This window comes from Patella vulgata, chromosome 9 (genome assembly GCF_932274485.2).
Source record: "Patella vulgata chromosome 9, xgPatVulg1.2, whole genome shotgun sequence".
NCBI classification, from domain to species: domain Eukaryota; kingdom Metazoa; phylum Mollusca; class Gastropoda; family Patellidae; genus Patella; species Patella vulgata.
Window position 1 is genome coordinate 12,059,851 of NC_065887.2, and position 60,948 is coordinate 12,120,798.

At 38.1% G+C, this 60,948-nt stretch overlaps 1 protein-coding gene and 1 long non-coding RNA gene across 2 annotated transcripts; one reads left to right on the plus strand and one right to left on the minus strand.

The window, feature by feature from the left end:
* Positions 1–23,810: 23,810 nt before the first annotated feature.
* LOC126832391 (BMP and activin membrane-bound inhibitor homolog) lies at positions 23,811–43,673 on the minus strand. Its single transcript, XM_050563150.2, has 3 exons — positions 43,463–43,673; positions 29,080–29,382; positions 23,811–25,008 (listed from the first exon to the last, which is right to left on the minus strand). Exons 1-3 carry the CDS (start codon positions 43,518–43,520, stop codon positions 24,572–24,574), a joined length of 798 nt encoding a protein of 265 aa, XP_050419107.1. The 5' UTR covers positions 43,521–43,673; the 3' UTR covers positions 23,811–24,571.
* Positions 36,478–37,999, plus strand: LOC126832396 (uncharacterized). The gene is made up of 3 exons (XR_007684694.2): positions 36,478–36,628; positions 37,091–37,368; positions 37,610–37,999. It is a non-coding gene; the product is annotated as an uncharacterized LOC126832396 (long non-coding RNA).
* Positions 43,674–60,948: the final 17,275 nt, after the last annotated feature.

Consider the following 60,948-nt stretch of genomic DNA (forward strand, 5'->3'; position numbering starts at 1 on the left):
TTTGAATGTTACAGTCATTGTGGCATTGAATTCCAGGGTGGAAACATCAGTTTAATTGTTTTAGTGACCAGAAAACAAATTTTGATATGCGTCGGCTTACCCAAAATGAAAGGTTACGTGCCCTTGGCATGCTACAGATCGGCACAACACAGGCGGTTGTGGCGCGGACGATGAATGTTTCTCAGTCTGTCATAAGCAGGCTATGGTCCAGATACCGTGATACACAATCTGTACAGGACAGACCACGCTCAGGTCGACCAAGGGCGACAACTCAAGCCCAGGATCGATTTATCCGTACCTTGGCCTTGAGAAATCGTGTCATCACAGCAAATCAGATCAGCGCTCGTCTTCAAACAGACACTGGTGTGAGAGTGAGTGGCTAGACGATTCGGAATCGACTGCATAGGGGTCACCTTCGCGCCCGACGTCCTCGCGTGATCCCTTGTTTGAGAGATCATCACATTCAGGCAAGACGTCGTTGGTGTAGGGATCGTCAACACTGGGATAATCGACGCTGGAGCAATGTGATGTTTTCAGATGAGTCAAGGTTCACTGTTGATTTTTTGGACAGACGTAGGAGGGTGTGGCGTCGTCGAAACGAGCGCTTCCAAGACGTTAACGTCATCAGACATGATCGATTTGGGGGTGGTTCTGTTATGGTGTGGGGAGGCATCACTGTTGCTGGAAGAACGGCTTTACATGTTGTTGCAGGGCGTGTTACAGGCCAGTACTACCGGGACAACATCTTGGCAGTCCATGTTGTGCCGTTCGCACGACGTCATGGCCGCCGTTTCATCTTCCAGGATGACAACGCAAGATGTCACAGGGCCAGGATCGTTACAGGTTACCTCCAACAACAGAACATCACCACATTACCTTGGCCAGCACTGAGTCCCGACCTCTCCCCCATCGAGCATGTCTGGGACATGCTTGGACAGAGGTTACGTCAACGTCAACAACGTCCTGCCAATGTCCAAGAACTTGCTGCTGCGTTGCAACAGGAATGGGACAATCTGGACCAAAATGACCTTAGACGTCTCATTAGGAGTATGCCACGTCGGACCAATGCTTGTTTGGCAAACAGAGGAGGATTTACCCGTTACTGACTTGGTTGTGATGCTGTGGTAACTTTGCTGTTTGACCCCGGGTATCATTTTACCCTTATAATGGTCAGTCTGTGCCTTACTTAGTCTAACGATCATTTGGAATAAATCGATGAATGTGAACTTCATTTCATTTTGTCATTTGTTTCTTCGTCAGTTTCATTAGGTGACTTTAATAACACTTAAAAATCAAATATCCCCTACTTTTTTTGAATAGTATATCTTGCCTTTCTGGCCAACCAGACTTATGAAGGGCTAAATCTATTTGTTAAGGCCAGCTCAATTTTCGTCACGGTCGAGATGTAAAAAGGGCTATAAAGGGCACGTGATTGTTGGTGAGATTACAGGGTAGGTAAGCATTAGGGCTAGAATTTCGGGACTAACATATGGTTCAATTTTATTTCAATAATTCGTTTGTGCAGTGGGAGGAAAGCGGAGGACCCGGGGGAAACCAACTAGGTTGGACAGGCGACCCTACCCCTTGCTACGTACAACCGGGGAATCGAAACCACGCCAGTTGACTCAACTATAACAGATGAAAGTTGATGTTCCAGTCGATGTTAATTTAGCAAAATAAGACCTGACTTCTTTGTTTGAGGGATTAGACAATACAACCGATATATATTTCTGACGTTTTGGACCAAGGGATGATAAATGGAGACTGTCTGGGCGACCTTCGGTTATCGTGATTTCTTGACTATGGTCGAACTAACTGAATCCGAATTTCATTTAGTCCGGACCACAGTCCGAAAATACTGAAACTGCTATTGTGGCATGGTCGGAGTAGTTCCAAGATGGCGGGTGTCGATGAAACGTAAGTGTAGAATATTTAGAAAGAATCTATTTTTCTTTAGTATATGATTTTAGGAAAGCTTGAAAGAATTTTAAATGGTTGCCACTTCTTTTAGCAGATATTTTTGTCTCGTATGTTATGTCTGAATCTATGTAAGTCTAGAAAATACGCATTATTACAAAATTTATGTAGGCCTAATGCAAAATGTGATGTCAAATACAAATGAAATGGGGTTTAACGTCCCACTGTTCTGCTCCTAAACTGGGCTAATGATGACGGACATACGCCATACAGTGTTCTATGAGGAAAATTTTGCCCGGGCAGCGGCACTATCGCCTACTCTTATATCGAATTCCAACTGCCAAGGGATCTTTTACGTGCATTCCAATGTATACACGGGACCTCGGTTTTTCGTCTCATCCGAAGGACTAGACAACTGTCCTTGTCAGGCCCTCCGTCCTGCATCACTGACAAGGGGGTAACACGCCGGAAAATCGGGATGACCTTTCTCGGCCAATGCAGGGATCGAAGTCAAATACAAGGAATTTGAGTCGCGCAAGTTCAATTTCATGAAAGCATTATTGTTTAATAACAATATAACATCATATAGCATAGCGATTCATTATCCTCCGTGGAGAGATTATAGACCTTCCTTGGGCTTAAGGTGTTTTTTAGGGTTATGGTCGAGGTCTAAAGCAGAATAAATTGACATTACCACGTCCATGGGGGCAGACATCTTTTAACAGACGATTGTCCGGACCATTCGCGTTCGGTTACTAGTTACGACCACTAGTCATGATAAAATTATAACCGAAGGTCGCCCTGTCTTAAACAACTGCATGATCATCACGACTAATTATTCTAAACAAATGCTGAATTTCTGATAAAGTCATTGATATGTTTGGGCCGTCATGGCGACTGAAATAGGACAAACGACGTATTGAAGAAAAAATACAATAAATTTGTGTGAATAATAATGGCACCATGTTGCTGTATACCATGTCTACATACTCCCACAAATGTATAAGGGAGGAAAAGACGCACAAAAAGTACATACATTTATTATTCTAACGTTACATATGACAAACGCAAATATTATCTCTAGATTGCCGTTCAGATAAAAAGGGTGCAAGGATTTCTTGAGTGCATTTCATGATTCCAGAACCAGTACACCAAATGCCATTTTTACATACCTTACTATGAGCCCTTAGATGTGGATACAAGGAACAAAATGGAGATCACGTGGCTAAGTGGGTAAGTGGGTAAGACGCTAGCTCGCTAGCCTGGAGGTCGGCTGTTCGATCCCTGCATTGGCCGAGAAAGTTCATCCAGATTTTCCGGCGTGGTTCTCCCTTGTCAGTGATGCAGGACGGAGGGGCTGACAAGGAAAGCTGTCTAGTCGTTCGGATGGGACGAAAAACCGAGGTCCCGTGTACACATTGGCGTGCACGTAAAAGATCCCTTGGCAGTTAGAATTCGATATAAGAGTAGGCCGTAGTGCCGCTGTCCGGGCAAAATTTCCCTCATAGCACACTGTATGGCGTATGCCCGTCTTCATTAGCCCAGGTTAGGAGTCGAACAGTAGGACGTTAAACCCCATTTGATTTCATTTCATTTCACAAGGAACAAATGAAATCAAATGGAGTTTAACGTTCTACTTTTAGGCGCCGACCGGGCTAATGAAGACGGGCATAACCCATACAGTGTACTATGATGGACATTTTACCCGGACAGGGGAATGTCTGCCTCATCGAAGTCGAATTCCAACTGCCAGATAGTCTCTATCATCCAGAAAAATATTCTACGAATATTAGTCTGGATGAGTTGTCAACATTTGACAATAATAGGTCATTGTCTAGATTATCCAGTCTTTTACATTATCATAAACAAAGTCTCAGGGAGGTAACTAGCCCTAAACGAGATGTTGACGCCCGTGAAATTAATTCAAGATTGACATTTCAAAATATCCTTTTGATAGCATGCCAGTTCAATATTTTTATTGTAAAATTTGTCTCTTCATGGGCCAATATCTATGGGTTTTGTTTAAAAATTAATCCTAATTTGTCGTCACGATTCATGTTTGTTTATATTAATGCAAGAATTATGGGATTTATTGCAGGAATGGTTGCAACTCTTACTTGACGTGGTCAGAAGATACTGGATAATCAACCACATTAAAAACCAAACTCCCGGTTACGCATGGGCAATGGACTTTTCGTGAAATATTGACAACGGTCCCAGAACCTCTGTACGTTAAAGACTAGGGGGTTCTGCTTGACCGAGTCTCACTGCCAGAAGTTCTCTTACGTGTACGCCAATGCGTATCCGGTATCTAGGTTCTTCGTCCTCTCTTATGCTAGATTCCCAATGTCGTGCGATGCGTTACGGTAGGATTGTTCCTATTGAGTCCACGATATGGTACGTGCAGATACGTTTCGATACGATCAACACGATTAACTACGACTGACCTCAATATATGACAAGACCTGATAGGATCACCACAATTACTCCATGTTTAAATCAACGATTTCAATCGTTGCACGAATCGTGATAGTGGGAACCTAGCATTAACGACTAAATGTTCCTTGCCTGACCTCCGGCCCCGTATCACTGACCATGTCACCATGTCTCAGCACTAGGGGAACAAATATACTTTTTTGAGTATAAAATGAAATTCCGCCAATTGCGTGGAGGTGGGGGGGGGGGTGTCGGCCATTAACTACATTACCTAAAACTTTCCCGGGTCCCATTTTAAGTCGGCACAGGAAGCCGGTGATCGGATTGCCCAGTAACGAAAGGGTTAAAGTATACGTTCAATATTGTATATTATATTGAAGAGTGTTTGGGGGTGGGCTAGTATATGCAACTGTTACTTTTCATCAAAGAGAGGCAACAAGAAATTTAACACTCATAGATATTTCACATAAATGGGGACTGGTGTTTCGTGATATATTCATACGGTTCACGATACTTACAACAAAAAAATTTCACCCCGTCTAAGACATCGACGCAGGAGGGGGTTTCCAGTTGACAATATGATGCCATCATCCTCTCCAAATTACGAAGGCATACAAAGCTTTTTAAAAGGAGAAATCCAACACCCCGTTTGACGTCAATTTTTATTATGAACTAATAGGATCACATTGTGATTCAATTCCATTGATGCAAAGCATTAATTGTGATGTCACATATTATGTCAGTATTATTATATCACGCTTTAAATGCCCATCCCATCCCACCATCTGATGATAAAGGATAAAGCATACTGCATACGACCGTGACACTTTTCTCATAAAAGTGCTGTTTAAGAAAAAATAAGTGTAGCTGAACGGGGTAGGGGGAAGGAGCATTACCCCCCCCCCCCCGGATCCGCCCCTGCATAGGGATGCCTCCAAAATGGCGCTTTTTTTAAAAAAAAAAAAAAAAATCACTGTGTTTTAATTGAAGTAATGGGGTATGAATCATGTGTTACAAGATCGTAAAGTATATTCTAGACAGTCGGTGACCGGTGTTTAACTCTGAATTAACATTGTAAGTGTCAACTGAGTGAACTGTAGAAATGCTTGCAGCGACAACCTGATGGATATGGCGCCCCGAATATAGAACAAGTAATCACTTTTTATAAAAAGATGGACAAGAATGGCCGATATAAATACAAAATATATGACCGAACAAGTATATCAGGGGGTTTACCTGTTCACGTTTGTGAATCATAAGGTCTGTCATTGAGTCACCTGGCGTGCTTTCGATTCACCGGTTGTACGTGACAAGGGGTAGGGGCGCCTGTCTAACCTCGTGGGTTTTCTCCGGGCCCTCCGCCCCCCCACTGCTAAAGACCCCTACGCGCAAGCGAATTATTGAAATAAAATTGAACCATATGTTAGTCCCAAAATGACCTAGTTTGTGTCGAGTGGACGTTAAACCCCCCTCTCTCTCTCTCTCTCTCCCCCCCCCCCCCCACGTATGTGCCAGCATAATTAAGCTCTGAAATGTATCGGAATGATTCGTAATATTAAAACGAATATGCAAGTAACTATTCCCTGAGCGACAATATATTTTAATTTGACTTTTGCTCAGGTAGATCCCATTGTGACAGGTTTCAAAAGAGACAACTTACAGTTATTTCCCATCCCTGATGTTTATATACAAAATGAAGTATTATCGGACACATTCGTTTAACAGAAATCTACAAGGCTCTTGAAATTTATGTGCTGCTTGAATTGCCGTGAAATATGTAGACTTTTGGCGCCATTACTGAAATATGGAGGCCGTAGTTTCTGACGAAATCGTTTCTTATTTTGAATTGTCACTCTTTATTTGTATGATGACCATTGGGAAATATATTATACGACATTGCAAAGACGACTTATTGGTCAATTTAAATCAACATTGATGTTCTTATCTTACCGTGAAAGGATGAGCTTCTGGTATCCAATATTAAAGACAAAATGCTTTCGAGCGCCATTTGTATTGAAAGGACTCGATGAACGATGCTAAACATATCCCACAGAAGAATACTACCGGTGTAGACTGGAATAACCAGACGCCAAAGACAGCCATTTAATTTCGCTAAACATAACTGTTTAGAAATAACAGTAAAACCAGAAACAATTGAATGTAAATCAGTTTATATACATTCATTCATATTACATTATTATATGCGTTGCAGCCCATTTGTGTCCATTTCTAGGTGCCAAATAATAGCGATTTAGCTCCTTTAAGTACTAATTTTGTTCCCAGCTATAAATGAAAGCAGATGCGGATGTGTTCAGGAATTGGAGCAGGAGGGGGGCCGGGGTGGAGACAACGTCAAATTTGGTGTGAGATCTTGGGGACTGGCCGAGAATTTGGTAAGTTCAGAAGCTCCGAGACAATATTTCCGCTCTTTAAGGATGCATTACATAAGACAGTTCTCTCTATAAAAGTTAACAGAAGCTAAAACAAAAAGGCGATTTTCGTACAACTAGGGGACATAATTCAGGATATTAAGGTCCAACATGGGACAATATCAAAAGGAACCAATATCTTTGGGATATAAACATGTATTTTCTGTTTCATCAAAATCGAATAAAAATTGTGACCACTAGACGGTCGGCAAGCTAAAAGCGTGATTTTTCGTACAATCAGTTGCCATAATCCATGCAGTTACGGTCCGATATGCGCGGTATCGACAAGAACCGAGATCTGTGGGATATCAACCTATATTTTAAGTTTCATCAAAATCGGATAAAAACACTGACCTCTAGAGGATCCACAACCTTGGTATTACATACTTTTACACTATTAGTGTACGAGGAGTGGCCATTTTCACGAAATTCGAATTCAGGGTGAAACGGTAATATATATGAACGTTTTTTAAAAATTAGATATAAGAAAAAATATGACCTTTAATTCATCAAAAATTTTCATCAAAATCGGGTAAAAATTGTGACCTCTGAAGTGTCCACAACCTTGGTATTACACTATCAGAGTACGAGGAGCGGCCATTTTGTTGGCCACTTTCGGTCCGATTTTCACGAATTTCGAACTCAACTAAAAAAGCGATTTTTCGTAAAATTGGGGGCCATACTCCAGTAAGTTACGGTCCGATATGTTTTATTAACGAAACAAATCGAGATCTGTCGATTGTAAACATACATTTTAAATTTCAGCAAAATCGGATAAAAATTGTGTCCTCTCGAGTCCACAAACTAAAAACGTGATTTTTCGTAAAATCAGGAGCCATAATCCATAAAGTTACGATTCGAAACATGCTAATATAGAACGGAACCGAGAACAACCCATTTTTCAAGTTCCGTTAAAATCTGATTAAAATTGTGACCTGTAGAGTGTCCGCAGACGGGCGGACAGTGGCGACGAAAATATACAATGTCAAGGTTTTGAGTGTGTTTGTGTCACAACCTCATTCACGTGGCTGCGTTAATGGGAGACAACGCAGCTATAAGTTCGGGAATTGCAGATCGTCTAGCAACATCTAGATGTTATAAAACTCGTGGTCGTTGTTTCAGGAACATGGGGAGGGTATACCCTCACGCGCTTCTAGATACGCGCATGAGTTGTTCACGCTCAGTGGTCGTGTTCACGCTCAGTAGTCGTGTTCACGCTCAGTGGCCGAGTTCACACTCAGTAGTCGTGTTCACGCTCTGTGGTCGTGTTCACGCTCAGTGGTCGAGTTCACGCTCAGTGGTCGTGTTCACGCACAGTATAAATGGCCTTTTAAAGCTGATCCCAGTGGGTCATTTCCGCTTTCCACGTGTCTGAAATGAAATGAAAATGAAATGAGGTTTAACATCCTACTGTTCAGCTTCTACTGGGCTAATGAAGACGGGCATACCCATACAGTGTGCTATGAGGGAACATTTGCCCGAACAGCGGAGCTACGGCCTACTCTTATATCGAATTCCAACTGCCAAGGGATATTTTACGTGCACGCCAATGTGTACACCGGGCCTCGGTTTTTCGCGCCCATCCGAACGACTAGACAGCTGTCCTTGTCAGACCCTTGACAAGGGGAAACCACACATACAAATTGCGGCTATAATTATTTTATATCTATGGAAGAAATTAGAAAAAAAGATGTTGTCTCCTGTGTCCTAAAAAAATGGTCTGATTCCAACAATTTATATCAATTTACACACAAGCCTCTGTTTTATATGCGTTTCTATCTATGTACTATTAAATATACTAAACTGTTATTAATAGTTGTTCCCTGGGGTATGGCGACACTCCAGTAAATATGGAGGTCAAATTCTTCATATGAATCTGATCATAGGAAGTCCATAACTGGCGCCATATGCCCCGCAGTAAGACATGCAGACGACATGTCACATCATATCATCTATCATGCGCAGTGAAACATGCCCATGCTCCATCAGAACTTCCATAGACTGCATGCAGGATTCGATACTGCTTGTATTAGTCATGAAATCGATAGGGAACTTACATAAATTCAAAATTTATATAATAAATATTGTAACATCAAAAATGTTTGTGTTTTTTAACAACACCAAATCATAAGTGTCACCACAAAGCAAAGACCGACTGGGAATGAAAACAACAACGATCACAGCATGCTAGGAGTTTTATTCGCAACAGTAATCATATAAAAATTCGTGGCGTATTTTATGGCGATTAATTGTCACAATTTTATTACACGGGGTTTATTTATATGTCTTCAAATATAGTTTTTCTCCCCATGTAGCGAATATGAAATGATGATTTATTTATTTATTTCTTGTGGTAAGACTGCGCAACCTGCAGTCTCACACTATCTTTTATAGTGCGAAAAGAGATTGGCCAAAATTGCTTCTACTTGTATCGGCATGTATATAATTACAAAATAATTTAAAGCCAGTAGCAATAGCCTCGATTAAATACTTTCGATCTTGTTCGTGACTACTAGCTTATTACAAATGAAGAATGTCATACAATTTTGCTGAATAGTTTTCGAGGTATGTTGGGAGTTTGTTTTATTTCAGGATTTCCCCAATAAGGACACGGCTCACCAATTATTCCTACGCCGAAACAAGGGCTTAAGCTATTTTTTAGTCTTTCCCCCCTTTCCCGCCTTTTGCATGGTGGTCTTTGTTGACATTTTGGTGTAGAATTGAAGAAAATGGTTTGAATATCCATTTTCTGCCATTTTTTGATGAATATTCCTGATTTAGAGGCGGAAGGATACAAGAATTAAGAGGTTGGTTAGGTTGAAATGTAGGCGGAAAATTGCATACTTTCTTGTCTCTATTTTCAGTTTGTGTATCTCAAGTTTTACATGAACCTCATACATGCTTTTGGGCAAGAGGTTTCCACATGTTGCTCCATCTGTGGTAGAATGCGTTCTACCCAACGAAAATTTGGGAAAAGGTTAGCGCCTGTCTAAGAGACGAGAATTAACATTAAAGTCAATGATTAAATCATTGGTGATCTGTGGCCGACATAAGTTTTGATATAGAAAATGAGGTGAATGATAATTACACAAAAACCTCTCTCGAGCAACCATAAATAGAAAGTCAACTAGGCGGTCGTTTCCTTCTAATTGCGTCCATTCTCTTACGTCATAGAACGACTATAGGCAGTCATCCGTCCCTAACAAGATGGAACCACGCCAGAAAATCCGACGTTAGGAGTGAATAGTTAGTGTTGACTGGTGTATTCACTGAATTTGTTGAAGAGGAAATATCACATTCGCCATTAAAATCAATAGAATTTAAACATACATTATGCAACAGCTAAATCTGTAAATTGCATGTCTTTCTTTAGGCCTGAAATGTTAATAATGATGAACGAGTCTAGGCGGAAATTTCATTCGCTTAGTTCTGGGTTCATAGTGAATCAATTTGAATGAAATTTTCAGCAAATTGCCTTTACGTTATCTAGTTTTCACTATTATAATGAGAACTGCCAACTCGTTATCTAATCTCCAATAATGTATCTTTAATCTGAGAGCTAAACTTGCCTACAGCGATCTTATGAAAAGATGGCGTTGGCGTCGCGCGCATTTGATCCGGGCAACCTCCAGCGGCACAGATTCTGGCACAGGCCTACGAGTACGATACGTTGGCTAATATTTCTATTTCTAAACAAAACAATTGATTAAAATTTTGGTATAGGTGCTTGTGAAGAAATAACATATTAATATTCACACGGTGTTAAACTTTGCTATCTTCAGAACTTAAAATATGATATTAAAAAGGCGTGGAAACGAAAAATCTTTGAAACAAGGAAAGACCAATAGGAAAGGTGGGCGTTTTTCGGCCTCAAATATTATTTATTAACATGAATTGTACATAATCAACTATGTAAAATAAATCATTCTACCGATCAATCAACCTACTTTCTGAGCTGTCACAGTTTCTCATAATGTACATTCATTTTTCACCATCCTTTTCAAACTGCTGAAACGGATATTGTGTCGTGTGTGGCTTCAATAAGTTCCAGTAATCTGAGTCGCCGTACATTAAACTTACTTCTTATTACAACAAATGAGATTTCAGATGAGTGTTCCTTTTTGATAATATGACGTAATGAACGTAACCGTGTTGGGCGTCTTCCCGGATGCTGAAGATGGTGGGTAGGATGGATACCTTATGATGTATTACAAAATAGACCACAGTTATTGTCTCCATTGACGTCAATGATAAATTAACGTAGTACCATACCAACATGCCGCTAGAAACTGCGGTTTGAATCATATGTTCTGTAGCTAGAAGGCTTCATTATGATCCCAATCTTGCATGGCCATGGCCACCATCAAAACTTTGAGACAGTCCCACATTGTTGGTCGCTTAAACACTTGTGTTCACTAGGCCCCGGGTTCACAAAGCATTCTCAGACTTAAGTTAAGAATTTACTCAATGATATTTCTCATAAACTCTTGACTGAAAGTTGAGTACATTCACAACTTAAACATACATAATGCAAGAGCTAAATCTGCCTATTGCAGGTCTTTCTTTAGGCCTGAAATATTATCTAAATTATTAATTAGACATTAATTAACTTATCCAGACCATAATCAACTATCAATGTCATCGCTAGCCTTCGATATTTACTGGATTCGAATCCGATCTGCTGCTCAACGCTCATGGATTAATAAATCAAAAAAATGATAATCGAGACTATTTTTTTTTATTTTATCGTACCGACGTTAGTAATGATGATCGAGGCTAGGCCTAAAATTCAATCGCTAAATTCTAGTTTATAGTGGATCAATTTGACTGAAATTTTCAGCAAATTTCCCTTTACATTATCTAGTTAGTTAAAACTACTATATAGTGAGAACTGTCAGCTCTCTATCTAATCTCCGATAATGTATCTTTAAGTCTGAGAATGCTTTTTGAACTCATTCCCCGGGAACTCTCCGTGTCGTGCCCATTGAATTCCTTATCACGAATATCAATCAAAATCTGACGTGTTTAATAAGAAAATGAAATGAAATTTGGTTTAATATCCTAATTTTCTACACCAACTGGTTTAATGAAGACGGGCAAACGCCCATGCAGTGTTCTGTAAGGGACGATTTTCCCGAAAAGCCGCGATACGTTTTCTTATAGCGAATTCCAACTGTAAAGGGTTATTTTAGGTCTTTCGTCTCATCCGAACGACTAGACAGCAGTCCTTGCCAAGCCCTCCGTCATTAAACTACTCACAAGGGTGGGGGGGGACACAAGTATTCACTGGTGTTATTAGAGAGGAAATATCACATGCACCATTAAAATCAATATAATTAAAGATACATTGATACAAGAGCTAAACTTGCCTATTGGTGGACTTTTCTGGTTTAGAATGTTTTATACTCCATAACATCGGATGGCTTAGATACTGCGTGCAATAGACAACGCCCGTCATAACTGCGTTAAACGCATCAAATCTAATTCCATGAATCTAGCACCCACGATGTATTGTAAAATTGTCTAAAAGGAATTTATTTTTAACAGCGGTGCCTGAAAGACATGTAAAAAAACTATTAGGGTTATACTCATTTTTGGCCCATGATGCAACTTTACACAACCCACTGGAGCCCACGGAGTTTATCTATATATAGCCTAACATATTTTGCTTTGATAAGAATTCTAATAATTAGCCAATTAGCAACCCCAATTTAAGGTTTTGTGTATAATGTCAATCTTCATTAGAATATAATTTTGATTATAATTATGACAGAATACCAAACGTAAACAGTAGCTATGGATACTGGACTTTAAGAAGGTACAATGTGTCTATTTTGTCTACAACTATTATGTTATTATGTCTACAATAATTAAGAGATATAGACGCTATAACGTCTTTTGACATGTATGCAAAACAATTTGATAATCTCTAAATAACAAATTATATTCAAAACAAAACTGACATCGGCTCCATTAAATTCGCAAAAAATGACCACGTCGACTACAGTGTTGATGGTGTAAATTTCGCTCACTAAAATAGAATCGGTATGATTTACGATAGTTGACGAATGAAAATCGTATGTTTTGAACACACTGTGCAAGGACACACTGATTTCTTGGCCTGAAACTTAATTTACACATGTACCGAAACGCTTTTGGCCACATAATGTGCCAAGAATATTCCGGCGATAAATATCATACATGGTGAATGGTGTCGTGTGAATGTCGTTGGTGCAAACACTCTAGACGCAATTCGCCTGGTGTGTTTACAGATGATTTCCGAGAACGAGACGAAGTCGTCGTCGTTTTCGGGAGACGTGACGCACTTTCACGGTTCAGAAAAATTCGCATTCTTGTCAAAAGGCGATGGTCAGTTCGTCGTAATTAGAGCAAAAAGTGCACTGTTTGAAAGTGTCGATTCGTTCTATCATTTCGCTTTTATTCGACCAGTCAAATAGTGCCTAACAAAGGCTGGTATATTTGAAACGTATGTGTTTCGGTATATTTATGAATAAAGATTTCTAAAATAGAATTAAACCACCACCACGAAATTCCCTTAAGACTTCAGAGGGTCCAAGACGTTTTCACGAGCGAGTACGCCTGCCGCCGTGGGGGAAACCCTCGAGAACTGATGACGTAGCATGCAAAAAGGGAATCACCTCGTTCTCGTTCTCAACCTCGGAGTGCATCTGAACCGCTCTGTTGTCACCAGTAACACCTGCCAATGAACCGCTTGGCTAATGTTGTTAGTACGAAGTTACCGCTACAACATAATTAACTAGTTGGCTGAGTACTCTTCAAAGCCCAGAAACAATTTTACCCAGTCTCCATAAATAAAGTTCGTTTATGAAAAAAAAAAAATAACTATTTAACTTGTCCTCAATTTCAACTCAAAATAATGAGCTATTTGAAAATGTTCGCCTAACAGTTTATAGGAGTTAACTCGTCTAAATTGTCAATGAGAGATCAGATAAACCCCACAAATTCGATAATTTTAATATAGTACAAAATTCTCTTGCTATTTGGTAATAACATAAAAAAAACGAAAACATAGTGGCAAGTTGTCACTGCGCACGCGTATAAGTTATAGACAGGTTTATCCAAGTGGGTGATTTCTAGACAAAAAGCGAATCTAGACAGCTGGATAGTTTCTTGGAACTACAATAAAGGTTTCGCGTATCTTTCCATGAAAAATTAACCACTTTCATTCACTGAAGTATAACTGCGACCTCTCCTTTAAAAGGCGTCTAGCTCTGTTCTTTTGAATCTTCAAATAGACGAAAATGGGTTTAAAAGCACATATTTAATAATTCAATATGAGTGTATGTATAAAAAAATTAAACATTAAATTTTTTATATTTTTATTATAATTTGTAATCTATTATTCTTGGTGAAAAATGTCCAAATTCTATACAGGTATTTCAATTATTAATTTGTCGTTTGTCAATCAGGGGCCTATTTCACGAAATTTTAACTAAGATAAAACTCAAATTTTAGTAATTTGATTAGATAATATTCGATTGATTTTAGTGCTTAGCCAATCAAAATTGAAGTATCTACTAAAATTGGACTTTAGTTAAAATTTCGAGAAACAGGCCCCAGATATTTTTAATCACTTCCTTATAGGTTTCTTTCGTCATAACAAATCGCGCTCCAAACCATTATTCCCAAGAGTAGACGACGTCGTGTAGTGATTTTAAAATGTACATCGTGTCTTAAATATTGGGTATTATGATACCATTTTTTCACGGTAAAAAAAACACAACATCGATATCATTTCATTTAATTTATTCATTCATTTTAATGTCGAATATTATGGATAATATTGAATTAAAGGTTTAGCTCCTTTAATATTATGAATAATACTGAAATACATGTTTAGCTCCTTTAATATGTTGGAAAATGAAATATGGGTAAAGACGGGTTGATAAATATAAAATTTGAACAGAGATGGTAATAATTCGGGTAGTGATAAACTTATTTCTATGTATTAACATTGCTAAGATATCGCTATCTACATAGCTCGAATTACGTTCAATAGTCGAAACAGTGGATACAAAATCTAAATGAACGAACTTCAGCTTTCTCAAACTGAAGTATAACCTAAATCAAAGCACAAAATTATCCTGGGTGACCCTGTTGCGCCTTTAAGAAATAAGTTAATTACACGTCAAAACAATGTCGCCAATTCGGTGTACGGCCTAATTTTATTATTTCCTAAGTGACAATATTTTGATATTATTTATAATTTGATACGGACTACGTGACAATTCCCTGGCTTATTATACATTCAAATTCCACGTCAGAAATACAAAAAAATAAATTAGTTTATCAGTACGTTAACAAAATATACGGGCAGTGGCGTATCGTGTGGCAAGTTTGAAACGCGCCTGTCATTGAGTCAACTGGCGTGGTTTCGAATCCTCGGTTGTACGTGACAAGGAGGAGGGTCGCCTGTCCAACCTCGTGAGTTTTCTCCAGGTCCTCCGGTTTCCTCCCACTGCTAAAGACCCCTACGCGCAAGCGAATTATTTAAATAAAATTAAAACATATGTTAGTCCCTAAATGACCTACAGTAGTTTGCGTAGATTGGACGTTAAATCCCATTTCTCTCTCTCTCTCTCTCTCTGGACACGCGCCTAGGACGCCAGTTTCTCATTTACAAACATCCAGGTTGTCTGAATGGGATTGTGGAACAGGCTTAACCTATGTAAAACTCCTCTCCCCGGACGCCAGGTTTTTTTTTTTGGGGGGGGGGGGGTTATAAACAATGTTTGTGTTCAGGTTTTCTGAATAGGATTATGGAACAGACTTAGCCTATGTAAAACCCCTCTCCCTGGACGCCAGTTGAAGGGGTGCCACTGATAGGTACTGGCAGCATTAAAGGAGCTAAATCTAAATGAGACAGTATTGTTTATTTCGAGGGCGGAAGACATTTAGACAGAAACGCGTTGGCTTGACAATGAATTCGACATTGCTTGGTGTTCAGTGATTACTGGGAATCGCATGTACATGTGTATCGTTACCCGCTCTGTCTTTGTTATTTTTATCGCTAATTCCAAAGACATAAACTTGCATTAGGGAGGAAACATATATATTTAATTCACTTCCGAACATTTTATTAATTGTTGATTAAATATTCGCAGATATTATCTATTTAAATTTAATAAAGGACTCATCATAGTAGCACTCTAGAAATACATAAAGACCCACCATGCACGCGCATTTGAAATATAAGCATTTTAAACTGCCCTGGTCAAATTTCAGCCACGCGACGAGCACCGACTTGCGTACACGCGGCGCGTGATGACTTGAACAAAATTAGAAGCCGGAAAGAGAATTTGATCCTCGGTATTTCAATGAGTTATGGTTCATGACAATGGAACGGAATGGCAACACAATGTAACACGCTTTGTCTTATACAGAACAAAACATTCAGCTAATCGACTGGCTAGACACTGTGTCCCCAGCTTGGGAAAATGGTCTCAATAATTTACTAGAACGTTATAATTATACATTAATTATTAATAGATTCATCGATACGATCAACGTCACGTCTGAACACGTAAGCTGATACCGAGGTATAAAAGACTTGAATTTTACAGATCGCTACAGACACACTGGCTCCACCGATATCAGATATTCTCTTTTTTTTTGTCTAATTAGATATATGAGTGTGCTAGTTAATAGGCATTTATTAAAAATATATTACCGTTATCTATCATATTACTGCATAGATACTCCACTATGCATTTATTCTGTACATGTAGTTAGTATATCTGCTGCATACTTTGTCATTTGGTTTTGGTGACCATTAACGCTTCACTATATTAATGTACGGTTTTGATACGGTTGGGGGAACAATTTCAATATATTTTTGAAGTGCAGATTATCATCAGAGTTGTTATTTGAAATGTAGTTAAAAAGGAGGAGTCAGTGGTAACGATGATAATACGGTTGCGGCAGTAGAGGAGCCTCGAGTTGAATTGGACATCCCCCCACACCCACACTCTCCACGAAAAATGCTACACAGCAAATACACTTCTAGAAAATAAAATGAAATGGGTTAAAGGTCCTACTGTTCTGCTACAACTGGACTAATGAAGATGGGCATACGCCATTACAGTGTGCTATGAGGGAAATTTTGCCCGAACAGCGGCACTATGGCCTACTCTTATATCGAACACTAACTGCCAATGGATCTTTTACGTACTCGCAGCATGCCAATGTATACACGAGACCTCGGTTTTTCGTCCCATCCGAACGTCTAGGCAGCTGTCCTTGTCAGACCCTCCGTCCTGAATCCACTGATAAGGGGAAACCACCCCACAAAGTCCCGATGAACTTTTTCTGCCAATGCAAAGAACGAACACGAGACCTCCAGGCTAGCGAGTCAGCGTCTTACCCACTTAGCCACCATGACTAAGCCGTGTTTTTGTAGAAAAAAACCTTTGTGTCAGACATTCACTGTCCCGACAGCTTTTTTTTCCAATGTTTCTGTTCTCAAAAGTACCGCCCAAGGCGAAGCACCCCACCCTCTCCCTCAATTTTTTTCACAGATGTATTGTGAAAGCCTTCTTATACCTCTGTATTAGATGACGGGCCTTTATAAGTTCAAATATGCCTTCTACGGGTGACGTCAGATCACGGGCGTCCATCATGGGCTCTATAGCGCGTGAATTGTTTAATAACTGGTCCGGGCAGAATGGTGCCTTTTACTCATTTTATACACCCATTTACACTAAATAGTAAATATTTTGTTATCTAGATACACTTAAAACACATTTATTTATTTATTTTTCTAATACTTTAGAAAATCTTTTAGAATTTAATTTGCAGATGGAAAAAAGTTAACATGGCGAGCTCATTAAACTACACCGATGTCATTCTTCTCAGTGGTTTTAGCGGCCTAGCGAAAATTCACTGCTGCACCTCCCCTAGCAAGGCTACTGGGTTTCGGGGTAGTTATACGGTGTCTGTTCACAGTTAGCTTCGCTTGGGAACACTCGCGAAGCTAGTTGACCGACATTTTATTCGAAAACATTAAACATGCATTATGCAAGAGCTAATTCTACCTGAATTGTTATCTAAATTATTAATTAGACATTAATTATCCAGAACATAATCAACTCTTGATGCCATCGCTAGCCTGCAATATTTAGTGGATTGGTATATATTTTTTGAAAAATAATTAAACGTAAAAATGGATAATCGAGACTCTTTTTTTTTATCGTACCGACTTTAGTAATGATGATTGAGGCTAGGCAAAAATTCAAAAGCTAATATCTGGGTTCAGAGTGGAGCAATTTGACTGAAATTTTCAGCATATTCTATTTACGTTATCTATTTTTAACTGCTATAGTGAGAACTGTCAACGCTTTATCTAATCACCCATAATGCCCCTTTTAGTATGCTTTGAAAATTTTGAGAAGTACACTTATTTATTCTGCTTCCTTTATCAAAATCTGAAATTTTTTTTTTAGTCTTTATGTGTATGAATTATGTAAAACGGATTAGTGCCGTATTACACAATAGAACACTAATTTTTGAATATGGCGGCCATTTGGAGCAAAGATCTATTCTCAACGTGTGTTGAATGGAATTAAACTGCCGCCTGTGTAATTACTGGCATGTTACAAGTCCAAATCATCCCCTCAGTCATTTATTTACTCTACATTTCATGTTATATACCAAATAACACTTAAAGTTTTAGTAGGTCTCGTATGGTGGGGGTGGGGGTTTGTTGTACTATATAAATTAACGGAACGGACAATTGTATGTATAAATGTTTAGTTTACATTATAGTCTCAAATAATATTTATATTTTACAAGTGTTATGTTCTTGTTATAAAAATGTTCGTGTGGGGGGGGGGGCGAATAGTAAACACGTGCGCATTGTGTCATAAGGTCTGCCATTGAGTCTGTTTTCTCCGGGTCCTCCGGGTTTCTCCCACTGCTAAAGACCCCTACGCGCTAGCGAATTATAGAAATAAAATTGAAACATGTGTTAGTCCCAAAATGACCTACTCTCTCTCTCTCTCTCTCGCTCTCCCTCTGCCTCTCTCTCTCTCTCTCTCTTTGTATTTGTTCTGTATGTACATAAATTAAATTTATTTTTGTAAATTCTGGAGAGGAGTCAACATAACCCAAGCCTGTTCCCCAATCCATTTTCAAATGAAATAAAAAATTAAAAAAAAAAACCATGCAAATTCTTCTCTATGTTTTAAAGCTAAACGTTTAAAAAGCTACAAGCTCGTTTCATGTGGAAAGAATTTATTTTCAGAAAAACGACCATGAGCTGTGGTTGGAGTGAGTTATGGCAACTGTTACCATGTAATCGGTGGAAGAAGAAACGTGGCGCAATGGTGGAGCCTTGTTACCGTCTAGAGACTGTGTTCTTGGTTCACTGGGGCCATTTTATCAACTTATTTTAACAATTTATACCAACTAACTCCATTATAAAACGTCAAATTATAACTAAGATGATTGCTGTGCGTAAATGACGAGTGGTGCGCATCTCGAAAGAAACGAGATAACAAGAGATTTGTGTCAGAGTGATTTGTAGCCCTCCGCCATCTGCCAAATAACCGTCGTGCAGTCGGGATTTTAAATGTTTCGGTAGCCTTTCTGTCTATCGGGGAAACTTAACTCTCTTTTAAGTTTATTTTGATTATAAGATGATACAAAAATAACTTGATGTATTTCATATCTTATAATGACTTCCTCTGAAGAAGACACATTTATTTATTCCCGACTTAATTCATTTATTTACAGTAAGAGGATAGGCTTACTTTGTATAAAGGCAAGAAAAGGATGAGGTGCTGTTTTACATCAACTCTTCAGATATTGGGATAATATCTCACTATAATTCAACATTTAGACACTAAACTCTTATATAATTTAGAGATTAACCCATTGTAATTTGGAGACTAAAACCTTGCATTATTATGACATTTGAAGACTAAACTCTTATAGTCTTATGATATTTGGAGACTACGCCCTTATATTCTCATGACATTTGGAGACTAAACCCTTACATTATTATGTCATTTGGAGACTAACCCCTGTCCTTCGCCACTGACATCATTTCTCCCTGATAAAGCCAATAAAGGGAACATGCCTTTATATCAGTTGGCTAGAAAATACGAGTACACTATTTATAGTGAAGCTACATCATTGTATTCGTATGACATTTGGAGACTAAATTCTTACATCACTTACATTATTATGACATTTGGAGACTAACACAGGGCATTCTTATGACATTTGGAGACTCGTCCACTGTATTCTGATGACGTATTGCGACCAAACCCTAACATTCTTATGACGTTTGGAGACTAAACGCATTGAATTCCTATGACATTTTGAGACTAAACGCATTGAATTCCTATGACATTTGGAGACTAAACGCATTGAATTCCTATGACATTTAGAGACTCGCCCATTGTACTCTTATTACATTTGGAGACTAACACATTACACTCTTATGATATTTGGAGACTAACACAATGCATTCTTACGTCATTTGGAGACTAACACATTGCATTCTTATGACATTAGGAGACTGACTCATTGTATTCGCATGACATTTGGAAACTCACCCATTGTATTCTCATGACATTTGGAGACCCGACCACTGCATTCTTATGACATTTGGAGACTAAGCCATTGCAATCTTGTGACATTTGGAGCTTAACCCATTGCATTCTTATGACATTTGAAGATTAAACCTTTACGACACTGGTGTCTGAAGCCATTGTATTCTTACGACATTTGAAGACTAAACCCTTGTATACTTACGACACTGGAGTCTGAAGCCATTGTATTCTTACGACATTTGAAGACTAAACCCTTGTATACTTACGACACTGGAGTCTGAAGCCATTGTATTCTTACGACATTTGAAGACTAAGTCCTTAACTTCTTATAACAACTAGAGACCAAAGCCTTGCTTTCGTATGGCATTTAAACACAAAACCCTTACATTCTTGTGACATTTTGACGATAACCTCTTGTGTTTCACCGCCATTTGGGGACTCACAGCATTTGAAGATCAGACGTTTGTATTGCTAGACAGATTTGAGAATAAAACCCATGTATTCTTATGCTATTGGACAATACCCCCCCCCCCTTCCCCCCGTGAAAAAGCATTCATTCTTAACACATTCGGTCATTATCGCGAACGGTGCCTGTGGCTAAACAGATATTAACTTTGTTCATCACAGGTGTTAAGTACTATTTGTAATGGGTTTAGAGACTTTGCGCCCACATGAATTTTCGCGTCCCCTCCCAAAAAGAAACAATCACGTAGTCATACAGCATCCATCCTGCAAATCGCCAGTTGCAATAAAAATATAATTTTGGCGATTCAGTTTTGAATCTGTCGATTTTTTTTGGCGAAAACGTTTTTCCTTGTCATAATTGTTAACCAGTGTTCAACATTTACCGTGGCTGTGTTCAAGTTATGGGCTTAACACGGTTGAAGTCATCATCGGTGGTCGGTTCTGTAACTGGTCAGTTTCTTTTTTTTATGTGTGGAACTACACATTAATTTCTGAGCTAGCTATTAAAAACCCATTTGACTTTCAATGGCGAATAATTAAAAGCTAAAAATACTCTTCGAATTTGTATTACTTATATGCTGATATCTTTCAAACAAAACATCAAAGAGAAGAAATTAAAGCTAATTAATGAAAATGCGTAGTGCAAGGAGGTGTGTTCCAGGATTAAGAAATTTGGAAAATTTTGCCGGGACAGAAGCGTTTCAGCATGCTCTTCTTCGATAAAAACTTTCAACTGCCAGTGATTTTTTTTAAACCTGCAGGCCAATGAGTACACGGAACCTCGGGTTTTGGTCCAATAGTTTTTCGTGAAAGAACCCATACGGTTGGAATTCGATATAAGAGTAGTCCATAGCACCGCTGTCCGGGAGAAATTTCCCTAATTGCACACTGTATGGTTTACGTCCGTCTTCATTAGTCCAGTTAGAATAGAATAGTAGGACCATTTCATTTCATTTCGTTTCCGCCTACTATACGTCCAATTTCAACTGTAAAGTTTTCTGTTACGTGCACGCCAACGGCTACACGGGCGGACCTCGGGTTTTCGTCCTATCTGAACGACCAGAGGCTTTTCTTTGCGACGCCCCCTTTCCTTCGCCACTGACACCGTTGCTCCCTGATAAAACCAATCAAGGGAACATGCCTTTATATCGGTTGGCCAGAAACTCCGAGAAAACTATTAATAGTGAAGCTACATCATTAAACAGGCATTATGTAAGAGCTAAATCTGCCTATTGCAGGTCTTTCTAAATTATTAATTAGACATTAATTAACTTATCCAGACCATAATCAGCTCTCGATGTCATCGGATGGCTCCGATTTTATAGAACGGGTCGTCCATTTAATGATTTCCTTTGAAAAATTGAGAAGCGAGGCCAAGACCCGAATGATCAGTAAGGTAGTTACGATCAATGCACACATCTTGTCAAAACTACAACTATTGTTAACTTCAATGAAATGTTCAATATATTCATTTTGCATTATCTGTTTTTTTAAAATATTATAACGGGAATGACCAGCTCTTTATCTAAATCGTACATAATCCCCCTTTAATATTTCACATGTCTTACAATAGGGGTGTATGACAAATTCACTCCAAATTGCAGGTCCACCGCTCAAATAGTGTTAAAGTACTTGTTTTAAAAACCCATGTCAAATCATGTTTAGCAGGACTGAGAAGTCACACCACGCTCACATTAGTTCACATCAACAAATGGTCAATATGTCCCCAATCTTGCTCGAATAACATAATTTGACATTCGTTTTTAAAACACGTACTATATTAACACTATTTGAGTCGTGGGCCTGCGATTTGGAGAAGAAGACTAAACGAAAACACCCATATGCCTGCAGCCCCCCCCCCACATACACACACCCATTCCATTTGAATTGCACATATAATAGAACATAGAATTAACCGTATGTTAGAATTGCTACTGTCTAGTTGATCGGGTGGGGCGAAAAGCCGAGATCCTGTGTACACGTTGGCGTGCACGTAAAAGAACCCTTGACAGTTGGAATTCGAACAAGTGAAGGTCGTAACACCCGTGTCCGGGAATATTTTTCCCAATAAAAAATACTTCAGATTGTGTATGGTTTTTAACTATATTTAACCTCTATTTTGACCCGTCTTCAATAGTCTGGTTGAAACTGAACAGTAGGACGTTAAACCCCATTGATTCATTCATTTCGGCCATCTTGTAATAAAAGGGATGAAAATATAATAAGCAAAAGCTTAGTTATGTGGATGAATTTAATGAAATGGGGTTTAATGAGAGAGAGAGAAATGGGGTTTAACGTCCACTCGACACAAACTAGGTCATTTCGGGACTAACATATGGTTTAATTTTATTTCAATAATTCACTTGCGCGTATGGGTCTTTAGCCGTGGGAGGAAACCGGAGGACGCGAAGAAAACCACGAGGTTGGACAAGCTACCCTACTCCTTCTCACGTACAACCGGGGATTCGAAACCACGCCAGTTGACTCAATGACAGGCCTTATGATACAGCACGCATGTGCTAATCATTCGGCCATCCAAACCCCCGGGGTTTAATGACTCGTCAACACAAAATGTTGGCCATTTTGAGACTGAAATAGGGTTTAATGATCCGTTAACACAAAATATCCGCCATTTTGAGACTGAATAAGGCTAAATGACTCGTCAACACAAAATGTTGACCATTTTGAGACTGAAATGGGGTTTACCGACTCGTCAACACAAAATGTCGGCCATTTTGAGACTGAACAAGGCTAAATGACTCGTCAACACAAAATGTCGGTCATTTTGAGACTGAACCCGTCAACATAAAATGTCGGCCATTTTGAGACTGAATAGGCTTAATGATTCGTCAATACAAAATGTTGGCCATTTTGAGATTGAATAGGGCTTAATGACTCGTGTTGCAGACATTCCAATACATGTACAATTTCGCGCGTATTAGGCAAAATTAATAACAAACGAAAGTATGTTTAATAATATTTATGTTATCTTTAATCTTTGAGATTTATTTTGGACAAATAATAAATAAGCAACTTTTATATAAAATAATAATAACATCACGTAATATGGCGGTGTACCCATCTTCTGCTGACGTTTATCACAATATTTTTCAACCATTCATTCATATACACATACAAGTGAGCAATATACAATCACAATCGGCACATAGATATTTCAGTAAGAATAAAAAATACGTTTAATTAAAAACCATTAGAATTAGATCATCATGGAGTCACCATCTTAAATCTCTGTGTCTGAGTAACTTTCTTCCTTAAAACAAGTCAATTTTAGTACGTCCACTGAACGTATACATATATGCATTCGTCCCGGAAGTCAATTTGTCAGCGCCACCTTTTGAAAAACAAACAAGGATTCAAAACCAGTTCTCGCTATCTCGGCCAACTTCAATCCACACAAAACAAAACTTTAATATTTTATTGTCCAGCCAAATAAATGTAAATGAGATGTATCGGGGTGTGCATATTTAATAAGACAAGTTATGATAGATAGGCTACAGCACTGTTTGAAACATTTAACATAATAACAGACAGCTGGTCACCACCACAAATAACACAATCAAAACATTCACAAAATAAACACTCATTCTTCACAGGTACCTATCAAAAAAATATTTACAAAACTGGACATTCATACATACATGTAACTCTGACATCACTGACACACGATAACGAGGATTGTTAAAGTCACTGCAAAAATCCATGACATCACACAATGGTGGCTAGATCGTTTTTACAGGGTTTCCCCCACGTTACTATGGACGCGTGCGGCGTCAACTGTTTTTTGGTATCATTAATAGGTCTATATATCCTTCCTTGTGAATCAGTCTTTGTAACTTGTTTATGTCTATCAGCAAATAATGAGCAATTTTTTCCGGATTTATCACTAAAATGGTCCGTGACATAAAGTTGGGCTTTTTTCAGGCTTCGATCCTGCCTGATTTGTATTAAGCGACTATGTCGTCTAGAATCAGTTCTGAGCATGCGCACAGCGAGAAGCACTAATAACACGAGGATAAATCCACCAGCGATGGGGACGGCGATAACAGCGGCCTTGAACCACAGGTCTCTTTCTGGTTCCTTATCATCGGAATTCCTAGAATATACCACGTGATTTTCTCCCGAACCATCATTTTGGGTGTGACCTGGAAAAACAAATTTAGAAATATTTAAACTACATATTCAAGCAGTTTTATTGGTCCAATAATAGCTTAATAATCTTGCCAAATAGTTAATATCATTATTCATAATTCATAGACACAGACATAGAGACCATGAACGCCATTAAACTACAGGGGAGACAATCCCCACGGCGATGGTGTCTTCTTGTGAAGTGGATGAGAATTAGTTAAAGGGATTTGCCATTAAGCTTTTATAGGCCAGATCTTGTCATAAATAAAGCGGAGTGATAAACGAACAACATAGGGGGGCTGGTAACGACTGGCAATTTTTATAGCTTCGCAGGCTTCACCGTGGTGTATATTATAATGTAATGTCAGTTGTCATGGTTATGGTTATTTGTATTTGCCGGTTAATCTACACCGGTACTTCTTCCAACAGAGCAACGATAAGGGCAGTACGCCTCCACTGGGAAGGCTTTTTTCTTTATATCTAGAACAACATTTATTTATTTAATGCACTACAGTATAAATGTAGTCTTCTAGTCTAGAGGAAGAGCGATAAAAGCACTTGTCAGCGATTAACAAAAGTTATGGTTTGAATTGCTTCTCTATGGAATATCAAAGTATATAAATCTTATCCAGTTTGACAGGTACATCTACTTTCACTTGTTGTGCACCAAAAAAAAAAATCAACTTGTGTATCACTTTGATTCTACGTGTACTCGTATATCGTCCTAGACAATCATAAACGCAAGTCTATCAAATATTTAACAACAGAAACGATAACATTGACAAATAATTGATTTCCCAGAACCATTCGGACATAACGACGCCGTTTTGTCTAGTATTTAAGCAGACGACCTGAAAATGTCGGCAGCCATATTGGAATCCGATGGAGGCATGGCCAGAAATCGATGTAGCGTTATTTAAGTTTCCCAGCCGGGATCTGTGTGTAAATATCAAACACGTCTGCATGGAATGTCGGTCAATATTAACTGAACTTGTTCCCAAAACACACAGCAAATTGTCTACCCTTTTCTTTCCAAGGAATTTCCCTGTCTGCCTAACGGGAAAGAAATCGGAGTCTGTTTGCTCCGAGTTTTCAACCAATATTTGGTTCGTCGACTGTGGTAGATTTTCATTTCTTTGCGTGGATTTCATGAGAAAACCCTTGGATTAATGCATATCAATTCCTTGCTATTACATTTTGAGGTTTTTTTTGAATTAACTCATAAATCTTATTTTATTGTTCGAACTTAATGCGCGTGTTTTTTTATTAGGGGTTTAAAACATTTGACGATAAAGGAGGTGGAAGTACACCAGTCATCAGTTCGCACAGAAATAGAACATTCCTTTCGATATAAACGGTGTTTTGTAATAAAAGTTCCTATAACTGAGGGACATTAGTTTATTATCGGGCTGTGTGAATGACTGCGAGTTGTTTAATATTATATAATGCTCACAGCATGACTTATGAGGTGATTGCATACTCGTTTCCATAGAGAGAAGATAGAATACGTAGATAACATATTTTCGACTGTAACAGGATACAGAAAATAAGCAAATAGGTACAGGTCCATATTAACACAAGTTCGCTTCACAACGAGGGTCACAGTTGGAACAAAATAACTCAATGTCGGGTTAGCATTTTTAATGAACAGAACCAGGAGAAAGCATTTTACAGTACTCGAATCAATTTAAATGGGTGTTAATTTTTTTTTAATTGAATACAAAAGTACCAAAATAAAAACATTGCTGAACTATATGAACTCCTCAATTTAAAAGTGGTATCAGATGTTCTGAGTATTAGCGAACATCCACTGCCTCGTGCATGACACCCGTCACTTATAAATGTTGATACAGTTTTACGTGGATTTCAGAAGCATACACTGCCTCGTGTATGACATCCGTCACTACAAAATGTCGAGACAGTTTTGCGTGGATTTCAGAAGCATACTCTGCCTCGTGTATGGCATCCGGCACTACTAAATGTAGAGAAAGTTTTGACATGGATTTCAGAAGCCGAATCTACTGAATACCATCACGAGTAAGATGTGTCAAAACGTATGTTCTCGAACGCCATTAACAAAAGGGTCGTAATCATTAATACGCCATTAACAAAAGGGTCGTAATCATTAGTACGCATGCCCAACTGTACAATCGGGCGTTGCCGTCAATATCCAAATTTGTGATGGGTGTCAAGGTTGGTCATGTGTTTACATGTATTTGTATTGATATCAATAACAGCGCGGACAAAAGGATCCTCCATGCTTGTTAACTAAACTCTTGAATAATATCAAATTACGTTGTAGACTTCACTTTAATGTATAAAACCAGTTGAAGATGGCGGGTGTTGTATTATGGGGAGCCTACTTGAGATTCATTAAATATTCTACGGGTCGTCTATACACATAGATTTGACAAAAATTGTTTGATTTGCTTGTCTACTGATGAAAGTGATAAGGCGAACTAAACACTCCTAACTTTTGTTAAAGAGCCATTCTTGAACCCACTTAAGTTCGAAGCCAAGTAAAAGTGAAGAAATTCCAGATTGAATTAATCATGTTCGGGTTTTCCAGGCAGTCTATCTAAATCTTATCATAAAAATGGTTGGTGGGTTATTTAAAATTTGCATGATAATTCCGAGATCATCCACTGGCATATTGCTTGTTGGGAACACATTGGTTTGACTATAATAATATACCCACCAAAAGTTTTGAACCAGTAACTCATTTTATTTTATCACTTTACTAAATGTAGCTATATTCAAAAATGTGGTTAGCCATTGCCGTCTAAAATGATTAAATCTCTATATTATACAATGAACTGTCCATATATTTTGAATTCAAATTTCGTTTCTTTTCTTTTTTCTAAGCATCAAAGGTTTTCACGATCAGTCATATTTTCAAGAACATCATCACATGGATGCCAAAAGCGTCTGATTGCTCGCGACTAGTCTCTAATTCTTCGTCTATTCTTCAATGAAAAAAGATAAAAATCTCCGAGCGGTAAGCTGAACTGAGAGATCATATCTTCTTTACCTTAGGCAAAAAAATGGCGTCCATTATCAGACCACGAATCTCTCAGTTCTTTGTTGTGAATAGAGAAAAAGAATATAATCCAATGTTTAATAAGCAAGTAAAAAGGCTTGGTTTAGTCATGAATTCAACGTTAAGATGTTACTTTGAAAAAACTCGCACAATTCATCTGCTGAATTCAAGTACCCAAATATTAGACAAGGATGAAATTTTGTCTAGTAAATTTTTGTGTACAAGCTAGTTTTTTTTAGTAAATGTTTTTATTATTATTCAAAGTTTGCCTTAATAATCGTATGCTTTAAATATGTCAGAATTAAATTGACTCGGCTGAATGTTATGTGTCGATTTGCTTTATGAGGTGACATTCTCTCTTCATTTAAAAAAAATTACGTGCACATTACGTTTAAACATTTAGCATAGCTTGTGTTGCATTGTTGTCGCTTGATATTAATTACATTGGCTGATTGAATTAGTCAACATGATAATGTGTCGAAGTAAGTTTTATAAAAACGATAGCGTTGAAAAAACATTCACGTAGTTCGAATTCTGTCCCGATCCAATACCTTTGCACCCGACATTGTGTTTCTCAAAGGTACTGGGAATATGAACTCTATAGCTAATATCGTTCATTGAAAGAATTTCAACTCATATATACGGCGCTGGGCTGGTAATAGCTTTTAATTCAATTATCTCCTTCTTTGAAGATCTAATCTTGGTAGGATAACTCTGTCTAATGTCTAAAGACGTGCCTATTAGCTTGCTATTACAACAACTTTACTACGCCTTTATAACTCAATTCGTATACCGTAATTTATTATACTTTGAAAAATGTTAACACACCAGTAATCTCTTGCGCGTAGGGGTCTTTAGCATTGAGATGAAACCGAAAATAATCCACGGGGTTGGACGAGCGATCCTTACGTACAATCTAGGAATCAAAACCACGCTAGTTTACTCAATGACAGATATTATGATCGACGCACGCGTTAGCACCCCCCCCCCCACTCCCAATATGAGCGTAGGTAAGATTATAAAGAAGAAAATAGTCCCAACTTACCCTTTTGAGCACTTCCGTTAGATTTTGTACTAAGTATAATATTAATGTCTATATTTTCTATATAATTACACATGTCTTCTTGACAACACATAATAAAAGGCACTTGAGTTTTAGTGTCCGTTGATTTTACAAGTTGTTGACCTTGACTACAAAGTTCAAGGTGTGAAGGTAAACTACAACCGTGTGTGGCACGAGTGGTCTCCCCTTCCACCCGGACGGCCGTGTAACACTGGCCTATACTTGATTTACACATGTAGCCTGTACTAATACATCCAGACTCGTTGCAATAACATCGAATTTCACCTGAAAAATAGAAAGGAAACCATTAATACAAAACTGGCCTTTAATTAGTTTTCTGTTAAGACGGCCCCGAAAATTGTGGCTTCCGCGAGAAACATCGAAGAAACATTCTTTGCCAAAGGTTTTGTTAATTGTTATTTTCAACTTTTATTAAAATTTTGTTCAGTTGCAAGCTAATCAGTTCATTCTATATCAGCGCCATTTTGGATGCTATCATTTTATCCAAAATGGTTAATCAGCCCATGACCAGGTCTCAGCAACGAAGAAATAGATACACGTCATTGACCGCGCAACTGCAAGATATCAGGATAGATCTCAATTCGCGGTGTACACGAAATTTAGTCATAAAAACAAAACATGGCTGACTATCTTTAAATGATTCTTGATATGTAAGGTGTCTGCTCTTTGTTTCATGTGTCTTATATAATAGTTTGTGATAGTTTGGCGGTTTATCTTTTGAGCAGACGCCCTAAATATGTGAGGCCATGCTGTAATATTACACTACATCAGTTCATATAATTAAATTGCCTTTTTTACGACTGATAACTTCAACTATAATGAACGCCTCTTGCTTATCTCCACTCGTTTCAGAAACAATTTTAGAATTTTTCAAGCAGTTAATGTTAAAGGGAGTGGTTTGGTTTTAATTAAGTTTCTTGGTTTCTAACTATTAGCCTACACAACGTCAAGTCATCAAGTGTGAGAAGTATAATGTAGCTTTAAGCCGTTGGTTGCTAAGACTGCCGCCATTTGTAAAAAAAAATACCAAGTTGAGACTATAGTTCTAATGAGTACATTGTATGAGTATTGACTAACTGGTGTCTTGTAGATGGCAGGGTATGCTTTCTGGGGTCAATTAAAAGACGATTTGTTATTATTTAACTCCTACAGAACACCATCAAACCTATTGGCAGATTCAGATTAGTTGAACGAGTACTTTCAAAAAGTTGTCGATAGTACAAGTATAATTATGTGTATCGTGACAAAAGCAAACTTATGTCTCATGTTCGTTTCGTTTATTTGTTTGTTTTGGTTCATGTATTTTTAATAGTAATTATGTCTGTCAACTTAGAAGAGAATACACGGATGTGTTCTCGTCTCTGATGTTACATTAGCTTGTAGTAAAATCAACTAATTGCTTTCATTATGCCGTACAGAGAGAATGTTGGAGACATGGCAACATACATCATGTTAAAAGGAGACAATGTCTGTGAACTATGGCGTGACGAGATCTCGTTGTTTCAATGGCCGCCATGTAGTTGGTTGAAATTCTAATCGCATTACTAAGATACATTAAGAAACACTTCGACTTAAGATTGAATAGAAAACTGTAAGTGTATGGTTTAAATTAAAATCACAATTGCGTTTCGGGTTCTTTTCCTGTCTGTTATATAACAATGGAGTAATTATTACAAATAAAGCGAAACGCAGTAGATATTTGATTTTACTCAGTTTGGGTGTATGTTTTGAAGTACAGGTAATATGAAATGCATTAATATCTCTATATACGTATTGGTAACAATGACTTGAAAGCAAGTCCATGTTAGATTTACAAGTACTGTAAGATAATTCGGTTTGGCGTACTTCTCGCTCGGTATCAGATCGTCACGCCAAATTCCGCGAAACTCAGAACACTGCAGACGGACGTCACGGAAGCAACATGTTCATATCTTTGTGGCATGTATGCAATATTGATTTCCAGACCAATTAAACAAAGGCAAGTCGTGTTATATCTGATATTGCATAACTTAAGTGTTAGCAGCTGGAATTCGACGAACAAGTAGGCGAAAATGCCGCTGTCAGGGCAAAATTCTCCCCTTAGCACACTGCATGGCGTATGCCCGTCTTCATAAGCAGGTTCGGTACAGAACGGTAGGACGTTAAACCCGATTTCATTCCTGGCTGAATGATTCACATGCTAAAATCTTGGGTTATAAAATTGTGCACAGAAAGTTTATCACTCCATCCACGATATATTAATAAACATCGAATGACACATAATATTATGTTATGTGTTTTTGCCCATCATTTCTATGTCTGCTGGTGCCAGACGAATAAAGTGGCGGGAATTTATGAGATCTTTGATCAAACGGTAAACAAAACCTCACGACTGGTAGAACTTGTCAGATATTTTATCTGGCGCCATCTAACGGTATAGAGCGTTATTGTGCGATTATCAAGTCTATTATCTTAATTCCCCATCTTCGTGTATCTGAGTATTGTTATAATTATGATTGTGTGCTGACATATGATTTCTAATTTAGGAAAGAGCTCATAGAGATTGCCTCAAATATATTTAGAATGCGCTGTGTCTACTCGATAGAGTGTATTAAATAACCCACCCCTTGTGTATGTTTTGTGGAAATTGTGAGAGCCGCCGTGGCTAAGTGGATAATCCCTTGACTCGCTCACCTGGAGGTCCCGTGTTCGATACCAATGTTGGCCGAGAGACTTCTCGGGATTTTCCGTCACGGTTTCCCCTTGTCAGTGGTACAGTACGGAGAGCCTGACAAGGAACCACGCACATGTATAGTCCTTCGGATGTGACCAAAAACCCCAGCCGGGTTTGTAGAAATTGTACACACTTGTTGGAAATGTACCCCAACTAAATTGTACCCATTTTGTGCATAAAAAACACTTTGAGTTAAGCTCATTAAACGTTAGGAATCAATGTGATGTCTGTTCTCAATCTCTTTCTAACCATTATTGTTATTTTTTATATAAATAAAAAATATGTTATCATTGTTGACAATCTGGAAACGTGATCGCAAATGAATCTTTTATAAATCATTTAATAAATTGCAATGGCAGAAAATGTACATTTACACCGTCATTTGCCTAAAGCGTATGAATGCGCACAAAGTAAAGCATTTCTGTATTTGATTAGTTCATTGTTATCAATATACTGGCTTTCCTTTGTATCCAGTCATGCAACCATTATTAAGTAATCAACTATATTACAACAAACATCCAAGTCATTATAAATATATCTATCCAGATTCAATGATAAGTGTACAGTGAATACTTAATAGGCATAACTCCGTTGACTGGCGACATTAGCAAGCAACCCGCCATTGGTGTGTTCTGTAACCAGTGTAATACGGTGTGTACTATACATTCGGTTTGTTTGCTTTAAGTGTATATTCTGTTGTTAATGTAGGAACACACCATATCATAATTACTTTAAACATCCTTTTTACATACATTTAGTAATATACATGTACATTTTAATTAAGGTTTTAAATATATATATGTCTATTACGGGTATCGGTGAGTGCAAATGAAATGGGGTTTAACGTCCTACTTTTCTGTAACAACCGGGATAATGAAGACCGACATGCGTTACGCGGGAGATTAGTTTCCCAGGAAGCGGCGTTTCCGCCTACTCTTCATCCTATTGTAACTGTCAACGGTTCTTTTACTTGGTATTTCGTCCCATCCGAAGGACTAGACACTGTTCGTTACATAGCCTCTTGTCCTGCAACAGTAACGGCAAGGGTACAACATGCTGAAAAATCCCAAGGAACTTTCTCAACCAACACCAGGATCGAACCTGGAACATCTTGGTTAGTAACCTGCGCCTTAGCACAGAACCACCGCGGCTCTCATGAGTGAGTGTAAGCGATGGCGTAGTCGGATTGCAACTGATTGAGAACATTTGTCATTTGTGTAGGCAGAAGACGATGTGTTATATGACATGTAAACGTTAGAAAGGAAATTGATAAAATAGTATTTCCCGCTCTGCTAGCATTATCCAGAAACTAGATAGAGAAGCGTCCGGAATGATGGATGCCATTACGAGATAAGACAGTCGGTTAAAATGTCCTATAAAGACACATAACTTCCGGTCTTATCTTTGCTCTGGAACAAACCATTTACATTGGCATGAATGTTCTGGCGACATACGAGGACATGTTGCCTTAACTCTTGATACGACCACACCGACTTTTCCAGTGTGGTTTCCCTTTGTCAGTGGTGCAGGAAGGAAGGCCTGGTAAGGGACAACGTATAGTCGTTAAGATAAGACGAAACACCGAAGTCCCGTGTACACGTTGGCATGCACGTAAAAGAACCCTTGCCGACTGGAATTCGATATAGGAGTACGCCGTTGCGCTGCTGTACGGGCAAAATTCTCTCATAGCAACAGTATGGCGTATGCCCGTCTTCATTAACCCAGTCGGAGCAGAAAAGTAGGACGTTTAAACCCCATTTCATTCCATTTCTCTGATCACAGGATGTACAATATAAATGTACACAAGTAGGCGTTACTGTTACCAACATGAGTTAGCGTGTACATGTATATCATTTAACCTGTTCTACTTAAACATAGTTGGATAAGATTGATTCACCTGAGACCAAAAGGTGACAGTTTCGTCCTGTTTGTGTACACGGTAATTAATAGCGCTGTCTCAAACCGTATCCCACGGCGAGACTCAAGCCCTTTAAGTCGAACTTAGATGAAGTATGTACACGGACCTTTCCATCAAATATACAAACAGGTATTTAAACAAAACTAACACTAAATTAACTATAACCGAACTTTGTGGGTTGAAATTACAAATTATGCGCGATATTTCGAATATAAAAGAGAGGCTAGGCGATTATGGCAATGGCTGCCATAACATCATATATGCTTTTTAGAGTCATTATCGCTTATGTTGGCAGAACATTATTGAAAATCATAATGGAAAGAATTTATTTTAATGTGCTTTTTTGTAAATAGGAAAATATATTTGAACCCAAAACTCGAATATTAATGTCTTTAAAAATTAAATCAAAATATACCGTATTCGAGATCATTATTATTCAGTACAAATATATATTTAGATGTCCAATGTATAAATTATAATTCAAAGCACGGGATATTTAATTTGAATATTACACTATAATTGTGGTATCTATGTCACTTAAGAAACGTGGGTTTGTTCATATTTTAAAGACAAGATGCCACGTTAAGTAAGATAAATAGCTATTCAACTGAACTTAAATCAACAAGGTACGGTAAGGTTATTGTACCTTATCTATGGTTTGTGTATACTTTCTATATCAACCGTCCATTAGCCACTACTTAACTATTATTATCAACGGGAAAGACGACCCTTTACTTGAAGAATACTTGACTAACTCTAAACTAAACAATCCACAACGAAGACTTTATAGTTTCCTATAAACTAAACAGGCCCGTTCTTTATCAAGGTTCCTTCTACCTGTGGTATATGTATATATATATACTCCATCAATTATAAATAAACTGACTACTTCTTTTTGGTCGTACAAAACGTATTTTTTTGCGGTTTACATCATGACCTCTGTGATAAGTTAGTTTACATTGAAGAAAGTAAAAGTAGTTCGTCGAAAGTACTTTTGTTCATATTTAAGATACTATATTATGCTTTCGAAATGACCTCTGTTATGTGATTAGTTAGTTTATATTCAAGAAAGTAAAAGTAGTTCGTCGACAGTACTTTTGTTCATATTAAGATACTATTTTATGCTTTCGAAATGACCTCTGTTATGTGATAAGTTAGTTTACACTGAAGAAAGAAAAGGTAGTTCGTCGAAAGTATTTTTGTTCATATTTAAGATATTACATTATGCTTTCGAATTGACCTCTGTGATAAAGTTAGTTTACATTCAAGAAAAAAACAGTTCATCGATGGTACTTTTGTACGTATTTAAGATAATATATTATGTTTTCAAGTTGAATAATCTTATCTTAAACAAGGAAAGAGTGTGCCTTTAACATTTCTTCCATACTTAGCTCAATTAGTTATTTTTATGACCACGTGTTCAATTTTAAAGTTGAAAATTTTGCTCCGACAAATGGCTCTATTTACATACAACGACTACGCAACACGTAACTTGTCATCTTCCCCTCGGTCGCTTTCCCCGATAAACCAAACAATGAACTTTTGCTTATATTTCAAATCTATATTATATTCCTCTAGGCGAATATTTTCCCCGAGATCGCTCGATCGATCTTAATTTAATACCCAATAGTCGAAATGCAAATCGTAGAAGTGAGCATGTACCTGAAGCAACGACCGCGAGTTTAACAACACCTTGATAATATGTACGTGGTTAAAGCGGGACCAAGCCTTCTATTGAAGATAAGAAGTGAGTGGACTGGTTGTAATCGAGGGTTTTACCAGAAAGAGTACGTACGTACGTTCCGTTTCATAAACTTTCCCTATTCTGAAATTTGAAGTTTCCCATCTCGACTATGTCTTTATCTGACCGTATATGTTAACATACAGCCATTAATTAAAGATCTAGATGTAAATATCAATCAAAGTATATTATTCGCATAGTTTACCGTGTAAATATATCCCTATTCAAACCATCACGTAAAGATATCAAGCAGTTTTAACATGGTTTCAAAAGATTACAATTTTTCGTCTTTCAACGTCAAAACGTCTGAAAATATTAACACTAAATCCCGATTAACTGAATATTTTTTTGTCTCGATGAATAATTCTTCCTGGAATTATGCAGGTGTAACACGACAAGGTTATCTCGTCCTAGACCTAACAGGAAACAAGGACCGCTTAAAAAAATCAAATAGCAGAATGTTGGAGCCTTCCTCTCTAGCCACTGAGGAAGTATGGTAATATATTACGAATAATAGTTTCGTATCTTCCTTTTAATAATTCAGTTTATAAATATCATTATGATTACCACATCACACATATACATTACGTTGATAGAGCAATTAAGACACCTTATACTTTAAAATTGAATTCATACACGAATCTAGAGCGACTTGTTCCGTGTAATCATTTTTACCCAGTGTGTCTCGGTACACATAATTGAGTATCAAAGTGCGCACGAATACAGACTAGCGTATAAACAGGGAATCGGTTCTGTTTGTGAGAAGAACTACAAGCAGGAATTTTAAGTAGTGGAGTTGGAAGATAAGCAATATGCTTACATTAAAGTCAGTCTCTACGGTAATTTAAATCAACTAGCATAGTGCGTGTGATTCAATCTCTATAGCCTGTGGCAAATGACTTTTTGTCTTCTGTGAATTGGTTGCGTTTCGTTTTATCTCGGATCAAATGCCAAATTTTATACAACACTCTATTGTGTTTACTCCGCCATAGGACATTGAAGGAAATTTTCATATGTCTGCGTGCACGTCCCACAGGCTTTCCATTTCCGTAACAGTCGCCACACCCGACTCGCCAATTCAAACAACCTCGCAAAAACCGACGAACAGCTACGACTGCCGTCTGGCGACCCGGTAAACGTAAATATTCCACATTATTTTACAAAATGTCAAATATGTCTTCTCGTATACTTTGGTATTATACGTCAGAGTTTCCGTGGTTGCATACTTGACTAAATCGTTAAATTCCGTGAGTGAGTGTTTTGAGTTTATTTTTTCACCCAACAAATTTAAATAACAATTCTCCGAAACCGTTTAGTGACTGCGTTGGGTAACGTTTAGCAACGAGAACCATCTTTCTGGTACTCGCCTAATACTGGATTGTTTAGCTGGTCCTGGGCAAAAGGCGTTGTATAAAAGAAACAATATTTTTAATATTGAAAGATAGACGGTTTTAAGAGACTTAGAAACTGAAAATATTTTAATTCTACTGTTTGGGATATATCGGGGTCGGGGTCAACTGATATCAAGTTTAAATAGAGATGATCAAGATACGAAACATGTATCATCAGGCCTTATTTAAAAGATTTATTTCTCTTTTAGTTTCTAGGTGAGCTTGTGTGTATGTAAGAGGAATGCGAAACTAACATGAAATACATGGTATCATCATTACAGCCATAATTTCGTACTCTACCTCCGAGTTTTTAAAGGTTTTCTCGTTACATTCAACAAGGCGAAGACAATGAATCGGTCTCGACTCAGTGCGTTTAAAGAAAGATACATATGAAGCATAAAGCAGACCTTGGTTAAAACCCCTGAATCCCGCGGACCTCGGGGATACATCACTGCCAACTCGAACAATGAACAGATAACAAAGGACGGTAATTTTATTACACACCTCTTGAAAAATATGTCACCGTATCCTGTCTTGGATATCAAGACATAATTTATGATGGTAAACAATATAAGTAAATACATAATGTAGTCTCTATTACCGTCACGGTTTTCTGCATACCATGAATAATGTACAGTGTATATCAAAGCATTTTAGTATTTTTAGTATTTCTTGTAATACATTTAGCGCAGGAAAGTAATACAGTTATAAACCCCATTTCGTTTCAGGTAATAAAGTTGCTGCAGAAAAGCGGTTCCTTTATCAGCGACATTTCATTTCCAGTTATAAATGAGTTCGCCTTTTCACTAGATGTTGTAATTTTACATGGAATATTGACACGATTGTCAAGTTCTGTTCACTGTAGCTCTATAATATGTCAACGACATCCTTGCTCGATCCTTTTTGCTGGCTGAAAATAGCCCACGAATCATGCTCATTGGAAATCGAAGTCATGAAAAATGTGTAGCACAAAAAAAAAGTCTATTAATTTTATAGTTCAGTGTTCTTTGTTTAATAATATGCTGATATTTGATTATGAAACTGTGACTACACAGACAAAATAATTGGTATTGCAGTTATAAGTGACTTTTTTACTCCCTACAACAAAATCCTTTAGTCACGCGACGAAATAGAAACTGTTAACCAATCGCAGTTGTAGATTCACAGCACGTGCCCCCAGCTAAATCTATATATTGCTCGAGAAATACTTCGAACAAATACCAACTTTTTAAGTAATATGTTAGATAATTCATTTTGTGAACCATAAGCAAACACGAGTCCACTTTCCAGTTTAATACTACAAGTGTTACAGTAACGTAGTCGGATTATACTGTAACACCATAAGATTGATTCCCGCTCAATTAAGGAACAATGTGGCTCCAAGAGAGAGGGAAAAAAAACCCACATTGCCTGCCACGCAGAATCAATAGTATTGTCGAGTGCATTTGGCCATTTTTATTTCTGTTAATGGAAGGGGTTCCAATTCCAGCAGGAGTCGGGAGGAACCTTCCGATTCACAAATATCAGGGGTAAGTCTAATCTCAGAATGTCCACGGTATTGTATTAAAAGGACGTTAAACCCAGTTTCTTTACTCTCTTGATCGGCAAACCCTGGCCTTGTTGTTCGGGGAAGTGGTAAGGATTCCTTCTGTCTGAATTATTCTTGACTTGAGTAGTTTTGTTTATGGTGATGGAGTATTCCTCGGAGATAGTTTAGATCCTGAGTGCTAATGGGTTTTTGAATACTAAACCCGTTGTACCTAGCCTATTCTGACTTATCTTTGCTCATGGTTTATGAACGTTATCAATGATATTGTGACCAATATGATGATTAAAATGGCTTTAGGTCTGATATCGGGGGGTATGTTTATTTGTTATTTAAGTGTAACGTAATCCCTGGTGGCAAACTAAAGACCGTGCATTGGTATATAACATAAGGATTAGACTTTACTCCTAATATCAACACAAGCGACGGATGTTTGCTGCAACATATTATCATGTAAAGATAACGGTATGCTGACGATTGGAATGATGTAGCAATGAGTCTTTCGTGGAAACGTATTGCTAATAACCCATGATCGCAAATGTCCTTCACATCGCCAGCTTATACAAGGCCCCTCTGCGTAGAACACGGAATTCTGGAAATGGGAATTGTCAAACGGTGGTCTTTCCAGTCGGTTCCAAATAAAATCCAGGAAAGGTCGGTTTTGTTTTCAATTAGCTCGATGTGGGTTGTTCTAACCCCTGCCTTAACTCTCCTATAGGTTCCAAATAAAGCGGTCTGGGTTGTTGTCGATTACATCTTAAGTTTATTAAATTGAATTCACCGTGAGCAGTTAGTAAATATTTATGAAAAGGTCGACTGAGTAAGCCACATTGTTGATAACATATTTCTTTTATTGTTTACGCCTATCATCGCAGTTTTGAAGATAGTTGAAATATTATGGCTGAAGTTTAAGGAACACATCTGTTACGACTTTGCAGCACTTGGAAACAAATGTTAAGTTCAGAAACGGAACTTCATTGAAATGATTGATTAGCCCAATGATTTGGAGTTTATGGCGACTGGCTTTTCCGAAAGCCGCCAAGTAATGAAAAGCGGATCTTTTGATTGCTAACATAAAAGTGTAAGTGTTTGCCTTCAATAGCCGGAAAATGCTAGACTTGCCAGTCAAGTGGCTGAATCCAAAACGAACAAGATGATTGTAAAGCACATTGTGAAACTGCAAATGGCTCTCGCCAAAAGCCTGCTGTCAAGCTCGTCGAACGGGGAAACCCCCGGAGTGACTTGATTATCTCGTCTAAAGAGGTCTATTCACGGTTCAATAGCCTTGAATAGCATGTCTGTCGACTGTCGTTAAGCGTTCAGTCACACACTGAATGACGGATCATTTCTACTACTTGTATTGCTTGATAATGAAGTCTTTTACTGCTAAATATACTCTTTAGGCCTGATAAGTATAAGCTCGGTTATCAAGTTAAAAGAGGGCAAGCCGTCAACGGAATGACGGGGAAAAGTCCGTGACATGCTACTTCCTTTGTTTTGCGGATTGTGTGTGTCACTGGAAATAAAATACTATCCCTTTGGCGGGTGATTGGCGAAGGTTGACAGCAGGGCAACACCCCTTTGGGTCCATGCAATGGTTAAATGTACATGTATATCTTCGGACAATTGTTTTCCAGATAATTCAAATCGTGCTACGTTTCAACACTTTCTTATTTCGTAAGTGTTGTATAAAATATTAACCATAGAGTTCAGCCTTGTCTGGACACAAATAGAAAGAAATTTTATTTTATTTCTAAATACTACTACTACTATCTCAAAACAAATATAGCACGCAAATGAAATATTAGCTCCAGGGCTATTATCAATCAAAATCATGATATACCTGTAAACTTTTGAAATCTGCCGACAGCTAAGTCCTTTAAGTACTTATATCCTGAAGTTTTAAATTTAGAAACTATTATCTCCTAATGTTATTAGCTGGATTTCGAATTTTATTATAAAACAGAAGGGGGAAATCGGCTGTCCCTGTCGAATCCCGTGTTTATTTAGCAATGTTCGAGCATTTGTGTTCATGGTAAGCATTGTAAAACAAAGAGCTATCATCTACATATACATGGACAGTCAACTGCTTTATAAATAGCTAACATGGCCTGTCCTGTGCATGATACTCGTGATTAATCATACATACTGTAGTTTGAACGGATTGTTCATGAGGAATTATTTGGAATAAATCCTGCTTTATTAGACTGGACTCATCTATAACGGATGCCGTTTACGAGGGCAGTGCAGGTAACACCGTAGTTAACATGTACTCTTGTCTACGTATCATTGTATATTTGCATCGAGCGCTGGGGGTTATCTAATTTGACAACTTATCATGGTTACAAAAAGCAGCGCTTTACCAATAAAAACATATGACTTTTGACCTCAGGAATTAAGCGAGAGAGGGGAGTAAGAGATTGTTGTCAAACAGTACGACAAATGATCTCGACCCATCGTCTCCTACACAAATATCGTGATGGCACGTCATTTCACTGTCTATAGCCCAACATATCGTGTCAAATGTCGCCGTTTTAACCACTCAACATAACAGAAATATATTCATTTATGTATGTTACACTGCAAAAAAAACCCAGCTAAGTAATTATTAAAATGTATACGCCTGGCGCCGAATTTTTTTTGTGTGTGTTGATGAACTTACCTGTACACCAAACGTGTGATTAAACTTTTTAGGCCTTGGGGTTCATGTACAGGTAAGTAAAGCGGGGGAGGGGGTACATATATGTGAACTCGACACACACGTCATGGGCGACGTCTGCGGGGCTAACAATGAAACTGAGCCTAGCCCCTCGGATGTACAGTACACATTGACGGGTACATAAAAGAAACTTTGCCATTTTGAATTCGATGGAAACGACGCTTCCCGGTCGAATTTTCCGGTTCGCTATATTGCACATGTATCCGTCGAAATGACAAATAGCATATTCCCTGAGTAATTTATAAGTCGTGTGTTTATTAATGTTTATAAACTTATCTATCGTCCCTCCTACCAATATACATTACATCCTCAATTTATAGAACAGTCGTTGGGTAGTATATCTTATTTTGCCGGCGGTTTAGGATTTGTCTTTGTACCTTAAATTATCATCGAAGACATATATCGGTCATCTTCCGGAATATGTTGGAATAGAACTTATCCATCTTCGCGGTGCTATACACGCTTGGTCAAAATATTGTGAACTTACACAAAATTAGAAGTGGTATCCAGTGTTCTGGGATGTAAAGCACGCGATGCCTTAAGAAATGTACATTTTTAACATAGGTCCGTTACTTTTTGAAAACTTTCTTACATAATATGCCAAATGACCCAGCATTTAAATTAGGAACACAAACCTTTAATAAGTTCAGTAATATTTTTGTTAAGAATACGATCTTATATCGTTATATTTCAACGAGCGCATTGATTAATCGTCAATCATAATTACCTTTCAGGCACGTGGTTCCGTGTGATGGTCATATCGTAACAAACCTGATTAGGTATTGTTACGTCACAATAGCGAACGAGTGCAGCTGGTTCGGAAATTCATTGGCTAAAAAGTGAACATTGCGCTTCTGATAATACAGATTGTTGTTTGTTTAAAGTCTCAGGAGAACCTGTAGATTCATGCATTAGGTTACGGACCAACGGTCATGATGCATCAAATCGCAAAATGCATTCTGTGAATTGGTACTCGATGTGAATTGTAGTGCCAAACAATCGAAAATGTATATTAACAAAATCGGGTTTCAGGAGTCCCAAACAATCGAAAATGTATATTGACTAAATCTGCTGATAATCTTGGTTATGGTGTATAATGGAAATCCACAAGACGTGAAATTGTATATTAAAGATGTTGACCATAGGCAATAATTGATTGAGTTTATGAAATATTATGTTTATTACCTTAAATGATGTCCTGATATTGGCCCTGAATTGTATATTATCACTTGAGTGTCTTTACTTACTTTCGTAACTTCGTTATATAGTTTATATCTAGTTTATGTAATGTTATGTTTAATAAATGTCCTGAAATCTGCTCGGCATTATATATTATGACTTACTTTCTTAACTTGGTTGTATATATTTGACGTTTATATGTAGAGTCATGTATTATTTTAATAGGTGTGTAAAATCTTTATATGGATATATATATATATATATATATATATATATATATATCAGCTTGGTAAAAACAACACACTACTTAAAACTTACCCTAGCAATAAAAATCTTGTGTCACTCGGCAATAACTCGAAGTTCAAAGATTTTTTTCTAGTGGGGCTTTTTTTTAATGGACTAAATATTGTAATCACGAATATCCATTTTGACAACTCCACAACAGTACATAGCTATTGATTTGAAACGTTTAAGCTAAATGTTGCACAACGTCTTCTTTTGGTGAAATATATATACACACCATATTCTTGTTCAGATTTAACCAATTTGGACATGCTATATTAATGAAATTTTAATTGCTAAAACGAACCCTTATATGTTTCCTGGGCAAAACACAAAGCTGTTTCCTACGAAATATATAGCCCCACTTCAAATCTAATGACATTGTAAATAAAATTTTGAAGAGGGGGAGTTTATTTGCCGATAACGAAGAAGAAAAATATGACATGTTATGGATAAGATGTCAGGCTGAAGACAAAACAATTGTATTCCTTTTTTTTACTGATAAAACAATAATATGTTCTCCAATTTCTAAACACATGGTTCATTCAAAGAGTTTCACATGGTAGAGCGATACTTTACGTGGTGTTGTTGAAACGATCGATATAGGGGTCCTAAACCAAGACGCCTCTAATACACAAGCGAGACAGAAAACTAAACAGAAATTTGAACGTGTTTCGTTTTTAACTTTGCGAATACACGAAAAGTTTAATATGCATATGAATAGACAGTATGCCTATGTTACTATGAAATGTTACACACGAAAGTGTGACTGTTAGATAAAATAGTAGAAAATGTAAAATCCAAATAATACAAACACACGCGAACCGAATCTAACACGGTTCGTTTAAAACTCACCTTCGGTGACGGCTAGGCAGGTCCCAAGAAGTAAAATGAACCAGGGCGAGGAGGCCATGAGGTCCAACCACCTACTCTCGATGTAAACAGCTATAATATCCAAATGAAAATGATGGCTTCACTAATATTGCAAGTCGGACATCGTGTTCTGCTATGTCTACATGTTGATTCTAACTAACAGTTTATAGTATACTCAAAATCTCTACATCTACTGTCAATCAAACATAGCCACCATTTACCAGCCTCTAATGCTGCACTACCATTGTTTACTCTCGTCCTTATAACCCGGACTACTAAGCTGTTGTTTGTGTGGTCGGTTTATAGTAGAGGCGGGGCTAGAGGCGGAGTAATGTGTAAAGAAAGATATGGGTATTGTATGTTAAGCGGCGCCAGACTGCCTGGCCAGACATTGAGTACATTAAGTACTGTCAACGTGAATGGCCTGTTGATTTTAAACCAATGTGTATATACTGATCACAAAGCGATTACGGTAGTAGCTTTTGTTTGACTTTGTTTAAATGTAGAGAGCAAGAATAGCCGCTCGCGCAGTTAAGTGGACAACCAGAACTTGTGACGTTGACAGCGAAAATCCCAAGAAAGTTTTACATGTGACGGAAAACCATTGTTTGAACATGGACTGCTCACTTGATCGCTTTTGTGTTGTAAGGAAACTGGGAACAAAAAACACGGAGTTACCTATTTAATGACACTCCACCCCCCGTTATCAGGAAAATTACAAAATGAATAAACCGAACGGGGCAATTAAAATAATTACCACAAAACATTTCAATAGAGATTATATAATCAAGAAAAACAGGGGTAAAAAAATAAATAGATTTGCCGTCACAGCAGTAGGGGAACCGAATCGGGCGTTACGGTCGACATAAAACATTCCGCGAACGGATATATTAAAGTTTTACATGTTATCTGGATTCATGCAGTCAAAAGTGTTGTAAAAATGGCGACTAGATTAATGACGGTTGTCAAACAGGCAGAAGGGAATCAGATTACAACCAAGAAACGACAGATACGATCACGTCGGCCATTAATCATAAAATGCGAATAAAAACTACTCGCGGCAAATACATCAACAAGAATGTCGTATTATTATCTCAAGCCTCGTTTCTATCCTGTCGTCTGCTTTTAAATTTTCAAATGTGAAAGAAAATATTAAGTTTTAAATTTTAATTGCCAAAATAATAAATGTGCAAATATGTAAATATTTCGGATGTGTATACAGATCCGTCCATCATGTTTGACGTTCCGTACTTGAACACGGAATAGTCGACCCGTAAACTCAAAATTCTGTCACGGTTCAAATTATTTCACATTTATATCTGCCTTGCTGTCTGTGATGAAATTGATACCTTCTCTCATTTGATGATTTCTTGTCCAAGTTTTCGAACCCTTATCTTGTTTACTTAACATAATCATAAAACACGTTGTGTGGAGTGTCGTTCACGAGGCAGAATATACATATTCTTCTCGTATTGACGGCCGGGGTGGGCCGAATGGTGTAATGCATTTGCGCTTTAGAATAGATGAACCCCCCCCCCCCGCCTATCTCTCTTTCTCTCTCTCTCTCCCTCTCTCTCTCATGGGAAGTGGTATCAGGTGTTGTAAAAGTGTTGTAAGCGGTTAAATTGAAACCATGTGGTACAAATGATCGCTTTGATAACATATCGATAGCCACTGATATCATAAATCATCGAAATAATAAGAGCTTATTAACGGTCATGAATTAATGATCTGTAATATATAGTCTAGACTTGGACTGAGTAGACTTATCCTTAAAACTTATACCTACATAAACGGTTTTATCACGAAGAATGGATTAACCGGGATTAACATTTACAATGTCTTATATATAGCCGCTAAGATTAACAATATGGTCATAATCTACTAGTCGTCGACATACTGGATTACGTCTGGGCTTGGGGGAGTACTATTTGTATGTATTTATATAAACAATATGGCGGTGATGAGAAGTTTTTATTTTGTTAAGTAATAATCTCAAAACGGCTTATTTATCGTCTGAATCCATGTCAATTACCGACAACCCCTGGTAAACGTCTGCTTAAAATTATACATTTTCACTCCACTACTGTAAAATTATTACTTTTCTCTTACTCTTTTCGGGCTCGGGAGATCACTTTGTTCGATCCCGGTGTTGGCCGAGATCGTTCCTCGGTATTTACCGCCGTGGTTGTCCATGGTGCCGAACGGACTAGGAACCGAGTCCTTCGTATGAGACGAAAAGCCAAAGTCACGTGTACACTTTGGCGTGCACGTAAAGAACCGTTGACAGTTGGAATGGAAAATAAGAGTAGGTATGTCGTACGCCGCTGCCCGGGCGTAACTTTTACTCTCCTCCAAGTCTTGTCTTTATTGTTCGTGTATCCAGATTTTGCGACGGTTCGGGATATTATATCAATGAATTTGAACGATGCTCAACAATTCAAAATATTGATGATGAACAGACTATTAAAATGCTTAGGAGGTTTTGTGTACCAATCATGTATGTTATCGTAATTATATCCTTGTATACCTATAATTATGCATGCTTGTATGTGAGGAGTCGCGGTGGCTCGGTGGGTAGGACGTTGGCTCGCTAACCTGGAGGTCCCGTGGTCGATCCCCGCGTTGGCCGAGAAAGTTCATTGGGATTTTCCGGGGTGGTTCCTCCTTGTCAGTGGTTAGGACGGAAGGCCTGGCAAGGGCCGACGTATAGCCGCTCGGGTGCGACGGAAACCCGAGTTCCCATGTACACATTTGGGTGTACGTAAAAGAACCCTTGACAGTTGGATGTCGAAATAAGAGTAGGCCATAGCGCTGCTGTCCGGGCAACATTTCCCCCCGTAGAATACTGCATGGCGTATGCGCGTCTTAATTATCCCAGTAGGAGCAAGACACTAGGATGATAAACCACATTTCATGTCATTTCGTGTGTTTGTTTGTGTGTGGGGGGGGGGGGGCAGGGTGACTAAGTGGCTAAGTGGGTTTTATTTTTACGAGAAAAAAAAATCCCGTCTTCGTTTTCTTCTTCTGATCTAGTGAGGTTTAATACTAATGATGTTTCAACAGATCGTTGACGTTTGATAGCATTAAGAAATCTATCTAGACTGTAAGAGAAGGTTTTTCAGTTCAATTGCGAGTACAGTACTAGCTTAAATGGCTGAACGGGATATTCTATAACTGTCAGAAATACAAAATGTTCCAAATGGAATGAATCGCATCGTCGGTGTACTTCCGAAATTTTCAATTGCGAGTACAGTATCTAGCTTAGAAGGCTGAACGGGATATTTTATAATTGTCAGAGATACAAAATGTTCCAAATGGAATGAATCGCATCGCCGGTGTTCTTCCGAAATTTTGGTCATGATACGCTTCTACAACTTCTTGCGTTGCGTCTCGCTACTTAACGAAAACATGCACATTGATTGACAGTTGCGCCACATGCACTGATATTGTTGTTTATTAATTATGAGTATAATTCAAAGTCTGGGGTAATTGATCGGTCTGGCAACAATTAATGGCAATGTAACCTCGTGCTTCAAACACACTCTAGACAATATGGCGACCAATTCATTAGCTCTGCGTGTAATAGTGGAATTATGGATGATTTTATGGCTCTGTGCTGATTACAATCTTGTTCTCTGAATTAAATAAAGGCAGCCACCTCTCTAGGCGCTTAAAAATCCAAATAAACCAAAGAACAAAAAAATGACAAAAGTATGCAATAAAGCTTAAATCTTCAAACTTTTAGATTCTGCAAGAAGAAAATTGATATATAGCCTGACTTAAAATAATTACAAGAATTTCCCATAATCGTATAAAACTTATCTATCCGTTCTTTTATAGCATGTCAACGTGACCAAACTTTAGGTTTTCAAATATTCGGGTCTAGCAATGGGGTTTTAAACATATATTTAAATCGTGATAGTAAGCCATGATAGATGGTTACTTTTACCCCTATCCCGCAAAAAAAAATATGCTCTACTCGCAATTGAACTGAAAAAGTCCAAATTTAGCTCAATTAAAACAGAGTACAAAAATAGGGAGAAGAAATGAAATGAAATGGGGTTTAAAGGTTTGCTTTTCTGTACCGAATGGGCTAATGAAGAAGGACATGCGCCATACAGTGTCCGGATAGCGGAACTACGGCCTACTCTTATATCGAATTCCAACTATCAATGGTTCTTTTAAGTGCACGCCAATGTGTACACAGGACCTTTTGGTTTTCATCATATCCCTTCGTCCTGCACCACTGACAAGGAGAAACCACGCTGGAAAATCCCTGGGAACTTTCTCGGCCAACAGCGGGATCGAACCCGACGTCTTACTCACTGCGCTAACACATTTTGTTGCGCTTTTGTCTCAAGAAACTTCTACGCCCTTCATTCTACCTCCCTGAATACAGACAAGATGACCTGAAGAAAACCTAAATAAAATTAAAGTGGCACTTTACATCATTGCGTTTTATGACGTCAGAGCGTTGTTAAAAAAAAAAAAAAAAAAAAAATGGTAACATCGATGAGTATACACACGAGTTTAAAATCCAGACACTTATATTTCCCACGAATTTTACCAGAGTTAAAAGGCATCATTTACTGTTTTCTTTTCTGAACATAAAAAGAGATTTTTCTAAACCATCTTCCTGTTTCTAACATCTTAATCTACATGAGAGCCACTGATCATAAAATGGGCGTATTAATACTCCGAGACGTGTAATTAGTATGGTGCCTTATTGGTCTTTAAGGCATGTTTTGGAAATGTGAAACTCTACAAATACATGACGTGGTTGATAGTGTATTATATTATACGTTATTTTGATCTTAAGCGCTTTGAAGTGGCTCCCAAATGAAAAGTTCACGACTGTAGTTATCTTTGGTTGTTGACCGCTAGACCATAGAAAGACGATGCTATCTTGTGTCCGAACCGGCAGTTGTCTAAAGCGCTAACACTGCTTATAATGTTGAGACGGCCATCTGACACCCAAGCTGATTAGATTTTAGCCGAAGATAATCGCCGCTAGATTTCATTACTGCTCATTTTACTGACCATTAGTTCAGATTAACCAGTCACCTTCTGCTTGATTATAGTGTGAAAACGACTGGGTAATTGAATCACCAGCCCCCCAAGGCGAGGCGACAGCCAGTCTGCAACCCCCGCTTTATCAAAGATGACGTCATATACGATAATTTGTTTAAAACTAATGTGACGTAATGTAACAGCTCTAGGGACCAATATATAACCCGAGCTTTTTGATTGGTCGTTGGTTATATGAAATAAATAGGTAATTTTATGCCACTTATCTGTTAGAGTTGTTAAATATAGGCTTTATTGTTGACTAGCCCCATGTAATTATAGAGAATGGCCGCTTAAAAGCATTTTAATGCACAGTAAAGTCAATATTGAAGGTCTGGGAGTGACCTTATTAGCTTAATATTACAGGGGTCCATGAGAAAACCAAATTACTCGATTGAATGAAAATTTATAGACAAGATGTCCCAACCCTTATATATGCCTTATATAACCCTGATATTTTCTAAAGATCTCTGAGTTTGTGTCTTGTGATAAAATATTTATGATCCCAAAGCATCTGAATTCAGATAACCTAAAAGGATCTTCGGGGTTGGGCACACGTCTGGGTGGCATAATATAAACTATGAATTTCCATAACCTATTATTCGAATATTCTGAAGGTGTCAGATATGTGAGGTATATTCGCTCTATCCAAAACATCCAATAGGCTACCAGTTTTCACTGGACTTACTTGCGAGAGTGGACATCGTCTTGTGACATATTCGCATAGCTAATATAATGCTCTGTACTACATTCATAGCGAACATATTCTGTACTATAATTATGGCTAATATGCTTTGTACTGTTCAATTCTCATAAATACATTTTATGTTTGTCAGTATAAAAAATGAAGAATGTCAAAGAAGGATTTCAGATTCTGGAGATAATGAAATGAAATGGAATTTAACATCTTCTGCTCCGACCGAGTTAATGAGAGAGAGAGAGAGAGAGAGAGAGAGAGAGCGATAAATGGGGTTTAACGTCCACTTGACACAAACTAGGTCATTTCGGGACTAACACATGGTTCAATTTTATTTCCGCGTAGGGGTCTTTAACAGTGGGAGGAAACCAGAGGACCAGGAGAAAACCTACGAGGTTGGACAGGCGACCCTACTCCTTGTCACGTACAACTGGGGAATCGGAACTACGCCAGTTGACCGGGATAATGAAGACTACTGGAACTAATGAAGAAAAGAAATGCCACCAGCAAAAGCTCAACAGTTTGTCAGCTATGGGAACTTCTCTAAAGAGCAGCGGCACTTAACATGCGCATTTTTTCATGCACGACATCTGGCCCAGTTGCATCCTGTATTTATGAAACCGGAACTACAGGATAGCAGAAACATCAACAATACAAAGAGACCACGAAAACATTCCCAAATCCACCAACCTTTTGATTATTTGGAGCTTCGTCTCAAACCTTTCAAATAGTAATAGTAATTTTTAACAAAGTTTTTTGTGAGATCCGAATCTGCTTGTTAGATTAATGTGTGTGGCCCTAAATGGGGGCACGTTTGAATGTTTGGATGATTGTGGAGAGGCCTATTATCATTCTGCTGTGCTCTGTAAATTTAAATCTAATTCAACAAATAACGAAGCAGATACGACTATTATGCAATCCATCTGTATCTTTATATAATAACAGCTAAAATGGTAGACCTTGTATGCATGTGTACCCAAAAAAAAAAAAAATAATAACCGACCTAATATCCCTTTCAATGCAATATCTCATTTCCTTGCGTAATGAATGCTACAAAATATCATAAATATTTAATGAGCTATTCAAAAAAAAACTTAGGCGATATTTAATACGACATAAATGACAAAAACTTTTCCGTTATGTCATAAAAATGACGACAGTGGTCTAGACGGATATATCACCGCCCATATATTATACAGGGACACTTGGGCCCTCCTTTAATTAGCGCTTTTACACTTCGACCAGTGACTTTTACAGGTCTCGGCGACCTCTGTCAATAGTCAGTCTTTAGTTGTAATAAGCGAAACATAATGGTGGCGGTGGGGTTTAAAGAAATTTTTTATAGTCTCCAATCTGTCAATATTTACATTGCGTTCTTTGTTTAGAGTTATTCGCCCCTTAGGTACGGGTCGTTTCATGATGATGGATCGAATGGGTTTGTTTAATGGAGCGCCTTAATCTTCTTAAAGTAAAACCATTAAAAACCAATGATATCCTTAATTTAAAGAATAAAGGGGTTGTTTAGTCCACAATGACAAACAATACAAAAGACTTTTATTATTATAACCTTTTTTCAAAAAAAAAAAAACAACAAAAAGACGGATTGATTTCTATAATAAAGAATCTTTTAAAACGTTTCAGTCATGAACCTGTAGTTGAACTCAAGGAATGTTTAGGAACCAAAAATCGTTGTTCACCTGTATGTAGAATTAAGACGATTGTGAAGTTATTATTCGGACATTTAAAGTAACGGAGCGCCATTTGGATTTTTCTCACGGTCTAATCCACACTTATATGTTCGCGGATAACAAAATGGCGGTGGGCTTATTACATAGCGAGCAACATAGATCGATGAAATTTAAAGTCAACATATCTTTGTAAATAACTGAAAGGAACTGAACCATATTTGGACCGATATTCCTATCCGAGATTCAACTTTCACAATGTAGTTGTAGGTGCCGTATCGAGACTTTGAACACATTCAGTAATCAGAATCTATCAGATTTCTTTGGAAAAATTAAAGGACAGTCCTTAGATATAGTTCTGAAAATAAAACTTGTAAATGTTGTGTGAAAGGCTCCTTAGGAGATTTTATTTTCTTGTTCCAAGCAACTACCTGCATCTCGACAATACTTAATTAAAAAAAAATTAAATGTCTAGTAAGTCAATGTGGAATTGAAGAAAGGCTTCGTGACTAGCAATCCGCCGTGTTTCCGGATAATCTTAATTAAGACACATGCCCAGTGGCAGCTTCCTGCTATAGTTTCGGTATTTAGAGGGGTAAAGTCGGGATCTAATCAGTAATAAAATTTCACAGACTAACGGCGCTGGTTAATTACCTTCTGACTAAGTATATACAAAAAGGCATCGAATAGTCGCGTTTATCACGAATAGTCGCGTTTATCAAGTCACTCAATGAAAAATTGACCATGCAACTTTTAACATGTAAACTGTTTGGGCGATCATTTGAAAATGGCTTCATATTTTTGGGATGAAATAGACCCTTTCTTCACATTTAGGGAGTTCCAGTGAGAATTTAACAATATTCTCAGCTATTAAAGATAGGATCCCAGAAAAGTATTTATCGGGTGGTTATTTCCAATAAAAGTATGGTAATTTTGGTATATATGGAAAGTAGAGATATCCAATCTTACTAGAAAAATACTGGATTCCCCGAAAAATACTCATGGAGCGTATACAGGACACAAATGTAAGGGTTCCCCTAATCAACAGCCCGACGATTAGGAATTTCTGCACGCGTGATGTCAAAGGTCACACGCGAACATTGAGCGCTTGGTGTACAAGTTGATAAACTTTATGAAGAGTTAGACTTACAACACTTTCTGAGATAAAAATGGCGGAAAAAGACGCGGGTAGTGGATAATCAGATAATTTAATTAGGATTCGATATTTGTAATAAATAGTAAGCGATTAAAGACAACATCATCTTATGTATGCAATGAATTCTCCTCTGACTTCCAAGAGAGGTCAGTCACATGACCGGGTTTGATCGAATTTTTATAGCAGTACATTCCTTCGCAATTACAATGTTTGAGAAGGATTTGAAGCAAAGTTATGACAAATTAATTAGTTTAAATATGTTTTTAGTCCATATATACCATTAAATTACCCAGTTTGTACGCGGGAACCCATCTTAAATTGTCATTTGAATAAAAATAAATAAACCGTATGTTAGTCCCGAAATGACCTAGTTTGTGTCGAGTGGACGTTAAACCCCATCGCTCTCTCTCTCTCTCTCTTTCTCTCTCTTTTTTTAGCACAAGCCTAGTATGTATTTTTCTTATTGAAACTTGTAATTAAGAATTTTCTTCATCCCCAAGATGCCCACAAACACAGGAAAATTGTTTATTTCAAACCAAAAATTGTTTTGTGTCTTAACTTGCCATTTCGGAACTTTTTTGCGTATATGTATTTAGTTGTAAATCTGTGTTTAAATACAAGTTGACGGGTTTAAATTGAAGTTAATGATGCTTATGATCATGGGTCTACGTCTTATCCTGTGTGAACACAGACCAATTCTTTATTTTGTGTCTGAAATTTTATCAAATAATTAATTCGTTCTGAAAACGCACGAAAAAAAAACCAACAAAAAAACATTATGTAAATAGATACATATTCTAAGTCTGTAGATCAGAATTCAGTTGGGTGTTTTTTTTTTTTTGTTTTTTTTTCTCAATCCAGACATATTTGCGAATCATATTCTATGAATGCAGAAGGTTGAAAATTAAACAGTAATATTTTCAGTGAGCTGAATTAGATTGAATAAAAGAGAATGTTTATAATCTGTAAGTGATTTACGATCTGAATGTTTCAATATATAAATTGGAAGTGGTTGTACTAGATTCCGCGGCAGTTGGAAAAACCGCCACGGGGGAAAAAACAAATCTTCATTTTGCATCGCACACGTTACCGCAGAACCCCCATAATAACCGAGGTATGATACGGTAAATCTCTACCTGGATGTCGCACACGGAACAAACTATATGCCGCACACGGGGCTGAGTATGCTGACTGTTCCTATGACACCCGATATTACCCAGCGGTGGGGTATTGTCATTATGTCGATTTTCCAAATATCTCGACTTTCTCTTGTATGTCGACTTTTCTTATTTGGTTTTATGCACTCTTTTATCTTTATTGCCACTTTGTATCCATTACCTACATTATTTGTATATTTCTATCGTGTTCATTAGTCCATTGAAATGACAGTAGGAAGTTAAACCCCATTTCGTTTCATTTCATTTCCATTGAAACGAAATACGGGTAGATAGTGTCCACCTCCTCGATTCCCTCGCCCCCCCCCCCCCCACCGCTCCTTCTTTTCTTTTTCTTAATCTTATTTTGAAATTTCGATTTTTGAAGTTTTCACTTAAAATCTTTTGTTCTACTTTTCTATTTGATCTTTTATTAACGGACAATGAAAGATGCAATCGCCACTTTAAGAACTCTAGAGTTATTTCTCTTCATTTTCATTCCCAAGCAAATTTTATGACCACTTATCAGGGTTTAGATCTTAATCCTGATTTCTGATAATTAGAAAGAAGACATTTTAACATTGGGGTGATAATTCTAAATGGCGATTATCCACTAATCCCGTTAATCTTTTAAATTACTAGACTAGGAAATGGCAGACGGATGTGTTGATGTCCTGTCAGAATTAACACCTTATTAGAAAGGAAGAAACCATTGTTTTAAATATCTTGACAGCACATTTCTATCTTGTAACAATTAAGGATGCTAGTGCAATAAGGTGGGCAGGTGCCGTTGTTTTTAAATATAAAGATCATTTGATTTTTTAAAAATAAATCCATTTTTAGCAGATTTTCTGAACAACTTGATTATTTTTATCAATTTATCTTGTTTTCTACAGTATTTTAGTGTTCAGGTCTAAAAATATGCAGAAATACTATTCCTGGCAGATTGTGTAAAATGGCATCCTCAATTACAGTGGGCATTATATCTACTGGTAGTTTTACTAAATAACAGTAGAGGGGTTATTGGGAGGTTTAACGCCTACGTTTTAGACCAGAAGGTCTTTCATAGAGTCCAGTACTGTGGTTTGACCCCACACTTGTACGTGGAAAGTGGTAGGGTCGCATGTCTGACCCCGTTCCCCCTCCCCCACCCTTTCTTATATCCACCTACATATGTGTAAGTCTAAAATGACCTCTCTTCCTCTTTAATAAATCCGGTGAATACTCAGTCAACACATTATTCACTCCCGGTGTTGGCCGAGAAATTTCCCGGGATTTCCCGGCGTGGTTCTCCCTTGTGAGTGGTGCGCAGGACGGGAGTGGAGGGCTTGACAAGGACAGTGTCTAGCCGTTCGATGGGACCAAAAAACTGAGGTCCCATGTACACATTGACGTGCACGTCAAAGAGTTCGAAATAAGAGTAGGCCGTAGCACCTCTGTCTGGGGAATATTTCCCCCGTAGCTCACTTTATGTCCTAAGCCCGTCTTCATTAGCCCAGTCGGTGCAGAAAAGTAAGACGTTAAACCCCATTTAATTTCATTTCTAACAAGACACATGCTACAGTGCCAACCAGTTTCCGGTTTCCTCCCACTGCTAAAGACCCCTACGCGCAAGCGAATTATTGAAATAAAATTAAACCATATGTTAGTCCCGAAATGACCTAGTTTGTGTCGAGTGGACTTTAAACCCCATTTCTCTCCCTCTCTCTCTCTTTCTCTCTCGCCAACCAGTTTAGGTACAACCGGACTATGATAAAACAATATAAATCAAATATAAACAATATAAACAAAGTAATTTATATTTTAAAAAAATATTATCTGGATCAATATGGCACTTTTGTCAAACAAACACCAAAGAAAATCATTCAGGTTTTTTTTATAATATTCACGTACATATCCATCTTAAACTATACACAGTTAAAGCACTTAAAGGGCTACTACCACCACAGCCGGGCTGTAAATTTACCACGAGAGAGGGATATGGTATAACGCCCACTCGACTCCAAATAAGTAATTTTGGGACTAACATATAGTTCAATTTTATTTCAATGTAATTCGCTAGCGCGTAGCGGGTGTTTAACCGCGGGTGGAAGCCGAGGTTGGACTGGCGATCCTACTCCTTGTCACGTACAAGCGGTGGATCGAGACCACACCACTTGATTTGGAGTCAGACCTTATGCTCTACGGTGCAAATGTTAGACCTATAAATCTCTACCCCCAGTTGTTGATAATATGCAGATTTATGTTTTGGAAATAAAATATACGACTCATACAGATCAGAACACGATTGGGCTGACTATTTTAGACTAAAATCGAATCTGGCGCCGTTTTCTATATTAACCCCCCCATTTAATTTCTCGTATTGAGACGGGAGACTACCTTTAATGGCACGTCAGCACCAACCATGATATAGTGCGCCAAGAGACCTCGTTCAAGATGTTCACACAGACGTCTTTACATGCTATCTTCGTTTCGTTTTAGGAATTTGTAGCAACAATATATCCAAGAAAGAAAAGGAGATAAATAAAAATTGTGTACTCAAATAGTTTAAGAAAACAAAACAACCATGTGAAAACATATTGATGTTTGTTAGTAAATAACCCCTCCAATTCAAAATCGCCCCGTTAGACGCAATCTGTAAACAAACTTTCGTTCCTGTTTATTTCGGATGACAAATATTTACACACAACCGATCACGTGAGTGTTTGAATATTGACTGATTTAAGACGTCTATGTTCCAAATAGCTAGACGAATATATGTTAAAGAAATAGTTGTAAATAATTTATCAGATTTAGTACAACCCGCGAACAGTATTCTTCTAACCAAGTAAAACTAATGTGTCTATAAAATACCTGCCTAATAATCAATAATCCTACTACTAACACATGGAGCCACAGTGGATTAGTGAGTAAGACTTCAGCTCTCTACCCTGAAGGCGCCGTGTTCGAACCCTGCGTTTACCGAGAAAGTTCGCCGGAATTTTTCCGTCGTGGTCCCCACTTGTCAGCGCTGCAGGACAACGTATAACCGTTCGGATGAAAGGAAAATCGAGGTCCCGTGTACACATTGCATAACGCCAGTGTCCGGTCAAAATGTCCTCCATCGCACACTTTATGGCGGATACCCATCTTCATTATCACAGTGGAAACAAAACAGTAGGACGACAAAAAACCATTTCATTTCTACTACTAATTTGTGGCTAATTGAGAAAAATGCTGGCTCACAAAGGTTCTAAGTTCGACCCCAGTGTTGGCCGAGATAATTAAACTTGATTGTCCCCCGTGGTTCACCTTGTCAGTGTTACAGCACGGTGGTGGTTGCCTGCATTGCAACTTGAATCCATGGAGGCGGATTGGGTCCGGGAACCGACCCGGGCTCCCGTCTCGGAGCGCCCCCTTTTACTGAAAAATGAACCCGAAATATGCGATTTGGTGGCATATCTGATTATAATCTCTGTCAAATAATATATCTCATAAATCGATTAATTTAGGCCAAAACCCCGACCTGCAAGTAATTTACAACCATCAACCTGTGAAACTATCATATCGTCATATTATTAATTAACGTATTATCATTGTATCGTCAAGAGTCGCGAGAATTTAACTGGTTAAAAATTGGGACAAGTTGAAAATTTTTTGACCATTTGATTAACCAGTTAGGAATATTGAACAAGTAGGAATATTTTCATTGAAAAATGTCCCATTTTTGTTGCCGGGAGCGCTAGTTGATTCCTCCTGTTTAACACCAGCCTCAGGAAATCGCCTCGCACTCATATTCAGCCAGCAGACCAGCTATCATCAAATTTTGCTGAGGGCCTTAAAATTGATTTTTTTTGTTTGAAGTTACGAACCATCGGTAGACGTTTCTGGCGTATCCCCACAAACAGGGTGCAGGTGACTTAATAGTTAGTAAATTTGCGGGCGACAGTGTTGGGTGAATCCGATGAAATTTTCGGATGAAATTCGGAATCCCCATTGCAGGATTCCGAATTCCGGCCCACACCCAGCACACCCGGCCCAGAAAGTCTATTATACCAGCCCATTTCAGACTCCAGTGATGGCGTGGCGGCCCGTTAAAGCCACTGGCCACATAACATTATCATCATCGCTCCATGACCGGTCCAATACCCCCCCCCCCATATAATGCTCAGCCCCTGCTTGAATCTAAGTACCGGAATAATAAATAGTGCTGGATTATAGAAAGTAGTACGGTAATATTGTCAAAATAGTTTTTTTTTAAATGTCTTCGTCTACTTTCGTATTTCTCAAAATATACATATTGTTAAAACATTCCAAAAATATACATATTGTTAAAATATTCTAAAAATATACATTCCAAAAATTCAAATCCCTTTATCGCAGTCTAACTATTTGCATTATTTTAACCGTTTAAAAAATTTCAACAATTTTGTTATGAAATAAAATGAAATTGGGGTTAACGTCCTGTTTTTCTATTCTGACTGGGCTAATGAAGATGGCATACGACAAACATTGTGCTATGAGGGAAATTTGGTCCAGACATCGGCGTTACGCCCTACTCTTATATCGAATTCCAACTGTAAGGGGTTCGTTTACATGCACGCCATCGAGAACACGATACCTCGGGTTTTCGTCCCGTCCGAACGACTAGAAACTGTCCTTGTTAGGCCATCCGTCTTGCATAACTGACAAAGGAAAACCACCGGAATTGAACACGAAACCTCTCAGCTAGCGAGCCGGCACCTGACTCCCTGTGCCACCGCGGTTCCCCTATTTTGCTATAGGTATATTACCTAGATAGAATTTTGCCCTGACAACTGCCTTTTCACTTACTGTTTGTCCAATTATAGAGAGAGAAAGAGAAATGGGGTTTAACGTCCACTCGATACAAACTAGGTCATTTCGGGTCGACCATATGGTTAAATTTTATTTTAATTATTCGCTTGCGCGTAGGGATCTTTATCAGTGGGAGAAAACCCTAGGACCCGGAGAAAACCCTACGCCTTGTCACGTACAACCGGGGAATCGAACCCAAGCCAGTCCACTCAATGACAGACCTGATGATACAACGCACACGCGCTAACCATTCTACATTTCCACTTATGATATTGTGGGTTTTTACGTGCACGTCAACGTGTTAACGGGACCTCTGGTTTTCGTTCCATAAGAACGCTTGGATGCTGTTTTTAGACAGACCACCAGTACTGCACCAATGTCACGTGGAAACCAGAAATGGTTGATGAAAAATATATTCATCACAATAAAAGAAAATATTATCTTCTCTAATTTATTCCAATCCACTCATTAATTAATTACTTAAGCCTAGCTCACAACCTGTCGTACCTGCTACTACGCGTTGTTTACGGTAGAAATATGAGTAAACCCGTGCATGAGAATAGAGACTTTTGGCAAGCGTAATTTCCTGGTCCGTATCGCGTATCCGTTTGGATTTTGCGTGTGACGTCATCAATGTCTGTGTATTTCTCATACGTGATACGGCACACGGATACGGCAGCACGTATGGAACGGCTTTCATACGGAAATGGTCCGTATAACACTGTCGTCTTTTTACCGTCGTTTTTGCTACTTTTAGACGCTGAAATGTTGCATCATAGCGTTTTTATGAATCTATGTGTATCCTAGAACACGAAGGTGTATATTTGATGTGATTTTAACAGTGATAACGACTTAATTTAATCATTATTTTTGATGGGTTGTTCTCGGAATTTTCATATTTTTCCCGCCTGTCTGCATACTGGTTGATCTACGGGCTAAACTTTCAGAAATGATACATTAGTAAAACCAAAAATTTCTAAAATCTGCCAAAACTCTAAAACTACATTGACGCAACGTATCACGTATACGATACGGATACGGGATACGGATGGGAAAAATCCGCTTGCCAAAAGTCTCTAATTACGCATCACTTGTGCGTAATCCGTGCCGTAGAAGATCACAGACTGCGGCCGGTTTGCGAGCTATCAAATCCTACATCCCGTTGTGAGCTAGGTTTTAGTAAGACTTTAAGAGTGGGAGAGAGAGAAATGGGGTTTAACGTCCACTCGACACAAACTAGGTCATTTCGGGACTAACATATGGTTTAATTTTATTTCAATAATTCGCTTGCGCGTAGGGGTCTTTAGCAGTGGGAGGAAATCGGAGGACCCGGGGAAAATCCACGAGGTTGGACAAGCGACCCTACTCCTTGTCACGTTAAACTGGGGATTCGAAACCACTCCAGTTGACTCAATGACAGGCCTTATGATACAGCACGCACGTGCTAACCATTCGGCCATCCAACCCCCCAGTAAGACTTTATAGTTTAATACACAAATTACGTTCAGCTTATTTATTTAAAGAGATATTAGACCATTGAGGTTGACAGAAAAATAAATTATCGACTTAAAGTGAATTGGAATTATATTGCCGAGATATATGCGTTTTAGTTGCCAGTTTACGGCTAGAACAAGTATTGCGGTGGTTTTGACGGGGTTTGAATAACGTAGTAGTTCTAGGATAAATTTTTCAATATTATTTAAAATCAATTACATGTAAATATATTGAAGAATACCGCAATTGTTCTGAGACAATAGACCGGCGCGATAATGCTCCTTTAATGTCGCAACCTAATAAGCCTGCATGAAAAAATGGCATAGAAGTTTTTGTTCCAATGCCAAAATTATGTAAAATGATATATGTGCATAACAAAAATATTTATTGGTCGAGAAAAAAAACCCCTACGTAATCCGAATGACTATCTGTGTCTACATGTAAATAGATGGAAGAATGCCGCCATTGTTTTAAGAAAAACAGATCCACTCGGTAATCTTTTATTTACCCTTTTCTTATCTGCTGCATCTAGTTGGTTTGGGTGTCTGTAGCCTTTTACAATTTTTTATCAAAGGAAACGTTATTCAGGGAAGAGATTATACGATTGCTGTGACGCCAAGAAGCTTTTTCCTCTGTGAAAACTGAAACAAGTGAAGATAAAGAAGTTGAAATTATTAGATTGATGTCAAGTTTGATTCAGTCTGTCAGTCGTTTAAGTATTTACATCTTTTATGTATATAAGATGCCGCAAAAACATATACAAGGATTAAACCTGAAAGAGATTGTTGTTACATTATATTTATACAATGCTGAATATAATCTCTTGTTTGACATGGGAGCCGCGGTGGCGCAGAGGGTAAAGTGCTGGGTCGCTAACCCGGAGGTCCAGGGTTCGATCCCGGTGTTGGCCGAGAATGTTCATCGGGATCTTCCGACGTGTTTCCCCTTTTCAGTAGTGCATGGCTTAGCATGGACATCGTCTAGTAGTATGGATAGGACGAAAAAAAACGAGGTTCCGTGTAGACGTTGGAGTGCACGTTAAAGAACCCTTGACAGTTGGAATTTGAAATAAGTCAAAGCGTCGCTGTCCGGGCAACATTCCCCCCCCCCCCCCGCCCTTTCATTTCCTGTATGACATGTTTGGGAAGGTTACTCAAATTCGCCCGTGTATCTGTTATCGCTCTTTACTTCAGTCTGTTATATAGGAGGGTGTTTCGTGTTTTCCTTTTGCTTTGGTCACCTCCGTTTCTTCAAATCTATCGTAGTGTTAAAATTATATTTGGAACGTGTTTAACCAGTTCTATCACATATGTGGTAAATATAATGCTTTATCAGTATCATTTATTATCGTAAGCACTTTAATGCGTTTCTGTACATTACTTCACTCTGTCCGTCAG

Coding starts and splice junctions, on each gene's coding strand:
- LOC126832391 (XM_050563150.2), bottom strand. CDS start 43,520: ATGGCCTCCTCGCCCTGGTTCATTTTACTTCTTGGGACCTGCCTAGCC. Junction 29,383..43,462: donor CTGCCTAGCCGTCACCGAAG/GTGAGTTTTAAA, acceptor TCTATTTTTCAG/GTGAAATTCGATGTTATTGC. Junction 25,009..29,079: donor TAACGGAAGTGCTCAAAAGG/GTAAGTTGGGAC, acceptor TTGTTTTTCCAG/GTCACACCCAAAATGATGGT.